General features: G+C 41.2%; 1 protein-coding gene, 1 long non-coding RNA gene and 2 pseudogenes across 8 annotated transcripts; 2 read left to right on the forward strand and 2 right to left on the reverse strand.

Moving 5' to 3' along the window:
- Positions 1–5,620: 5,620 nt before the first annotated feature.
- Positions 5,621–29,461, reverse strand: LOC148902063 (uncharacterized). The gene is made up of 3 exons (XR_016117980.1): positions 29,345–29,461; positions 23,804–23,972; positions 5,621–6,307 (listed from the first exon to the last, which is right to left on the reverse strand). It is a non-coding gene; the product is annotated as an uncharacterized LOC148902063 (long non-coding RNA).
- A 662-nt stretch (positions 29,462–30,123) lies between these two features.
- Positions 30,124–47,189, reverse strand: elavl2 (ELAV like RNA binding protein 2). Of its 7 annotated transcripts, none has more exons than XM_088990271.1 (9): positions 47,051–47,189; positions 46,900–46,931; positions 38,500–38,590; positions 38,142–38,385; positions 37,529–37,632; positions 36,086–36,239; positions 34,765–34,990; positions 33,418–33,456; positions 30,124–31,747 (listed from the first exon to the last, which is right to left on the reverse strand). In XM_088990271.1, the coding sequence occupies exons 3-9, from the start codon at positions 38,569–38,571 to the stop codon at positions 31,423–31,425; spliced, it is 1,164 nt and encodes a 387-aa protein (XP_088846397.1). In that variant the 5' UTR covers positions 38,572–38,590; positions 46,900–46,931; positions 47,051–47,189; the 3' UTR covers positions 30,124–31,422. The 7 variants fall into 7 exon arrangements, with proteins under 7 accessions (XP_088846397.1, XP_088846394.1, XP_088846395.1 ...); XM_088990268.1 differs by having other exon boundaries at positions 30,126–31,750; positions 38,142–38,382; XM_088990265.1 differs by having other exon boundaries at positions 30,127–31,750.
- Positions 47,190–52,233: 5,044 nt separating this feature from the next.
- On the forward strand, positions 52,234–54,945 carry LOC148902065 (uncharacterized; annotated as a pseudogene).
- A 402-nt stretch (positions 54,946–55,347) lies between these two features.
- Positions 55,348–56,043, forward strand: LOC148902066 (uncharacterized; annotated as a pseudogene).
- The last annotated feature ends 16,046 nt before the right edge of the window (positions 56,044–72,089 follow it).

Genomic DNA, 72,089 nt, shown 5'->3' on the forward strand with positions numbered 1-72,089 from the left:
TTTTGATTTCAGCTGAGAACCACAAAATGAAGCTATCTTATGATACTAAAGACAAATGACACTGTACTGATGAGCTCAAATATAAGTGATACAAAATGTTGAAGGAATGCTTTCGATCACATTTTATGCAGTCTATACTGAACCTGAATCCTTATTAAAACACATTTGCTCATTAAATTAAATACCTCACTGTGTATAAAATAAAGTCTGTCGCTGGTTCCTCCATGTCCAATTAAAAAATATGCCGACGCACACTGCAGTTCACGTCATTTTCACTTTTTCTTGACTTCAGTATAACTCCTGGAAATTCTTGGAAGTATTCCTCACAAAATGGCTGCTGTTTTCTTTTACTTTCCTCACTTTGTGTTGCTTTTTCTCCGGCAGAAGCCATTACATGACAATGATAAAAAAAAAAAAATATGCAAACTCTTGATTCCAGGAATGGCCTATAGCACGCACATGCACAATTCTTCTAAAGCAAGGGTGTCAAAGTCATTTTTTGCCGCGGGCCACATTGTAGTTATGGTTTCCTATCAAGGGCCGTTATGAATTTGGGGAACCCATTAGAATGTTTAAATCCCTTCAAATATTACATATAGAGCACACAGCAAATTAATGAATAACTCATTTTCAAATCGGAAGTCAAGAATAATGACTTTTATTGTGGTTGACATCCAAAAATATCAAATTTTGGCTCAGATTTTAGCAATCATCATGGAATTTAAAAAGTTTGATTTGCTTTCGCGGGCCGAAAAAAAATGACGTGGCGGGCCGGATTTGGCCCGCGGGCCTTGACTTTGACACCTGTGTTCTAAAGGAAGCTAACAGCTGGCACTGTGCCGATTGCCTGTTTTAAATTTAAAAACCATAATTTTCATGAATAAACCTTAACCCAGAAGGGGGTAATGAAAACCGGAGTATTTCATATAAGGCGCAGCTGCGTATAAGCGTAGGGTCATCTTTTGAAGAAAATGAAGGCCTTATAGTCCAGAAAATATGGTAATTTAATGTAATTTTAATGCAGATGCACAAGGGAGTGATACGATCCTCGTTTGGGCTGTGAGGATACACCCGGGTGACCGTGAGTTAATGGCGACTGTGAAGGCCTAGTTGGGAAGGAGACGCAGATGGCGGCGAAACAAATTGCGCAACCAGCCGTTTGTGCTTTGCATGCAAAATGCCTTTTTTTTTCGGGAATCGGTTTTGATGGGGAAAGTGGAACCAGCTCGCCAGTGCCTGTAATATTTCAGTCACAGCTCAAGCCCACACAGGGTTCGTGGAGTCACTGTTCTTTCAAGTCCAATGAGCGAATTAATCACGCTGCCAATCACATGCGAAAGGCGGTATATATCGCTGGGCTGTTTTCCATACTCGTCGCCTTTCAAATGTTTATTTATTTTTGCATTTGCTCTTGTATTCGCATCGTGAGACTCAACCAGTTGCATGCGCTACAGAGAACAAGCACGCTGATTCACTTTCTTCTTGGCTGGTAAATTTCTTTGGACGAAAGATGCCCTCTGAAAACAACATAATGCTATGTCGTCGTCCTAACTTCAAAAGGTTCCGAGCTGGTCTTTCGATGGCATTTTCCGCTGGGCTCACCGGGAAACTTCTCTATCCACAATCCCCTGCCCCCTTCATCTCCCAACTGCCTTTACCGAGTGACTGTTATTAATTAAATATGGTGGACTGCCTCTGGATGTGCTGTCCCTTTCCGCTATTCACAGACACTAATAATTACATTGACATTTAGGTCCATGATAAGCTGACCCTTTTGGCCTTGATGAAATGTTCCCTGGGCTAGGTATATATATATATATATATATATATATATATATATATATATATATATATATATATATATATATATATATATATATATATATATATACACACACCTAAAAAATAGAGGAGCGACGTAGCCCTAGCACATAAAATCCTTCGCACCCTGCCCACTACCTTTTCCATCTACTCCCTTCAGGCAGGCGCTACCGATCCATGCGCACCAATGCCAGTAGACATTTATTGAAACAGCTTCTTCCCCCAACCCGTTATCTCTTTAAACAGTAACCCAATAACTGTATAGTGCCTCAATTTTTGTTATGATGACACTAGTGCAGCGTGTTCTACCGGAGACAAATTCCTTGTGTTTTCTACATATTTAGCAATAAAGATTATTCTGATTCTGATAAAATAAATATCAAAAAATAAAATATGATTCATTAATAGCTTATATTTGAGCTTTTTATGGACGGAAGGGCAGCAATCAAGGTGACTTTACTGATAAAAGTGTATTCTTCCCGAAATTGTATATATTGTTCAACATCTTGATCTAAATCTTTGTCTTCATAATTAGATCACGTAAACGTTTGTGTGACAGTCCCAGCCTTGTATAACCCGAATAACCTAAAAACCGTACCCAACTGTACTGCTTGGTGAGTTATAATAAAACTTTATGTTTCCTGCGATGGTTCTGCCTCTGCCTGTTTGTGGGGGTGGCGGTCTTGTCCACTTTATTTTCCATTCATTGTGTGGGTTTGTGGTAATAAAATGCCTGCTTTGCACACATTTCCAAGGTGATACATTTGATAGCGCTCCAATAGCAACCAATATTATTTTCTTAGCAGGTGACCGCACATTATATCACTACCCTCAAAGCCAATTGTTACATGAAATTTTGTATTTAACTCATTCACTGCCAGACCATGTGCAAAAATGTGCCCACTCCAGTGCCAGGGTTTTTGTCATTTTCACTGAAATTGCAGGACCCACAGAATATTGACTTTTAGGACGACATAAATATTCAATTCAGCATAAGGAACCACAGACACTCTTCTTTCATTAAAGAGTTAATTCCTAAATTATTTGGGTTTGGAGTTAGCTGATATTGAAATAGGGGTGGCTGTACAAAATACAATGCCAGTGTCTCAAACAACATCTGCCCGGACGCCCGGGGCGTGCAACTTTTACGTCGGGCGTAAAACAAAACGTCTCCGCCCGGGTGGCCGACAACTTCTTCAAGGAAAAAAAAAAAAAAAATATATATATATATATATATATATATATATATATATATATATATATATATATATATATATATATATATATATATATATATAATCAATTGTTTGCTTTATTCAATAAAGGAAACTTTTGAATGAAGATTTTGAAATCGGAATAATTTATTCCGATTTCCATTTTGGAAATTTCGGAATTTCGGTTCGTTGGTCAATTTGCATACTCGGCACGGCAGCCAATCAGAAGCCTGCTTCCTGACTTTCCCGAGCGTTATAGGAGATGCTAGTGTGCAGCCCAGTGTTTTATTATCTTTCTTTTTTTCTGAGACCAAAATTACCTTGCGAAACAATTATTTGACGCTAAGTGTTCTTGCATGTTGTTTCGCTCTATCTTCGAAGCAAAATATAGATTTATGGCAATTGAAATTTGAATCATCATTTCAAGATGTTTTGCGAACATATCACACGAGTGTCCTACAGTGGTGGTTCCGTCCTCCACCAAAATGTGACTTTCGATTAGATGGCTATGGGATGTGCTTTTGGTGTTCCTGCATTTACTTGACCATGCAAAAACCACATTTTCTGTTCAAACAAGTGACATTCAACAGGTGCATTGCATCATGATGTCACATTAAAGTTAAGAACACGTTGAAAAGTTGACGTCCGATTTTTTTTACATTGAAGCGACGTTCAGACTTTCTCGCTGTGATTCATCTGCGCATCTTTTGAAAGCTTGTTTTCCTCCTCCTGGCTGAAAATAAAAAAACGATCCGAGGACTCTCCTGCCGTCTTCGGGGAATGCGGCAGCGGCGGCGGTGAGCGTGAGGAGATAGGATCCTTTCATTTCCACTAGCCCCATTAAAAAGATGGGATTCGGCGAAGACGAAAGTAAGGCCTATCGCTGGCAGCCGAAACCCATTGAGTCCCTTTGCTCAGGACCGGCTCGCTTATCACCGCCGTGGCGATGATAAGCGAGCAGTCATTTCCATAGACAAAAAGCACTGCCTTCAGATTAGATAGCGCCACCCGTCTGCCTTGTCTTGGCCGTTGATTCATCATAAAAGGGGAGTTAATCGGGAACCCGCTGTCTCTCACCCTTTCATTAAAGCAAAACAAAATGGAATAAATGAATAAAGAAATAAAAAAATGAAGCACACAGACTGTTACGGTAAATTCACAGTGTGCTTTTTACACAAACACCTATTTGTTTGTTCAACCTTTCCTCGGCTATTTGCTAAAAACTCACTGTTTGAGAGCAAGGGTGTCAAACTCATTTTTTTTTGCCGTGAGCCACATCGTAGTTACGGTTTCCTCTCGGGGACCGTCATGAATTTGGGAAAGCCATTGGAATGTTTCACCCCCTCCACATATTAGATCGAGAGCGGACAACAAATGAATGAATAATTATTTTCCTAATTTCAAGTAAGAAATAATACTTATTGTGGTTTACATGGGACAATTTGAAATTTTGGTTTGCACTTCAGCAAGCCTCACCAAATTTCACAGGCTTGATTTGCATTTGCGGGGCAAATACAATGATCTGGTGGGCCACATTTGGCCCCTGGGACTTTGACACCTGTGTTTTAAAACCTCAAAATCCGGCAAGTCATCATTCCAGTGTTGCATAAATGACAAAATGTCAATTAGTAATCACCGAGCGTCTATTGCTCGTTCCCAAAACGAACATTTTGAATCACATCAAACAATCACACAGGCACCAGAGCCAAAATTCACCCGATTCGCGTACTTGGATTCATCGTGGGAAAACTGTCAACTGAGGGAAATATGTTTGCTCGTCTGTTGCTGTCACACGTCGAGGTTATGCCAGTTGGCATCCCGGTGACGTGCGACCGCGAAGAGACACTCGTGATGCTCAAGTCATTTACTGTGTATGTATAAATGCCCATTATGTGAACTACGTTGGATTTTGATCATTCCCAAAAAAAAAATGGATATGCCAAAAGCATGGGTGGATTGGAGTTATTGGAGTAAAAAAAAAAAAAAATAAACAGTAGAAGAAGAAAAGCAACGACTCACTGATTTCTTTTGCAAGCTGTCGCATATACTCCTCCTGTTACGCTGGTAACAATTCTCCAAGTGAATGCATTTCACGGGAATGTGGGTTTGTGTCTTTTTTTCCCTTTTTCTTTTGGGGATGGCTGGGGGGTAAGCTTGTTCATCACGACTGCATATTATCCTGCTCCAGCTGCTGCGAGAAGACATGTCCAGGTATTTATGGTGAGGATAAAAAGTGTGTGCATTCCCTGTCACCATTCAATTCCACAACAGTACGAGATTTACAACAACAGCAAAAAAAAGGAATGCTCAATTTGTATAGGCAGCCCGTCTGTTTTGTATGCTTCCCAATGGATTTTGCACTGTGTGTGTGTGCACGTGTATGTGTGTGTGTGTGTGTGTGTGTGCGTGAGCTCGCCTGTGCTGAAACACCAGCAACAGATAACAGATGGTCCCCCCGCATTAGAAGTGTTTTATTTCCCCGCGGAAGCCAGATATGTCAGGAGTAAGCATGTGCAACATTAGTCATTTGGAATATTCATGCCCCCGCCGTCCAACGATTTTGGCTACCGACACCAGAATTCCATCAGACTGCATTTCTTTTAAGCAAGAGTGAGGTAAGGTGAGGTGGGTAGGAAGGGTGGGGGTGGAGAAGAGCGTAGCTATAAGAGTCATCTTATCCAAATACTAGTTGATGCGCTATTTTAGGTCTAACGCCATTCATTGAATTGGATTAGCCTTTATTAGTCTCGCAGTGGAGAAATTTACATTTCACAGATACAAAGTGATGAAAGTAAGAGGAAAGGAAAGGAAGATGTAGAAAAAAAATACAAGAGCTGCTGGAAAGGCGGCCACTCTCGTGGCGCCATCTTAAAGTCAAAACAACAAAAAAACTACATAACACATAATCTGACGACACAAAATACACAGACAGTCTTCAATCTTTAGCACTTTTTGTACCTTCTTTGTTATTACAGTTCTAGATGAAAGAGGAGAGGATCAAAGCGACTTTTTCACCAGAGCATCAGGGACGTCATGGTGAAATGTTGAGCACGCCTGCTACAAGCCAAGCTTTGAAAGCAAACACGCAGCTGTAGCATCCATTGACGAAAACTGATTGTCTCACATCTCCTGTCCCACGTAAATCCGCTTCAATTCCAAGCCGCGACAGTTCCACATACGCATCGGCATTCTGCGCTGTCGCTCCTTTCTTCTCATCGCGGGCTCCTCAAGCCATGCATCCATCCAGCCGCAGACTGTCCACCAACACCGACCTTTCCGCAGAACAAAGCGGGGCTGTGAAAATGCCGCCCATGACAGGCACAAAAAAAGCACAATAGCCACAGAGCTGTCCAGGGATGAGAGTCAACGTCACCAACATTCCTCCTAATCAAAAACAGTGCTGGCAATTTTGTGATGCCGATAAAGCGCGGCTGTTCAGCAAAGTCCAAAAATTACGCACAATTTAAAGTGACAAAATAAAACACAAAAACAACAAAAAAGCAAGGCACAATCTTGAACCTCTATTGAATATCATGAATATATTGAATGACATTGAATATGTATAATTATTCAAATATATGTTTGAAGCAAAATATCTGTCTGAAAACTTTGGGAAAGTTTTTGATCATTCCCCCCAAAAAATGGATATTCCAAAAGAACTGGCGTAACATAGCATACTAGCGCGCGGACTAGCTAATGGCTAGCCGACCAACATCCAGGCACTAATCTGCATGAACAGCAGCTAAATTACTAATTTAGACCCACACCACTCACGAGGTCTGGCCGCACACATAGTTATTCAATTTAACGATGGCAAACCCAAGTGGACAAATTTACAAATCGATCGATGACACTACAAATATTTGATTCATCATCAAATCATTTGATTCATTTGAAATGTAAATTTCTCCACTGCGAGACTAATAAAGGCAAATCCAATCCAATCCAATCCAATCCAATCCATTCCTATTTAAGTACAATATTTAAATGAGTCAGCAAATTTTAAATTAATGAGAGGTCCAATAAAAGAAGTATGATATAAAATCATGACGAAAGCAAAACAGGTTTCATGATCCTGTTGGTTTTATAAGTTGAAGCAAAATTACCCAACAACAAAGTTGTTTGAACACAATGTAAAAATATATATTTTTAGTTTTTTTATTTTAATATTGAACAGATAAAAAGAGTGAGTGAGTGAGTGAGTTAACGTCTGCCTCATGCGGGTGGAGAGAGCAAGCGAAGAGACTGGCAACAGTGAGTCAAGTAGACGCATTGTGGCAGGCGATACACTCTGGGATAGCTCTTGCTGGCCCTGCAGCAAGCTGCAACACGCACGCGCGCGCGTACACACACACGGGCACACAAACACACACACACACACACACACACACACACACACACACACACACACACACACACACACACACACACGCACACACACACAGACAAGGCCATCATTGCACTGTACCTGCAAAGTCCAATGGGTGGGAAACGCTATTTCTCAAGCTAACTTCCTTGTCAAGCCGTTCATGAACACTGATTTAAAATTTATGGGCATGTCACATTGCTTATCAAAAAATGTTTGCGATTGCAGATGGACAAAACCAAAGGCTATTCTTCCTTTTGCTTTATGAATGACCCCCGCCCTGTCCCTTTTCCTTCCTGACGTGTTGATTCGTGCAGTCGCCCCGGCCCTTTAAATAAAATGAGGAGAAAAAGCGAGAGACATCGGGCCGTGGCTAGCCCCGATAAAAGCAGCCTGAACCTGATGGCAATTATCTCCACGTCCACTGGCTAATTATAATAAAAGATGACAGGTGCCCAAAACAATTTCAAATGCCCGTGAGCTTCGGCGTGTGGTTGTCTCTGTTGTGATGGGGATAAAGATAACCCGGCTGACCGGTTTCTTTAAAGCAACGTCTTGCTTTGGAATCGAGATGCCGCACTAGCGAGCCAATTCAAACAACAACTCTTATGGGTTTATTGGCTCCGAACAAAGAGATCAGCATATACTAGCCTTGTCGCAAAGACTCCCTTGTGCTTTCTATCTTTGTCACTAATAGTTGTATTAAGTTCATCCTGTCTACTTGATTTTTAATTTAAAACATATTCTTTTCTTACAGTGTTTCTTAGGTGTTCAATTACCTGACATGTTTCAGCGTAGAAATCACAAGGGAGTCTTTGCGACAAGGCTAGTATATTCTGATCTCTTTGTTCGGAGCCAAAAAACTAACGGAGCTAAAAAACACTGTCTGTAAGAAAAGAATCTGTTTTAAATTATCTTTGTCACTCCGTTCATTCCTGTATATGATATTTGTCCATGTTAAGCGCTTTGTTACAGCTTCAGCTGTTGTTAAAGAAATAAATCAATATGTATTGAATTGTATTGTTTTGAATCCAGTGGTGTTCTAAGGGTAGGGGTCTCGGGTCAATCAGTGGAACACAGGTTTCAAAACAAACACGGTGAAGCAGCATTTCGCTGTTTTGCTGCGCACAAATGGAATCGGTTGCCAACAGAAGTGAAGTTGACTGAGTCTAAATGCTTATTTCCCCCCGTTCCCAGAACTTTGATTGAAAAACTAAACTAAGAGGAAAGGAAAAGAAGAAATAGAAAACAAATACAGGAGCTGTTGTAAAGGCAGCCACTCTTGCGATGCCATATTGAAGTGAAAAAAACACACACAAAAATACAAAATAACAAATAATGTGACAAAACACAAAAGACACACACAGTCATTCAATCCTAAACACTTTCTGCACCCTCTTTGTTGCATGAAGTCAAAGTCAATGTCAAAGTCAGCTTTATTGCCAAATATACTATTATGCATGACATACAGCACAGATGAAATTACTGTCCTCTCGGACGCAGCGTGCAAGGCACTTGTAATGACTAACAAACATACAAACAAGCAGTTATAGATGAAAGAGGAAAGGACCAGAGCATCTTTTTCACCAGTGAAACAGAGACGTCATGGTGGAATGTGCACATCTCTTACAAACTAAATGTTGAAAGCAAATACGAAACTGTAGCATCCATTGACGAAAGAGATTGTATCACATTTCCTGCCCAATGTAAATCCGCTTTAATTCCAAGCCGCGACAGTTCCACACATCATATCTTCTTCTTTTCCTTTCGGCTTTCCCCTTTAAGGGGTCGCCAGAGCAAATCAGTGTCCTCCATCTTTCGAGGTTTGATCCGCATGTTTGTTTTGGCCTCTGTATTTATCCGGGCTTGGGACCAGCACTATCAGTTATTTTAATTTATTTCCTGGAGTTTGAGAATCTGCAAATGCACAAGTGACGTGTGTGTGAAATGTGCACCTTGATTTGTTTTCACGAATACACGGGTTAAACGTGTCCATTAATCTTTCAACATAGACTTGATCGATTGAATGCTCCCGTGTGACTTTTGTTTAGTCATACGCGACTCGCAAATGCGCGCGTTTAGCTAGCCAGCGCACGCTTGAAAACTCGCATGGGGCTCCGTCGCTAGTGTCCATCTCAAAAAAGCTGCTTTTGTTTATTGCAATTTTTTTCTTCCGAGGGAATTCTGTGTGCCACCCTTTCATTGATGAGTTCTTCCAAGCCGCCGCATAAGAGCGGCATTGAACACCACTTCCCCCCTGGATGGTGATTTGCAGCAAAAAAATTGGAGGGGGTGTGGGGTGGGCTCCGTCTGTTTTCATCGGTTAATGGCCTCGTTCTGGCCGTTACGGCGCGGCATGCGCTGAAATATTGTCCAAATAATGTTCAGAGTGGAGGAACACAGTCTGTTCCAAGCAGCGCTTTCATGCCGACAGATGGCTTGAAAGTAATCAGAGAAAAAGTTTGCGGAAAAAGCCAACTCTTATGAACATTAAACGCTCCATTGACTTGCATGGCGGTCGAAAAAGATGTCGTTTGTTAACCCTGTTGATGCCTCTCAAAGTTTGACTACTGCTGTTTGTAACTTGGCCCATTTCGGTGGAGGGGGAGGCTTCTTGGCTTGAACAGCGATGCTAAAATTGCCATATTCCTGGAAATACTTGCTAGTGGTGTTTATATATTCCAACCAGGGAGTTGTCCGTCAGGGTGGGTGACCTTTATTTGGACCCCGTGACTCCTTGTAAAATTTGCCATATCCATGCAAATATTGGCAATGCAGGAGTGATGCGTTCAAATAGGTTAGGCATTGAAGAACTACTGTAATTTGCGGATTTATAATACTCAACTTTTGTCACACTTTCAACGCTGCGGCTTATTTAATAAACGGGCTTCGATTAAAAAAAAATAACGACCGCCAAAGAGCATTTGAGCATAAAGTAAAGATCTACTGTATGTGTGTCGACGAAGACGCTGTCACCTGTCATCTTGAAAACAACTAGACCTATCAGTGTTGTTTTACTGCAAGGGTGTCAAACTCATTTTTTGCTGCGGGCCACTTTGAAGTTACGGTTTACTCTCGAGGGCCATTATGAATTTGGGGAAGCTATTAGAATGTTTCATCCCCACCATATGTCTGTGTAAGCTCTCAGTCGTACAGGAGTGGTCCATCGATGAGAAGGTTTCTTCAGCCGTCATCTGTACAAAAGTGAAGGTTTCGGACGTTTCGCCTCCTATCCAAGAGGCTTCGTCAGCGAACTAAAGTCTGACTGGTCGTATCGGCCCCATTTATATATCCCTAATGTCCAGACATGGTGGCGCCGGACACAGCTATGATAGGTCCCTACCTCAGGTTGGGGGGGGGGGGGCAGAGGACCCCTCCCTGTGGCCCCACTGATTGTTCCTACATTCCTGACTAACGACTGGCCTATTACCCCCACTCCCCCCGGTATCACCTTATCAGCATAACGACCCCCATCAGCATTGCGAATGTTGCCTAACCTGTTTTGCCTAAGCAGGCTATTGTATGAACGATCCAAATTGAACCTCACCCCACCAGACCGGTTTAATGAAGGATTTTGTTGTTTTATAAGAATCGCTTCTTTTACCCCCCTTTCAAACCATCTATGTTCTTTCGCTAAGATTTTAACCTCATTGTCGTCAAATGAGTGGTTGCTAGCTTTTAGGTGCAAATGTACTGCCGATTGAGGCCCACTAGTATTATCCCTGCGATGTTGATAAAGTCTTTTTTTGAGAATTTGTTGAGTCTCCCCAATGTACTGCTCTTTACAATTTTCATTCTTACAATGTATGGAATAAACTACATTATTTTGTTTTTCATTTGGTAGCCTATCTTTTGGATGCACTAATTTTTGCCTTAACGTGTTTATCGGTTTGAAATAAGTAGGAATTTTATGTTGCCAAAGGACTCTTTGTAATTTTTCAGAAACTCCTGCAATGTAAGGTACTGCTACTCCTCTCCTTTTTGAATCTTGAGAATTATTGGTTTCGTTCGCTATTCTTTCTTTCTGACATTTGTTGAATGACCACTGAGGGTACCCACAGTTAGTGGTTGCTCTCCTGATATGTTTTGACTCCTTTTCTCTACCTTCAGTGCTAGTTGGTATTAGTTTAGCCCTATGCTGGAGGGTTCTGATAACTCCTAGTTTATGTTGTAAAGGGTGGTTAGAGTCAAAAAGTAAGTATTGGTCAGTGTGCGTAGCCTTCCTAAAGACTTGTGTTTTTAGCGCTCTGTCCTCTTTTATAATTACTTTACAATCCAAGAAGGCTAGTTGGTTATCTTGAATGTCCTCACGAGTAAATTTAATGTTGAAGTCTACAGAGTTGAGGTGATCTGTGAAGGATTGAATTTCTTGTTTCTTAATTATGACAAAAGTATCGTCCACATATCTAAACCAGTGTCTAGGTTTTGTCCCCGGGAAGGATGTGAGGGCCTGTTTCTCCATCTCTTCCATGTAAAGATTAGCCACTATGGGTGAAACTGGTGAGCCCATAGCACAACCATGAATTTGTTTATAAAATTTTAGTAGTATTAAGGCAGATTTCTAATAATTGGCAGATGTGATCCGTTTTAAGTTTGGTTCTTTCATGCAGAGAAACATCCGCCAGCAGCCTCGTCCTCACCACTGAGACTGCTGCTGGGGTTGGGACAGATGTAAAGAGAGAAGTCACATCGTATGATGCCTCAATCGGCAGTACATTTGCACCTAAAAGCTAGCAACGACTCATTTGACGACAATGAGGTTAAAATCTTAGCGAAAGAACATAGATGGTTTGAAAGGGGGGTAAAAGAAGCGATTCTTATAAAACAACAAAATCCTTCATTAAACCGGTCTGGTGGGGTGAGGTTCAATTTGGATCGTTCATACAATAGCCTGCTTAGGCAAAACAGGTTAGGCAACTTTCGCAATGCTGATGAGGGTCGTTATGCTGATGAGGTGATACCGGTGGGAGTGGGGGTAATAGGCCAGTCGCTAGTCAGGAATGTAGGAACAATCAGTGGGGCCACAGGGAGGGGTCCCCTGCCCCCACCAACCTGAGAGTAGGGACCTATCATAGCTGTGTCCGGCGCCACCATGTCTGGACATTAGGGATATATAAATGGGGCCGATACGACCAGTCAGACTTTAGTTCGCTGACGAAGCCTCTTGGATAGGAGGCGAAACGTCCGAAACCTTCACTTTTGTACAGATGACGGCTGAAGAAACCTTCTCATCGATCCCCACCATATATTACATTCAAATTGACGAATCACTAGATTATAAATCTGAAGTAAAAAATAATGACAGTTATTGTGGTTTACATGCGGCAATTTGAAATTTTGGTTCGGACTTTATCATCATGAATGTCATGAAATTTCACAACTTTAATTTGCTTTTGCGGGTTGAATAAAATGATGTTACGGGCCAGATCTGGCCCCCGGGCCTTGACTTTGATACCTGTGTTTTACTGTAATGGTGCTGCTGCGTTACAGGAACTATTTGGAAAGTAAGGTTAAGGTACGCTATTAAAACTTCGGAAAACACATTTTGTCTAATGTTTTTCTGTTTTTGCGGCTCATACTCAGGTGCGGCTTATGTGCGTACAACATGCTTTTTCCTTTAAAAAAACGTAGGTGCAGTAGCTCTACAGTCTGGAAATTACGGTACTTATAGCCGGTTCGTGACATATTTTCGATTTCATTAGCAAATGAGTTTTCATTTTTTTTCGTTTAGAGATAGAGAGGGAATGATTTATGGTAGTGTAGACTGTACAGATTGAGTGAGTGACAAATTGTTTGCTGCTGTGAATTAATCTGATCCAACATTTCATAAGTGGCTTTTTTTCATAAGTGTGTTTAATGTTACAACGCAAGCCATTTTCCCGTTAATAGTAGACAGGATGACTTAATTTGAACGTGAGCACTTCCATCTTAGTGAAAATGTCACAAGGGCTATTTCTTCAACTGGTGTCTTCAGTATGATTTACCAAAGTCCGGCTTGGGGGCTAAACGCGGTCCATTTTCATCCGGCCTGCAACCTCAGTCATAAAATCAATAATGTCTGGCCGGCATGTAGAATGAATATATTGGGCAGTAGCATTGTTACCTGCGTGTGCTAAGTACTGCCATGTAGAGGCTCAATTAGGAACAGCAAATTAGTAAATGAGTCATTGACTGAACGAGCCTCCCAATTTTCTAAAAAGGCGATTTTCTAAATTAAAAAAAACAAAAACTAAAATGGCGACAATCAACAAAAGAACAATTACTTCTGTTTAACTGTGACAAAAAAGTTAAAATGTTTAAAAAAGTGAAGTTATGTGAATATTCAATTTTCAACAATCAATTAAATGTTGATGTGTTTCAAATGAACCAAAACACATGCTTAAGATAAATATTAAAATAAAAAAGCAAATGTGAAACACAGCATGGCTCGCTGCAATTTATCAAAATTAATTGTTGTTATATTTAAAGAACGTCCGCCAAGGTTGCCCCTCCAACATTTTTAACACACCAAATCTGGTCCCCTTTGAAAAAAGTTTGGACGCCCCTGACTTAACTGCTATGTAGTCCCAAAATTGTAATTTTTTTAAATAATTTTTTGGACCCCACTGTTGCCCATCGGTCACTTTCATACCCGTCGAGCCGCCCAATCTGCATTGCTTGACCTTGGATTCCCTTTTCGATTCCTCCCCTGATGTTAATTATCTCCATGGATTGGCTACGTCGGAAAACGATGAGGTCGGCTGTAAATTTCTGACATCCTCCAGTGACTTCCACTCATTTACCTCTTTGGGCACAGAAACACACCACCCCTTTTGGTCGGTCACCTCGGCAACCGGTACCTTGGTGATTGATTCGTTGCCAGCATGGTGTAGCTGCGGGGAAGATAGCGTGCATGAGCTTAACGCGTTACACCTTCCCTAATCAAAACGAGATTACAGGAGTCGGCGCCGGCGTGCGCTCAAAGGCGGCGGAGGGAATCAATTTGCCGAATGTTGGGGTCCTCGCATGCAAACGGAACAAGAGAGGCTCAACGCGCATTTGCCTCTCGTGACGTGGGATGAAAATAACAGTTTGATTGCAACCCAGAGTTGTGTTTGAAAACGCGAAGCAACAAGCAGCTTCTCAAGTGATCTATTGGCGGAACCAATGAGCCGCCTTTAATTATGGATGTAATACATGTTAATCTACCAGCGCTTTCCCGCAAATCGCGGGACGGACAAAATTGTCGGGACAGCGAATTGACGGCAAAACATGATGAAATCCCCAAGGTCGCAAAATCAAACAAAATGGCCGATTAGCCTTGTGTGTGGCATCTAGTGTATTATTTCCCCATGTGGGCAGTGGCAGGTCTGTTTGATCTGTGATCTGTGATGGGGTTAGGCGTCCCAGCCACCACGAGTCTCCCTGTCTAAGTGAGCATGCCACATAGACAGTAGGTTATTGGAGGGCCTGTCTACCTACGCATGTAAAGCCTAGACCCAGCAAAAGCGTTGTGGAGCGCAAGTAGGGCACAATGAGACACGTAGAACACTGTGGTCATCCACTGCATCCCAAACCCATTCCCAGCCGTCTTGACTCTGTCTTGCCACTGGATTCAGATCCAGGCAGAAGACATTGCGCAACTCTCCTTCACTTTAATCAAACTCATGTGCAAATCATCTTCACCGTACAGTGAAGATACTCATCTCTTGTCAAAGAGGACGAACGGTTATTTCCCATGATCAATTTCAATGGTTCCACTGTATTTTTGAAAATGGCACACGTCGGAACTCCCGTTTGCACGACGGCGTGGAAGTGGCGAATGCGGACCGCAGCCCGACTTGTCCATCTGGCGGCCGCGTTTCTCCGCCTCCCTCAGCCACGCTTCCAATTAAAAGTTGCACATCGCCGTGGCGGCCAGATGGTCAGGATGACGAAGCCAAAACTTTTCTCTGGGTTTCCGTGTCTGTGCAGAGGCTACCTGTGCGCGTTCCCACGCGCAATTGTTTTGGGGGAGCTTTTGGGAATTTAATGTGTTGAACTCCCCAAACTGCGCTCTCGAGTATTTCAGATAGGAGCGAGGGAGAGCAGTTCTCTTCCCAATTATTATTTTCTTTCCCCCTCCTTATAAAACAGACTTGAAATCGAGTTTCTTAAATATTTACTCAACTGCAGATGGGACTTTATTGGGGGCAACGCTCCCCTGTAAAGATGACGGTAGTCTTCAAATAGTGGCCAGGCTGTTATTTACGCTTATGGAGGAGGCGTCTATTTTGAAGGGTGATCCTTTTTCAGGGAATTCAACTTAACTCATTCACTGCCATTCCCAAACTGAATTTGTTCGGATTTTGGTTTTTCTTGTGGGCGGTGCCGATAAAGCGCTGATCAGACCTCTGGCAATGTTTTTCGCTTCCACGAGCGGGCATCATTTGCCTTTTGTCCATTTTAGCGCTCCGTTACAGCTTTAGCTGTTGTTAAAGCGTAATAGAAATTGAATTGTATTTTGTACAGCTGGCCCCATTTCAAGCTCAGATAACTCCAGACCCATTTAACTTAAAAAAAAATACTTTTTTCTGATGAAAGAAGAGAGTCTAAGGTTTCTTGCGCTGCATTGACTGCTTATGTACGTAGTCCTAAAACTCAATATTCTGTGGGTCCTGCTATTTGAGTGAAAATGACAAAAACCCTGGCACTGGGGTGGACACATTTTTGCACATCCCCTGGCAGTGAATGAGTTAAGAAGCTGCACTGCTTGGGGGGGGGGGGGTGGTAATAAACAGCAAATACTGCATTTTCCAGTGTATAAGTCACACCCGACTATAAGGCGCACCAGCAATGAATAGTGTATTTTCAAACATGTTCCATATATAAGGCACACCACATTACAAGGCGCTACAGTAGAGGCTGGGGTTACGTTTTATCAGTGGCGAGCCGTGTATTTCACACCTAGGTCTTCAGTAGTGCGACGTCTGAATCAATCCAACCCTTAATAACTATTTCATAATGAAACAACCTTTATTATAGTTATATAAAATAGTTATATAGTTATATAAAAAGTATGGTGTGATTTACTACAAGTCCACTAGAGGGTACCGTTAACCAGGAAATAAGGCCGGTGAAAAGGCCGTGGTATCGCCAAGTCGAAATCTGATTGGTGAAAGCAACAGTTTTATCGAGAGTTATCTTATGCTACAGGGCCCACAAAACTGATTGTGAATGCATCCAAGGTAGATGTCTGACCCTAGTAACAAATAATGGCTGAAATGTGACCTTGAGAGTTTTGAAAGGCGCTTATAAATGAAATGTATTATTATTAAATACAAAAACACCCATCTAGAAGTAGCAAAACGGGGAAAGCGATGAAAAGAAGCGGAAAGACAATTTGGAATTATACGAAAATACGAATTCTTGGAATTCATGGACTTCTTCTACAGGGAGAAATGGAGTTGGTGGCTGCTGACAGTAATTGCGAGACCTGTTGTGGCTTGATATTTCTTCTCATATAAGGCGCAGGTTCATCTTTAGAAGAAAATTAAGGCTTTGGGGTCCCCTTTATACACCAGAAAATACGGTAAATAGTTTTTCCACTGCAAGTAGTGACCATTCACACAAATGGTGGAAGGTGTCGACTCATGGGGGAGCAAACCATTATCATTTCATTGAATTGTTTATTTAGTCAGATAAAGGGAGGTGGTTAGGGGGTGTTATCAGGGAAATCTTTATTTGGGGTCTTTCAGTCAATTGGCTCCACTGTGCTTAAAAGAAAACAAATACACAAACTGATGATTTACACAATTTAGGAAGGCACCTATTCAGGAGGCGGAATTTATTTTTCCCGGAGTGAATGCTTCCACTTACTGTCATCTTGCTGTCTTTTGAAAAGAGCAACTCTTCTGTTTTAACAGCTGCATTACAACAAAACACATAATGAAAGGCACGGTGATAATGATTCCCTGTGACGCCACTACGTAAGCTTGTTTACAGGCAGCCACCCCCCACTAGCCCCACCCACTTCGGTTTAAGGTGCAACCCCCCCCCGCGCTGACCCCCACTCAGTCACGAGGAGAAATCTATTGAATGGGAACCACTGGCGTTATCCATCAAATTAGCCCATTTTCACATGTCAAATGAAAAGTCGAATGTGGGGGCGTTTGCCACTTTTCTTTCTCTCATGTGTTGGCGGAAATAGATTTTTTTCCCGCCTCGCCTGGAGCAAACTCGTGGTTGGCAGCCGACCAAAATGGCGGATAACAATATTCTATGAGAATGAGCAGACAAGTATTCTCCAGTGTCCGGCCCCACTTCTATTCATATTTGTGGAACAACAGAGACGTGAAACTTTTGAGCAGTACATACTAAGGGTAAGGGCTTTGGGAATTGGATGTTTTGCCCTGTTTTTTTTTTTTTTTTTTTTTTTTTTATGAACGGGGTGTCCCAACAATAATAATGATGACAATAGGGTTGATTTTATTGTACATTATCGCTTTTCAGTTATTTTTTCTTATTGTCGACGCCACATTGGACAACTGGTTAGCACGGCAAACCAGTTGCAAATTTAAATGCTTCTGTCAGGACAGTTTGCATGTTCTCCCCGTGCTTGCGTGCGTTCTCTGGGTATTCCAAAAACATCCATGGTAGGTCGATCAATCACACAAAATGTTCCCTAGTTGTGCTTGTGAGCGCAAATGGTTGTTTGTGATTCTCTGGCGACCAGTTCAGGACATACACCCCGAACTACGGCTCGGATTGGCTCCAACATGCCCACCACCCTTTTGAGTATGAGCGGCTTGGATAATGAATGAAAGGATTCCATTTAAAAATGGTCACAATCTCGTCTGCTATTCCAGTTATCTTCCATTGGGTCGTTTCCAGAGAGAAGAATGCATCTTGATCTACTTTGGAGGCTAACCTTGCTGCTACCCGACCAAGTGCTGCAAGCTCAGTTGACAGTCACCCCGGAAGAAGTCGTGAGCGGCGGAGACGCAGAAGTAGGTCAGCTCTGAGGCGTTTGTTACATCATCATCATCATCATCATCATCATCATGCATATTCATCAACATCGCCCAGTTGTTATGGAGTGAACTCACACCACACAGACATTCTCTTCTGTTCCCCTTAATCAACCCATAATGGAATGAATTATAAATTCTGATATTTTTACTTCAAAGTGGGGGAATTATTTTCATGCATATTGCCAATTAGTTACAAATCCAAGGTGGTCGCCAGGCAGCCGACGAGGGTTACTGGGTTCCTGTGCTAGACCATTTAGGGAGCTTTTCTAAATGTCTGTGACCACCTTGACTAAAAATATATGAATAAATACTGTATTTTCCAGTGTATAAGGCGCACCCAAAAGCCTTGGATGTACTTCAAAAGATGCCTCTTTGCCTTATACACAGGTGTGCCTTACATGTGAAGTAATATTGAGCCACAACTGGTCTCGCAAATACTGTCAGCAGCCACAACTCCATTTCCCCTCCGTAGAAGAAAGCAAGCCCAGCCTTGACTGTAGCACCTTATAATGTGGTGTGCCTTATCTTTAGAAAACTTTTAGATATTTATATTTTATATTTGGAAAACTTGTCATTCATTGTAGGTGCGCCTTATAGTCTGGTGCCCCTTATATATGGAAAACATTTGAAAATACACCATTCATTGAAGGAGCACCTTATATATGGAAAAAGTTCGAAAATACACCATTCAGTGGGGATGCGTCTTATACAAATATGGTAAATAAATTAAGAAAAAAAATTAACTGCCAGGGAAGTTATTGAGAGGAAGAAGCAAAATACACCAAGGACCACACAAACTCGCAAGATGGGGCACTTTCAGAGCTTTGCTTAAGCTATGATTTGTTGTGGTTTCTTTTTGGTAACACTGTTATAAAGTTGACTGACGACAAAGAACAAATGAAAACAAAAAATGACTTCGACTGAGCGTATTTTACAAAGATTCCACCGCATATATCTATATTTTACGTTTTAAGACTCGCGCTGAATATTCCGGAAGTCTTGTTTTTAAGTTGGTGACGAGTCCTCACCCTACGTCACTGAAGGAACGCCCCTGACTGAAAAAAGGACACATTGTAGCAGTCCTTCCATCACGTCAATGCATTTTGCTGTACTTGTTTGGTCTGAAAACTTCGTGTTGCACCAAAAAGAGGCAGAAGAGGGCGACAAAGCTCCATGTAAGGAATTAATCAGTCTGTGGAAACGGGCTGATTAAGGATCAGCGCGAGTCTTAAAACGCAAAATATAGCTATATGCGGTGGAATCTTTGTAAAATACGCTCAGTCGAAGTCATTTGAGTGTTTTGGGTATTTTAGATGCTATAAAACGTTTTTCTGATTTCAGTTAGGAAACAAAAAAGTGATGTCGGTTGTCCTTTAAGACTCATATTAGTAAGGAGGAACACTTTATAAATAATAAGAAAAATAAGAAGAAGAAGAAGAAGAAGAAGAAGAAGAAGAAGAAGAAGAAGAAGAAGAAGAAGAAGAAGACACTTAATTTCGAAGTGCCTTTCAAAACTCTCAAGGACACTTTACAGTCACAGGATTTTTTTGTGCAGGTGAGCAGCGGCACCATTCGCGCCGGCGCTCACTCTACGTGGAAGTTTACATTTAATACTTGGAACATTTGTAATAAAAATAGCCACATATGACTGAAACATAAAGCTATCAGTGAATGGCAACTTTAACATTTCTTTTTATTTCAGTCCCCAAAATATGTCTTCTCATAAAAAAGGACAATAGCACTAGCCTGTGTGCATGTTCATTGTGCAGTGTTGAAATGCAACCGTTTGGCAAATATGAATGGGATTAATTTTTAAAGTCATCTTTTACAAATGATTTTGTTTGGGGAGCACTAATCGACAGCTATGGGTCCCTGGAACCCAATTTAGGAAGTGAAGCCTTCTGTTTTACAGCAGAAACGTTTCTTTTTTCCCCACGGTAAGTGATGTGGATTTGATCTCCTCTCCATGTTCTTCTTCATGCTTCATGGCCCTGAAGAAGAAAATGACTATCTGGTAGTATCAAGTCAGCTGAAGGTCATTGGACCTACTAGTATCCTCACAGCAATTTACCCCCCCCCCTCCAACCTCCCAGCCACACGCATCCGAGCTTTCATCACCCTGGAAGCATGATCTTGAAAAGATATGACATTGACAGACATAAACTTGCGGCCCTCTGTCTGCCCCCAAGTCCTCCAAATAATTGATCTTTGCCAATAATAAAGGAGCAGGAATCACAGGCTGCTTGATCGTTCTTCTGTTGGAGGATCAGCCAATATTGAAGAAAAGCCCCAAAGCCCAAGTTGGCAGAGCTGCTATCTTCACCGCATGTGCATTATTTATTGAGTAGAAGTGGTGGAGCCCAATGTGTGACACAAAAAAAGACACACATTTTTTTGGTAGTTCATGATGACATCTTAAAGGACAACCAACGCAATTTTTTGTTTCCTAACTGACATCAGAAAAACGTTTTATAGCATCTAAAATACCCAAAACACGCAGGCTGATATTTTTAGTCAAACGCAAAAACACCAATTAAAATGACTTAAAGTTGTCCAAAACTGTCACTTATGAGCTCAAAACTGAAGATTCAGAAAGTCCCGCAACCAGTTCGTGACGTCTTGTCAGGATACTCCTTCACAAACTGCCTTGCTCCAGAATCAAAACAATTACTTCAGAGAGTTCAGATTCGGAAAAAGATCCTTTCTTGTTACTCATCTAGTTATTTAGAATTTAATCACGGGTCAAGAAAAGCATTCATGTTCGATTCAAAGAAAAGACTGACTGTCGGAATAATACTGTAACGTCCGGTGCTTGTGTTGTGCATGTCACGCTGAGGGGCATTTCAATACGTACCAGGTTTGACTGTCATCGAAGCGGCCGTTTGGCTACACCAAAGCGCTCGGTCCCCGTTCTGAAGAATGTCATCATATTTGGCTTGGAAGAGCTCCATTTTATTTATATATGTTCAACAAAATAATTTATGAGCTGGATGATCAGCCTCGAGAGGAGTTATCCATCGCTAACTCCGGTTAGCTCCTCGTTGTCCTTCGGCTCTGGTCCGTTGGAAATGCCTGGTTTGTCCGCTGGAAATTTGTGTATCGCTTTCTCAGCGACGTCACTCCGGGGTCGTCATAAACTCGAAGACGAGACTTCATGAATATTCAGGGTGGGTTTTAAAACGTAAAATATATGCGGTGGAATCTTTGTAAAATGCGGTCAGGAGAAGTCATTTGAAGCGATTTTACAAATTATGGATGCAACATGTCCGGAGGTGTCGGTTGTCCTTAAAGTCATTCGCTGCCATTCCCGAATGTATTCGGTAATTGAAAATATGACGTGAAGCGCCATTCCTGAATTTGTTCGGGTTTTGGTTTTTCTTGCGGGGGTGCCGATAAAGCGCTGGTCAGACCTCTGGCAATGCTTTTCCCATCCACGATGGGGCACCATTTTCTTTTTGTAAACCCACTCCCACTTTCAATGCAGATAACTCCAGAAACAAGTAAGCTCAAAATAACCTTTTTTTCTGATGAAAGGAGATAATCTAAGGTTTTTTATTCTGCATTGAATGTTTATGTAGTCCTAAAAGTAAATATTCTGTGGGTGAAAAGGACAAAAACCATGGCATTGGAGTGGACACATATTTGCACATAGTCTGCCCGTGAATGAGTTAAAAAAATAGCACAACATGATTCACTATTATTTTGTCATTACTTCCCAGTTCCCAGTTTAAAACTTTTTATGAGTGGTATGAGGGGAGTATTTATTTATTTATTATGGGTCGTAGAGACAGAAAGAAAACAAGACAGAGAAGTCTACATATTCAAGTTAGGCATGCCAAGCAAATGGCAACAGAAGAAGGCAGCGTCACTTCCTGCTACGCTGAGTGATTGTTAGTCCATTCGAATGTAAATCCGTCAGTCAACTTTTCTTTTTTTGGACAGGTTGTTCTTTTGCGGCTTGGTTTAGGGTACATTTTTTTGTATCCTGGTAGAACAATGTGGCTGGCGGCAAAAAATTAGTTTGACACTGGCCACATTGTAGTTATAAATTATTATGAATTTGGAGAAGCCATTAGAATGGTTCATCCCCCTTCACATATTACATATGGAGCGCACAAGAAATTAATTTGTAACTACTTTTCAAATTTGAAGTAAAAATAATGACTGTTATTGTGGTTTACAAGGGAGAATGTGAAATTTTGGTTCGTTCTTTCGCAAACATCATGGAATTTCACAAGTTTGGTAGAAGAATGACAAGTTTAAAAAAAAGTGGCCGCTCTTGATGGTAAAAGTCTCAACCCAAATTTATTTTAGAAGAACCGTACCCATCTCTCTTGGGCAAATTTGAGTTAACCTTATCCTACAATGTTGTTTTGAAATGAAATCTTTCCAACCAGCTATGAGATTTAGTGTGTTTAATACGAAGAATGTTACTTGACAAGGTAAAGACGTGCAGACAAGTACTGGGACCAAAATACTGTCGGACTACATTTTGATTGAAGAAAACTAACATTTACCAAGGTGAATGCTCGTAGTAGAGTGGTTTAAAAAAAACATTAAAAAAAAGAGATTTAATACGGTGAAACTATACCAACCAGGGGATGACACCGCTATGTAGTCACATGTTGACATCTTGCAGTGAGACATTTTATTGTCTTCCGGATGCCGGCGGACGAGCGGCTTGGCACGCTGTCGCTTTTGATCCCCCGCACATCACGGCGTCGCAACTGTCGCCGCGCCTCGGTCGTCTCCCCCCTACTACTCCCCCACCCCTTATTGTCCCTTTGGCTGCACGTCACACGTCTGTCTTATTTGCGGTGATTCACAACTCTATGGCCAAGCCTTCCCTCCCACTCTCCCGCACTCAATTATACGCCGTTCCCTCTCCGTGGTCGTCGTCTTTGTTCCCCGGTTGTTACTTAGAATCTCCTCGGCTGTCAGTCTTTCTGCCCCAAAGCTTCCACTGCATCACGTTCAGATCGCGGTAGAATGCAAAGTGGAGATAGATCCCGGAGATAGATCAACCCCTGTGACTAGCAGCACACTTTAGGCGTTTTATTTGGGGCCAAGTCAGAGCGGTGGCAAAAATAGACATTTTGCCCCCCTCCCCCCACGCAAACCAAAATGAGCCTGACTACCGTATGTATCTTCAGGGTTCCCCTTATAATTGCCACTTTTTCAACATCATGGCATCGATTATACCATCATTAAACACTGACCTTTTATCATCATAAAAACATTTTTCAATCATACCATATTGACGCAATACCATTAAACATTGTTAAAGCAATGAATAATTTGGTCATATTTTAGAGTAACACCATAAAAATAATTATTACTGTGAAGAAGACTGTACTATTAATTGCATCATTATTTTGGGTAGAGCAATAGTCATCCATTCTTTTACTTACCCCATGAGTGTCGCAGTGGTGGGGGGTTATGCCAGGTGGTTTCATGCAGTCAGCTGGGTACACCCTGAACTGGTCGCTCGCAGATTGCATGGCACATAGAGACAACCATTTGCCCTCACAGTCACCCCACATGACAATTTAGAGCGTTCCATCAACCTGCCGTGCCACCCTGTGAGAAAAAAAGAGTGAAACAGAAATTATAAAAAAGCAAAATCAACTGAATATTCAAACATATTGGTATCATGTAGGCAAAATGCTAAAAGACAAAAACATATTTTTTGTCTTTACTTGAACATGTGCAAGTCAACACACTGGCACAAGTAGATTTTTTATATATTTTTAAGGAAACAAATGAGTACTTTGTGTTAATTGGTGCTGTGGCAGTATGGTTGCTCCTCCAATTTGATAATAATACATTATATTTCAAGTGCCTTTCAAAGCTCTCAAGGACACTTTAGTCACAGACAAGCAAAGATACAGTAATAAATAAACTACAATTATAAATAGAATATAATAAATAAAATACAATTATATATACAAACAAGAGATAGAGCTACACAGAAAATGCAATTTTAAATAGGTGAGTTTTGATATAAACAGTTCTACCAGTCCAATTTAGGAGAAATAGTAGTTGAATTTAATCTCGCGCAAGGCATAGTCAAAGAGGAAAAATGTGGATTTCCAAGGCATGTGTCACCACAAATTCAAAGCCACAGGGTCTATCCCCCCCTTGAATTACATTGATTTGAACGGTAAACCGTGGAAAGGTGAGGTAGCCTAGCAACATTGAAACCATTGACTGCCGATGCCAGTTGCAAACGAGCCAGCATGGAAGCATGCGAGAGTTCATGCAAAGTGAATGTTTAAAATCACCAAGCGCTACAAATTTCAGCGATGACATGGAGTGAAATCAGCCAATGCTAGCTTGTGATAGCTGAAACACTGTTTTGGAAAATTACCACAAAAAAAAACATATATATATATATATATATATATATATATATATATATATATATATATATATATATATATATATATATATATATATATATATATATATATATATACATATATACATATCTCTTGGCAGTCCATCGAAGTCGAGGATGACGTCGCTTCCATTGCTTTGTGGGGTATTGGACAGTGGTTATTGGCGCTGGCGGCGATGCCACTGTAGGTGACTATGAAGCCCGATTCTGGAGCCACAAATCCTGCCACATTCAGGACATGTGAGGCCAGGACCGGGCTGGCGAGGCGGTACTGAAGCAGCACAAAGGTGTCTTTGCTCGTGCCGCACGATCCTCCTCTGGGTGCGCTTGTCTTCAAGTTGTGTCACCCCTTCGTGGCATAAGGACCGCCACAGTGGCCTGTTCGCTGCAGCAGACTCCAGATCGCTGGGCTTGATGTTGCAGTTCTTTAGAGTCTGTTTAAGCTGGTCTTTGTATCGCAGCTTAGGACCACCAGGGTTCCTCTTCGCTGACAAGAGTTGTCCATAAAGCACCTGTCGAGGCAAGCGGCAGCTAGGCATCCGGATGACATGTCCAACCCACCGAAGTTGCCTCTTTGCCAGTATGGCCTCGATACTGGTGGAGGCAGTGCGTTGAAGGATGTCGGTGTGTGGAACACGATCCTGCCAGGTGATGCCAAGGATTCGTTGGAGGCACCTGATGTGGAATGCATCAAGGCGTCTCACATGGCGTCGATAGACGGTCCAGGCTTCTGCGCCATATAGCAGCGTGGACACACACACTGCTTGGTAGACTGCGACTTTTGTTGGAGTTCTTAAGTGGTTGTTTTCGAACACACGAGTACGCAATCTGCCAAAAGCTTTGGAGGCTTGATGGATGCGGGCCTGGACGTCATCATCAATTAGACAGGAGGGTGTTAGAATGCTGCCGAGGTAGCTGAATTGTTGGACAACCTTGAGGGGTGTGCCACTGAGGGTGAACGCTGGGATTGGAGAACTCTCTTTTGCCATGACCTCCGTTTTGGTTACATTGATCACGAGACCGAGTGATCGGTAGACGGAGGACATGGTATCAAGGGCATTTTGCATGGCAGCTGGGCTGTGGGCCAGCAGAGCACAATCATCTGCATACTGTAGCTCGTGGATGCCGCTGATCAGGGTCTTGGTCTTGGCCTGTAGGCGTCTGATGTTAAACAGGTTACCATCCAGGCGGAATTGGATTTGTACGCCGCCACCTTCCTGGATGGACTTATGGAAGAGGAGCGTAGCTGCCATCAGGAACAGGTTGAATATAGCAGGGGCCAGTACACAGCCCTGCTTCACCCCGACTTCCACAGGGAACGGGGAAGATTGCTGGCCACCAACAAGTACAGTTGCTTGCATGCCGCTGTGGAACTGTTTTAGGATGCCGAGAAATTTGGAGGGGACGCCAAATTTCTGCAGTATGGTCCAGAGAATGTCACGGTTAACTGTGTCAAATGCCTTTGTAAGGTCAATGAAGGTGATATAGAGGTCCTTATATATATATATATATATATATATATATATATATATATATATATATATATATATATATATATATATATATATACACACACACACACACATACATACACAGTAGTCTCGTTATATCGATATCGGTTATATCGATAGTACTGCTTATTACAATACTATTTCTATGAACTCAAGGAGAAAATTACATGCCCGCAGGATCGGCGATATCGATAGTCCGGTTGTATCGATATTTTTATTTTATTTATATTCTATTTATTTCAAATGATTTCCATTTCCCGACTAAAATTGGCTTCCAAGGCGGAATTATTTTGTTTTGGTCACACACACCCATGCCCCCAAGTATGGGTAATTCATGAAGAAGGTGACTGAAGGACACTTACTCTCTTTTGGTCATCAACTAAGTCTACATTGGATGGAAATACATTACATCTCGCCACTAAGATTAATTGAAGCTTCCACGGTGCCAGCGCAAGGATTAACAGGACAAAAGCAGCGTGGCTCATTATCTCAAAAAGTGGCCATTTTAATCGGGCCGCAATCACGATTGAGTGGCCTGATTACAAATGTGCGCGAGCACGGAGGAAATGACCTCGCGCATAACAAGTTAATAACACACTCCGGCGCTTCTCCACAAAATGGAATGTCGGGCAAAGGGCTGAAAATGCCATTTTAAGATGTTTTCAGGTACTTTGATGTGGCCAATCTGATTTATTTGAAGCTCAAAGTGAGTCACAACATACAGAGTGACACGTCGGGTGCCCAATGACTCGCGACTGAAAAAGTTGACAACCACGATGAATCATGACATTTGTTTCGAAGACATCAATTGTACAGCATCAGAAAAGATGAATGAAGGTTTTAAGAGTGGCAAGGTCATCCTCTTTTTCTGTAGAAATTATTATTCACCATAATTCATATTTGAATGCAGAAACACAATAAACTCGAATTACATACATCGAGCCTGGTGAAAAATGTGGATTTTTATAAAAAGTTGTCTTCCGTGGGCACATAAAAGGGATACAAGTATAATCTCCAGAGCTGTAATTTTATTTGGGGTTAGGGGGCCATATCTAACATTTTATAAAGCTTTTTTTCAAATGAACAGCAATTAGAAAGATGACTTGGAAAATGTTGCCATAACTAAAATAAGGCAATGTAATTTTTTCAAGCACAGACAGTAAAAAAAACAAAAAAAAAACAAGTAAAACATTTAAAATAATCTATATTGGTTTATTTTAAGAATAACAACACATATACTGGAACTAAAAACAATGCTTTATTTAAGAGGATAAAATAATTAATCAGTTATCAACAGTCAAATAATTTGATAAATTGTTGATTCATTGTTGCACTTCACCGAAGAAATATAGTCTCAAGAAAAGCAAGTACAGTAAAGTCTCGTTATATCGATATTCTCGGGAGTCGGAAAAAATATCGATATAACCGGACTATTGATATATCCGATCCTGCGGCATGTAAATTTTCTCCTTGCGTTCATAGCAATAGTATCGTCATAAGCAGTACTATCGATATAACCGATATCGATATAACGAGACTTTACTGTAATTTCACACCTATAGCAGCACTTAAAGTGTATACCTAGTTAATTAATTGTTGTCAAGGTCATTCGCCGGAGTGCCAGTCGCACAAGCGAGCTCACCGTCATGCTCTTGACCCCACAACCCCACATCCAGCCATTTGCATGATTACCAGCATGTGACCACCGTTTGTCTTGGGACAGTGCAGAGCTTTTTGCCACTAATCACGGTGAAGGGGGCTTGTGGTGCTCCTCTGTCTGAAGAGCGGGTTCAAGTGGAAGGGAGAGTCGATGCAGCGAATCCCCCACGGTGGCCTTTCTACTTGGTTACTATGGCAACATGCAACCCAGTCATTAGCGACACATGAGCGAGCTCTTATCAGACTACTGATTTGGATTTGACATCGGCCTTGAGTGTGTGTGGTTCATAGTTTATTTTATGCGTGGAGGAAGTTTATCGCAAAACAGTGGTGAGATTTTAATGAGTGGGATGCTCGCGAGTTAGAGGGGTGGGGAGTACTTGTACAGTCGTTCCCCGCAGTGGACAAAACAGGCCTCGTAGTGATCATATTATTTTGCCATTTTCAAGTATATTAAAACATTATGATTATATAAACTCATAATATGTACACAATGTATTAATTATACCTAGTTTGCTCTTCAAAAATGTTTTTGAACAGAGGATGGAGGGCATACAGCAGGCATTACAGCTATCAAAGATGGCCGACCCGTTGCACAGATGGTGCCTTGAAAGGGTGTCATTGAGAATGAGTCGATGCACCATTTAATCAAAGGACTGTGATGTCACATTACCACATTTCAAGTTATTTTAACGGATGACATTCTGGTTGTGCCAAAAATTGTCGACTGTGGGAGCGTGAACATATGCCTATCTACCTGCCCAGATTTGGAGGTCATTTGCCATGAAAAGTAAAAATAGAGTATTCCTGAGGGAATTCAATCGGATGAGATAAAGACATTATTGCACACAGTCTGTCAAATGTAATTGTTGGTCGTGTTTTAGGGGAACAAACAAAAATAAATCTAAGGGCAACTGCACTAACTATGTGGACACAAACAAGCATTTCGACGATTAACTTCGACTGCAACGTAATGCAATGCTTCTATCATTTTTTGTGACACTAACCCGCCTATGGTGAGCATTTATGATAGTTCATTCGTTCTGTGGTTCTTGGGCAATTCCACTCTACATTGACTGCCCCCTCCTGTTTACTCACGAGCTGCTTTTATACACAGACCGCTGTTTTTTTGCCGGACACTTACTACATTTGGGCATTTGTACATTTTACTCTCATCAATTGCACACAGTGGAGGAATAAGCCAAATAATTAACCAGTCAGCCAATTTCATAACACACCCAAAAAATACAGCTACGAACGTTATCTTTAGTACATACACTCACACAATGAAAAAAATAGATTGTGCACAACTTTTGATAATATAAAATCATGAACGGACTATCCTCTGGATAGTAACATTAAAAAAAGCACTAATTCAATACCTCAGATTTGAGGAGGAGGTCGTGGGGTGGGAAAATGAGCATATTTCGTCAGGTTGCTCAATAAAGCAAACGAAATTGGTGACGTCGTTTGTTGTATTCCTCGTTTGAAAATCGTTCGCTTCCACCAATGACGGGCAGTATTCTTCTTCTTCTTCCGCTTGTTGAACGGCACACTGAGCATGAGCGCCCCCTAATGACCAGTCATGGCGATCGCTTTGGGTGAGCGTGCAAATTCTTGCTTTGATTTCATGCCACAAATTTGAATCAGATTTGAATCAGATCTTGCATTTTTTTGGTCATTCTATGTTCTTTTCGTATTTGATCTCCGAGTTGGTTTCTTTGATTTTTAACTGTTTTCTTGTGTAAAGTGCCTGGAGAATTAAACGTGGTATATCAATAAAGCTGCCTTGCCCGACAAAGTAACATTAAATAAATAAATAAAATATTGTTGAAAAAAAGTCAATTTGGAACACCTTAGGGTTACAGGTGTATTTATTTTAAAAAAGCCTCCTTATTGGTTTTTTAACAAGCTACACAGGGCCTTTACAATTGTTACAAATGTAATTTCCCTGACTTCAACGCAGCCTCATTCCACCGAGTCCGCAAGACCAGCAATACACACGAGGTCTAAAACGGCCCCCAAATAGTGTTGTGAATGTCATGTGCATAAATACCGCGTAAAGTAATAACATGACCGTGAAATAACAATTACACATTTTACAATGTTTAGGTCAAATCTCACACTGCATGTTTAAATTAAAACATTGTTTCAAATTTGAGTGGAAAAAAAGTGACAAGGAGTATTTGCCCTTCAAAACATATTTTATTGATGTACTCAATCGGGAGCGGGGGTGGGAGAACTCAATTCCAAAGTATTAAAACAAAACATGTACATCCTCTTTGAAGACAAACTTATTTGATTTCAACCAAACAAGACAACTGAACTCAAATCAAGTCCAACTTCACAACTGAAACAAATCATCCTCATGGTCCGAAGAAAGTCGACAGGCACAAACACAAATGAGAGGAAAAGCTAAACGAGTTTCAAAGGTATTCATAATGCATATAGAGCACACTGTTCTCTATTTGTCATCAACTCCTAATACCCAATTATTGACAACAATGTTCATATATGCATCACGCAATAGATTATTTATAGATATGCAAGTAGGAATCAACAAAAAGCTAACAAGAAAGAGTTCAAGTGTGTTTCCCTTCAGAGAATTTTACCACAAAAAGAATGGGCACATGGAAAACAAAAGAGAACATTTTAAATTTCTTTTTTTTTAATAAGACTATTTAACAGAACTGACGACAAATTAAATGCATCATAAATGCCTCTTCTGATAAACTAAGGAAGGATTTCCACTTTGGTCACCCCAAAAAATGTGATGCATCCAACTTAAAGCACAATTTGGTCAAATAGCCATAAAGAAAAAAAAAATCTTATTTACACACTTATGATGATGCTTTTTTTCCTTTTGTCAATTTGTAAAAAAATGGATCAGGGGCGTGAGGATGGACCTGGCAGGTCCTCAACTACACCGGCTGGGAAGACCTGATCCCAGTGCGCTTGGCAATCAAGACACTGTCGCAAATCGATGGGGAAAGGCTGAGCCAGAAAGATGGCAAAAACGAGAGTTTATGCCGTAAATTCTTGTGAAGTTCAAAAGCATCACAAGGTATCATATGAAGATATTTCTTTAAAGACAAAATATTTTTTTGTAATCATTTATCTTCCAGGTCCTGTAAAAAGTTTCTCCAAATTTCTCTTTTTATAAAAATAGACGCTTTTTAAACCCACATCAAAGAGATTCGGAGCTCTTTGGCAAGGTACTTGCTTTAAGAATGTCTTTTTTGTCTTTTCATCCGTTAGCTAGTAAGCAAAGACAGAACGGAGAACTGAAAAGTTTGACGAGCGCGGAAAAAAAAGGAAAAATATATCTGCAAAAATCAGCAGTAGCGAACAAATGAAACAAGAACGCAAACACAAGACGCGACGACGCGAGAGCAAAACATGCAAGCGTTAAAAGGGAAAGGAAGGTGTTGTGACCCGCGCGTATGCGTGTGCGCGACAGTTACGCTTTGTGGGTTTTGTTGGTCTTGAACGACACTTGCAGCACGCGGTCGCCGAGGCGGTAGCCATTCAGGCTGCCTATGGCCACGGCCGCCTCGTCGTAATTAGTCATGGTGACGAAGCCGAAGCCTTTGCACTTGTTTGTGTTGAAGTCGCGAATGACCTTGACGTTGGTGACGGCGCCGAACGGTCCAAACATTTGCCACAGGATGCTTTCGTCGGCGTCGGGGGCCAAGTTGTACACAAAGATGCACCAGCCGCTACTATGACCCGGGATGTTAATGCCGGCCAGGCTGGTCACACCATCGATGGCCATGGCTGAGAACCTGCTGTCAGAAGGCGACATTATAACAAATTAGAAGACAATTCGCAAATTGCAAAGACTGATTTAAACACAAAAAGAACAAGCAGCTTCATTTCTTCAATATTGAGGTTGGGGGTGGAGGTCTGAAAAATGTTCAGCCTTGCTTGCTAAATATCTTGATAGAGAGAGAGAGAGAGAGAGAGAGAGAGAGAGAGAGAGAGAGAGAGAGAGAGAGAGAGAGAGAGAGAGAGAGAGAGAGAGAGAGAGAGAGAGAGAGAGAGAGAGAGAGAGAGAGAGAGAGAGAGGGCTAGCTAACTAGCTGGCTCAATATCATGCTAGAGAGAGAAAAGAGAAAGAGACAGAGAGACAGATAGACAGACTAACAGACTGAGTGAGAAAGCTCGCTAACAGGCTAAATATCATGCTAGTGAGAGGGACAGAGAAAGTGAGAGAGAAAGAGAGAGAGAGAGCAAGAGAAACAGAAACAGCATCTTCCTATCCAAGTCAGAGTATCGATTCACCGATACACGCTTCAGGGTGAGTGGCAGTTTGGCAGCACCCTTTGCTTCCTGGTGCCCTTCGCCCAGGGCCTCGCCGTCCACGTCTCCACTCTGACCCTCAACGTCATTGCCCTGGACCGCCACCGGTCAGTATGCGGGCGGATAAGCCGGCGGATGATTCTTCGCAGGCTTTATGCGTGAAAGTGATGTTTTTTTTTTCAATTTTTAAAAATGATTGTGTGGATTCAATGATTTATTTTCTATTATTTTTTGGGGGAAATTCAAACGTTGATTTATCATTATTTTAAAAATTATTGATTTATTTTGTTTCTAGGAGCGGTTTCACCACTTTGAAGAAGACGAAATTCAAACACGGTCAAAAAAAGGTGGCGGAATTCCCAGGCGATGTCATGCCAGATGAGTTGCTCCAGTTTGCCTTGCGCGCAACATTCACAGTGACAGGTACGGGCCCTGACATCAAGGCAAGTGTTTGTCCCACAAAGACGTGCTGGAAAGGTGGCAGTGGGGACTAAGGGGGGGGGGGGGGGTCTACTGTCAGGTCTACTGTCAGTGCGCTCGGCTGCCGGCGCATCCTGAAAGACGTCTGCTGCAAGCGACTTGAAAAGTGGACGTGGTCGTCCATTTTAGGAAAAAAAAACGTCAAAAGGTGAGCGAGTTAAGTCGGTGTACAAGTCATCCCCGCGACGCTCTGCAATCGCAGTCCAGAAAAGTGCAAAGTCTCCCCTCCACACTCACGCGTCGTGATGCGACGCTTCGTGTACAAAAGCCACGAGACATTTCGCTCATTTCTTCACAGCGCCTGGAGGAATATTCCTGAATTTATTTCATCGCTATCGCCGCTCGACAGCACACGGCAAAACGCCGTTTAACACGACATTTCGCGCTGGGCTTCGGATTGCACTTTTGCATAAAACAGTTTGACTCTTATTGCGTTGGCACTAAGAGTGACCTGTGCGTAAATGATATGAATGTGTTTTTAAAGTTGGACTTTTAAGTTGTTGGTGTTATGCTCGGATTTTGTGCATCACTGCTAAGATGTTTGGAACACAAACTGAATTTGGGTGGGGGCAATAAAAGCTCTCTGTTTAGCCATTTTGGAACTAGTTCCATGGCAACTCAAGTCATTCAAAATAAGATGCCAAAGTGAACTTTTGAATAAAAGTCCACAAACCTTTTGACACCATAGGCCATATTCAGCAGGTTGTCCAGCCTAAAAAAAACAAAAACAAACAAACAAGCGCCTTAACGTCACATCATTCAACTCCTTGATAAGTCGTCACATAAACACCCTCCACTTGCAAACACCCTTGCAAATGGTAGATGCCTTTATTTACTCGGGAACAGATGAGAAGGAGGTTCCTTTTCTTCAATAGATTTTTTGAATGAAAAATCAAAACTTCATGCATTTCATGCAAATCCCAATTCATGCAAATCCCTGCACTGGGTGGTGGATGGTTAGGGGTAGGTGGGAAGATGCGCAACTGACAAATGTGAATGCTAAGGTAGCAATGGAGTCTATAATATCTGGAAAGCCAACCAAATCGAAATTGACAAAAAAAATTGGAATTTTATGTGGCATTTTAAAACCAAATAACCTCAAAGCGTTAATCTTGTGCAGCTTTTCAAACTGACACAATGCTGTCTACACCAGCAACAGATTCAGTTTCTTTTTTTAATCGGTTTGAAACAGTGCTCGAATGCAGACTCAACGCAAAACCAACTTTGAGTTTTACGCAAATAGTTCTGAAATCAGTGACGTGCAGTCAGTGGAGGCAGGTGAGGCAGTGCCTCACCTGTCATCATGGAAAGCTGTCATGGAAATATCAAATGAAAATAAATAAATAAATAAATAAAACAGTTAGATGTATTTAGTGATTTGTACTTTAAAGTTCTTGTCCATTTAACTTCACCGTTTTAGGATTTTTTTTTTCAAAATCGCTGAATTTTCACATTTACCGTTCAAATACTAAGTAGAGACGAGCGGTGACGTCATTGATGACGTCAGTGCCTCACCAGCCATGAACCTCACCGCACGTCACTGTCTGAAATGTATGTAGAACACACAAGGAATTTGTCTGTCGTACAACACGCTGCACTCGTATCAGCAGAAAAAAAATTGAGGCACTCCACAGTTCTATTTGGGTTACTATTTAGAGAGTTAATGGCTTGGGGGAAGAAGCTGTTCAAATGTCTGCTGGATTTGGTTCATTTGAGGACTGACAGTAAAAAAAATAAAAAAAATCAAATACAAGAAATAAAATAAATGAATGGGGAAAATCTCTTCGTATGAGCACAGGAAATGTGACTTTATCGGCATCTACGAATCCCACCCAAAAAGGCACAACCGTTTAGCAGCAGTTAAAAAAATTTCACACTCCACATTAGCTGTCTAAGTCGGCATTGAAACTCAAACCGGATTTTTTTTTGTGCATGCGTCACCCAGTGACGAGTGGAGGAAATTATCTAAGGACAAGCATTATCATCATCATTTGAATGTGTTTGTCTGTGCCCATTTTACCTGAAGCGTTGTGCCTGCTGTGAGAGCGGTCCTGGGTACCTTCGATTGGGCGAGTGGTACAGCTGGGACAGCAGCGCCTGGTTGGTTTTCTGGCTCGGGTTGTTGGCAAACTTGACCGTGATGGGCTCGGCGGCACCGGGCGGCTTCTGACAGTGGAGGCCCTTGATGGCCTCCTCGGCCTCCACCCGCCGGTCAAAGCGGATGAAGCCCACGCCTCTGGAAAGACCTGCGCAAACAACAAATTGCTCCTCAAGCACCGGTACGAAAGGAGTCGTTTATATTGGCGGGAGCGACTTGATGCTAAGACTACGAAGTAACTCTCTGCGCCGTTATTTACTCTCATTGGATCAGAAACGGCGACATCTAAGTGACTCTCCTGTCATGATTGTATATTTCTTTCATTCATTCACGTTCATAAGCGTATGCAATACAATGCGGGTCAAAGGATTTTGTCAAACGACGTGATGAAAGATTCAGTTTATTTGAGTGTCGCGCCTTCACACGACAACCGAGAAATAAACGGATGAAATCCATTTCATTTGTCTCCGCCGAACAGGTCTCGCTCCGGCGGCACAAGCGCACCCAAGTCTCACTACTTGACACCCATTTCATATTCTACCCACTCCATGCATATTTATGAACACCTCGGGTGGAAAATTGCATTTTGGTATCTCGCACTGATACACCTCTGATGCATTTTTGCAAGGCCCCGGCTGTGTCATTTTGTTCTGACTCTCCGGGAGGACAAAATGATAAAACTGGAAAAAAGGTTTTGAGAAAACCCAATATGATGAGAGTGCACAGTGAACTTATTTGCAAATCCACCTTATTTTTTTCTGCCTGCCATAAGTAAAACCAGTGGTACATTTCTGAATTGTTTGGTGACAAGTACCCATTGACAGCAAGCACCAGCTCAATGGAAGAATTACGGTGCAGCATTATTTTTTTGTGAAGGTAGAAAGGAAGTGAATTCAAATTAATATTAGCAAAATGCATCATGCTATAAAAAAAATAACTGCCCCCCCCCTTTTTAATTGGTTTTTTTTTTCAGAATTGAAAAGCGCATCTGTAATCGATAATGGATGGCAACAATATCTATCATAACAAAAAAACGGACATTATGTCATATCCAACACAATTGAACCCGTGCGTGCTAACGCTAGTTAGCTTCCAGACATAATGTATGCCATATGTCAGAAAGTTCACAACATGGATGGAGGAGTTCACAACATGGATGACCACTACTGAGCACCTGCGTCAGGCACAAAGCATCGCGGGAAAACCGCAGACTGTAGAATAATGAAAAGAGCATCGGACTCACCGGTGACCTGATCCACGAGAATACGTGAGGTGATGATGCGGCCATATTGCGAGAAGAGCTGCTCCAGTTCCGTTTGAGTCATGGTCTTTGGCAAGCCGCTAACGTACAAATTTGCATCTCGGATGGAGGCGGAGCTCGGACGCGCATAGGACACCTACGGGCACAGACAGCCTTTTTACATAAGCACTGGGACGTTTCACTTTTTGCAAAAAAAAACCAAAAAAAAAAAAAACAAGGCTTTTCATAAATCAACAAAAAGGCCAATAAAAACATACAACACATCGTTCACGCAAATTATTTTTGAGACATGCTTAAATCCTTGTCATATCTGGAATAGGCAGGAAAAAAGGGTGGAACATATTCGAAGACATCTTGCAAAAGGGTAAAAGCTAGGATGTTTGGAAATATCAAAAACTTTGAAACTGCATCTGTGGCCACCGTGACCTTCATTTCGGTCTCCAGCAGTACAGAACAAAATGGCCAATCCTACAATGGATTAAAAATTGGTTGACTTTTCCGTTTCATTCATAGTCCTGAAACAATCCTAATCACAATGCCATGCTTGATTGACATATCATAGAAATATTTTGACAAAAGGATTGGTTGACAGTGATTGAGATCAATGCCAATTTCCTTCATTCCGACTTGATCTTAGTTTTATTCACTAGTGCTTTATACTATCTTTGTGACTTCTTTATTTCCTGTAAATGATAGTTGTCCATGCTAAGCGCTTTGTTACAGCTTTAGCTGTTGTGCTGTATAAATCAATATGTATTGTATTGTATTGGATCCTGTGGGATCGATTAGCATCCGACACTTTCAAATAAAAAAAGATCCTATCTATCGATCTCATCTCCCTCCGCAGGTCTGAAAAAGTCAGCCGCTATCATCTTCTGATGCAAGATGTCTCATAATGTTTTCATTTCATTCGAGAGAACAACTCGTACATGGACGACTGCATACGTCCGCCCATCTGCAATTGTACATCAGTTTGCTTTTTTTTTTTTCAAACGAAATGTGTACTTGAATTGATATTCGACCATTCAAATGCCTTCAAAGCGCCTTCCTCATGGTTTCGAAGACGAAATGTAGGGGGTCAAGATGACTTGAGAGAGAGCCCCCCCACCCCCTCACAATCGTACATTGGCAGCTTTGTCATCGCTGCTTTTGCTCAACCTCACTCTCCTCCTTATTCCTACCTCGGCACGCAGCACACAGAAAAAAAAACGATGGCAGGGCCGCCGCCTGATGAATGCTAATGAGCGCCACCTCCCTGTAAATGCACGCTGGCGCTTGGTACAGCACACGAAACCATAGAAACAGTTGCACTCCACTTGTGTGCCCAGAGTAACAATAAGCATCCTTTCCCAGTGGCCCGGGCTTTTCTCCAACCTCATTATGCCGCCACGCGCCAACGCTCACAAGGTTTTGTCGACATCATACCTTGATCGTCTTGGTTTGAAGTCTCAGGCCATTCAAGGTGTTGATGGCTTTTTCCGCATCCTTGGGTTCCACGTAGTTGACAAATCCATAGCCGAGGCTCTGCCCTGCAAAAACCACATCGGACATTTGTACGGTTGTTTGACAGATTTTGCCAAGACGACCAAATGGCAACTGACCACAAAGTCGCTTTTTGCCCCAGGATGGACTTACATTGCACTTGTGCTTTCACGGGTGACCTACTCGCAGCTTTAATGTTCAATTGTACAATATTCCAGTACTTTTTGGATATTACTATTCAAATGGTTCAACAGCAAAACTCAGATTTTTTTTTCTCTGTATGCCCGATCTGTGACGCTTCCAGTCTATAGCTTCATTGCATTCGATATCCCTGTCAACACTCCACTTGAAGCCTCACAGTAGTGAGCTTGTAGAGTCATCGGCATGTTGCAACAGAGCCACTGGAAGAGGCACAGAAAGGCAAGCAAGTGGCCATCCTCAGAAATTCCCAGCAATCAAAACTCCTGTTGAGAATGTTACCAATGTTTCAGCCAAAGCTTACATGTAAAGGTAGGAGTGCATTGAGGAGCTCCAACTCCCAGATAAAGGAAGTTACCTGTTATTTTATCTCTGACGAGTTTGCAGGACTCGATCTCTCCGATGCTGCCGAACAAGCTCTTGAGTTCGTCCTGGGCCATGTTCTGAGGCAGATAGTTGACGATCAGGTTGGTCTTGCTGTCCTCCAAGCTACCCAACTCCACCGGTGAGGAACAGTTGTTGGAGATGCTCGGAGGCCCGTTGCTGGTGTTGTTGCATGTGGGCCCGTTGGACAGCTGCGTTTCCATGGCAGCAATGACCTGCTAAATTGGGACCAAGGATCAAAGTCAGGGGGAAGACAACAGCTTCCGCCAACGTTCTTCGCGCACGTCGTGACGGGTCAAGCCGAAAGAACACAAAAAGTGGCGAACACACACCCCAGTCCAAGGCTCGGATGCCCATGAGCCACTTCTAAGCAGAGAGGCCACATCGCACAGTCTAACCGCCATGTTAGTGTCGAGATGCCGTCTGAAACATGGATACAGAATCGTGTTAGATCACAGCATAGCAGCGACAACATTGTGCAGGCAGCAGCGTTTCAACTGCCTCGTTCCGATTTCTTTTTTCTATTTAAGTTTATTTTTTTTTAAGTCTTTCACTGCCATTCCCTAATTCATTCGGGAATTAATGCCGTGCAGCGTCATTCTGAAATGTGTTCGGGTTTAGTTTTACTTGCGGGGGGTGTCGATAAAGCGCTGGCCAGATCTCTGGCAATGTTTTTCCCTTTCACGAGGGGGCGACATTTGCCTTTTGTCCATGTTAACGCTTTGTTACAGCTTCAGCTGTTGTGAAAGTGCGACGTAAATCATGATGTATTTATTGCATTGTATTTTGTACAGCCACCCCCATTTCAAGTTCAGGCAAGTCAAGACCCATATAACTTCAGGAATTAACTCTTTCTGATGAAATAAGAGATTTTTGGGTTGTTTAAGTTGCATTGAATGTTTATGTACTCCTAAAACTCAATATTCTGTGGGCCCTGGAATTCCAGGGACAATGACTAAAACCCTGGCATGAGTGTGGACACATTTTTGCACATCATCTGGCAGTGAATGAGTTAAACATAATCAGCATGACCTGACAGAAGATCTATCTCCCTGAATATGATTGACATTCATACAATGCACTTCTTCCGCATGTTCATTTTTGTGAAAGGCGACACTTTGGCGAGACATTAAAACGGGATGAGGAGTGAAGGCTACATTCAAATGCTGACTTTTTGCTACATTCATTAGCCAAAGAAACTGACAAGCGGGGCCGCACACGTCTGCACAATCGCCTCCTCAAACCATCTGTTTGACCACAGCTGTCTGCTTACACGCCGTCACCGCAGCAAGCCACGTGACACCATGTTCTCACACTCGCACGTTTGTTCAAGAGTGTGTCGTACCAACCCGCCGGGCAACACGGAGCTCAATCGGAAGACATACGGCAAGAAGAATAGGCGGCGAAGGTTCCCCTAGCAAGCTGTAGTAAGATTTCTGACTTCCATGGAGGAAAAAGAATAAAGTCTGTGAGTTTTGTTGAATGCTCCGTTTGTATTATTTGTCACGTGGTGTTAGTTGATGTCACACTTTTAAGGTTTACAATTAGCATGCTGATTTCCATTACAACTGTTTCCATGCAGCATATTGCCACGGGTGAGCAATCACGTTCAAAGTTTATTATCTTTTGTGTGACAGTTCTACACCCCAAAAATTGCAATGTTATTTTTTTCCGGGAATGAGATGTGCAAAAGCAAGGTTGTGAGATTGAAGGCATTTTGAGAGGATCAGATTGACTTTAGACCAAAACAGTCCTATTTTGCAAGATTATGGGGAGATTGTAACAGTGAAAAACTTGCCTAGTTCCTATTTAACTCATCCACTGCCAGACGATGTTTGAAAATGTATCCACTCCAGTGCCAGGGTTTTTGTCATTTTCACTCAAATTGCACGTCCCCCAAAATATTGAATTTTAGGACTACATATACATTCAATGCAGCGTAAGAAACCATATACTCTCTTCTTTCATCAGAAAAAAAGGAGTGAATTCCTAATTTATATGGGTCTGGAGTTATATGAGCTTGAAATGGGGGTGGCTGTACAAAATACAATACAATACATACCTATTGATTTATATAGCGCTTTAACAACAGCTGAAGCTGTAGCAAAGCGCTAACATGGACAAAAGGCAAATGCTGCGTCCTTGTGGAAGGGAAAAACATTGCGTGAGTTCTGACCAGTGCTTTATCGGCACCCCCTACAAGAATAACCAATACTCGAACAAATTTGGAAATTGCGCTCCACGTCATGCTTTTCAATTCCCGACTGAATTCAGGAATGACAGGCAGCGAATGAGTTAAGGGGACAATTTGGCCATATTGGAATAATAGAGCGAAACCATTCGCAAAACTAAATAAAATAAATAAATAAATAAGCAGATGTATGGATACATTGAAATTGATAACAGGATAAATAAATTGATAAATAATCAAACAAACAAATATATAGGAAGAATCGGTCAGCTGTTTCTGCCAATAATCAAGTTAAAAATTATATTTTCAAAAAAAATGTAACGCATTGAGAACAAAAAAGTGGAACCGCATTTTATTACATTGTCTATTATTTGGGCAATTGATTTTTTTTTTTGCGGGCAAATCGAAAATTTGGCAAACAAATAACTTTTTTACATGAAGGCATACAACAGCAATCTTTTATGAAATATGGGGGAAAATTGTAACAAGAACAAAAACATGCAATAAAAGCACGACGCAACCAATTTATTGAAAACAGATTTTGCTGTCAAAGCCATTTCCTGATCAGACATTGCACAATGGTCAGTGTCTCAGGGAAGTTGCTTAGTTATTGGCTTGGGTGGAGTCACAACAGCATCTAGTGGACAAATGGTACATCATTCGGAATGATAAAAGCTCTTCAACGAAAACGTACCAATGTCATCGACTTTCCTGGCATCACACGGGCCCATGTGGAATAGTTTTGGGGGAAAAAAGGATAATATCGTCCAATGAATCAATCATGTCCTATTTATTTTGACTACTGTTGTACATTACGCACGTGTGGCTGCCGCTGCTCACCAACAAGAAAACTGATCCTGTGACTGTGAAGTGACCTTGAGAGTTTTCAAAGGCGCTTATAAATCAAATGTATTATGATTATTATTATATAATGACTATCAATAACAGAGCTTTTTATGAAATGAGAGTATTGTTGGCTTGGTTGCTAGCAAAAGTCGCAGACAACAAGAGAACATATTGTCCCGAGATGATGATTCGCTTCAATCTCTAGTGTATACTCCACCTTTTATTTTGAATGCAAAAAGCACAAACATTGGCCACAGTCCCACTTGCAGCCACAAATATTTCATTAGATGAACACTTGGATGGGAGAATCTTGGCGAGAAGCAACACCGCCAGGCAGCGACAGCGTGTGTCCAAACAGGCAGACGTTGGACGATGAGGCGTTACATTGACGAGCGCAAGCAATTAGATGGATGAAATGCTAAAAATGGCGGTGGAATTTACGGAAAAGGTGTCATTTTACAAGGATTTTTTTTCTCGTCTATCCCCTTGTGTGTGTATTATCCCCCTCATGTAGCTTCACTGCTAATAGTCCCGCTCATGTTTGTAAACATTTGAGCTCCATAACGGCGCTTTTGTGACTAAGTGGCGAAGTCGTTAAAGCACGACCTCGAGGCAAACTGTAAGCTCGGCGTGCTCTGATGCGACCCAGCACTTGAAATGAGGGGAGGCACGAATCCGCCGCTGCCGAGGACATGATTGACCAAGTGTGCGTGCCGAGCTGCCGCACGACATGTTTGTCCTTGGAAAAAAAATGGGGGGGGAGAGAGTGAGAGAGAGAGAGAAAAGACCTACAAGTGATGGTTCAGAATTTCCCTGCGGTGTAGGCACATGCGACAACCGCGGAAACATCATGACTTTGGTCGTGTGGTATGACAACTTTACTCTTGCAGCAATATAACTAGTTTATTTTAATTTGTTTTTGCGTGCTGGGGAGGCTTTGTTGATTTGTTGAAGTCCATCACCAACCAGACCCTGCCCAACATGATTTTGTGTTTTCGTCAATATTCAGTCTGACAAAAGATGACAGAGAGTTAAATGACATGACATTTGCTAAATCAGCTATTAGCTTCGAAGTTAGCAAACATGCTAAGTATAATTTTGAAGTCACCAAATACTGACTACAGGCGACTATTTTTTGAGCAATGTTAAAAGAAGACTTGGAAATGATATTCAAATGATATTCAATTCATTTTGAACTTCACATTGAGGGAAATTGGGCATCATGTGGCTGTTAGCATACTGATGATTAGGAAGCAATGCGCCAACATTGCGAGTTCAGTTTCCGATACTGTGGCTATCTTGCTTGAAATCTTTGAAATCACTAACATGCTCTTCATACCATTAAATATGCTTTTAAATGCTTACAAAACCCTTTGTTAGATTGTACAGTATGCACATTGTGAGGCACATTGTGAACACAGTATACAGTTACATTAATATGTACCTGTATACTGTGTTGACAACCAATTCGTTCATTGTTTAAATGTGATTGTAATTGACACATGTGCATCAACCTATGATTTCCACAACCCACTTAAAAAAAATCAGCACTCTACTGTACAAAATGTTGCTTTCACAATACAAATATGTTCATTAACACTAAATACCAACACCCAAATCAGCCGTTTAAATTCCTGGAAAAAAAGTTACATTTTCTGTAATTCCCATCTCAGCGCTTAGTTGTTTTATATCATTAATACCAGCATAAATGTGTCAAAATTGCTGCTATTTGTGTCACGGGATAGGTACAGTTATCCACTACCTAGCTTTGCAAACAAAATAAATAAAAAGGCAATTTCAATTGAATGGCAGATCCTGCCACCCTGAATGAATCAAGTACACATTGTTCCATTTCCATCACAACTGCACCGTTACACACAAGGCCGACAGTTCTGTAACGCACGCACGCGCGCACACCTACACACGTGGCCAAATCATTTTAGCTCCATTGACTGGCATTCAAGGTGGTCACGTGGTTGCCTTCGAGTAATATCCTCAATTACAAACACACAAAACCGAAACACGTTTTACTTAAAAAAATACCTCATACTGCTTAAAGTCAACGATTCCGGAGAAACACCAGGGACAATTAAAACACGGTAACTACTTTTTGTGACAAAAACAAAAAAAGGGATTGGTTCAAGGCCGCCAAGCAAAGCCCTTAATTGACGAATGCGCAACACCTGTGCACCGCAAACAAGCATGGGCCAAAAAACGCAAGGCAAACACGAAAAAGGCGACTTTTAAACTCATTCAGCATTTTATAAGCGGGCACGAGCCACCGTTTAATGGAACAAATTGTGTTAAAACAGCCACATGGTTTTTCGTACGGTGTTTTATTTCATTTTTTTGACAAACACATGACTGGAACCAGCAGGCGACAGTAATTGCGCTCTAGGAATGTTTATGGAAGTGCGCGGATCCGACAAGTTAATACTTAATATTCCGAAATGTTACTGTATTTCGAAATATGTGCACGTCGCACACGAACACTGTGGGCTTTTCGCTACAGATGGGGTACACTAACATAGCCTGTTCCCCGTTTGGGGAAGAACCAAGAGGCTTCTGACAAGCTAGCAAAATGGCATCGTTCAAAATTGCGCTTGAATGAAGCGTCACCAACTCTGGTGAAGGGTGTGTGTGTGTGGGGGGGTAACCAATTCAACACAAGCAACCAATGCCATCTTACCGTTTAGTGTGGAAGCGATGTGGCGTGTTAAGTCAGTTCTCGTGGAACTTTGCGGTCTTCGTGAGAGCGAATAGGGGGGCGGTGGCGTGCTCACGGGCGGTCTAAGTAAACTAATCGGGTCATCGGCCAATCGGAGAGGGTGAAGCGTCGACCCCGGAAATGGCACAATGACTTGAGTGGCCGCAGGTGTAAGCGATAAATCAATCCAACGGGACAAATGGTTCCTAAAACAATGACCACATTTTCTTAAACGACTTAATTTAATAAACAAGACAAATTAGGTATTCAACAACTCGCTGGTATTATTGGAGCTGAATTCCCAAATGCGTTTGAAGGGTGCAGAGAGACTGGTAGTTGACATTGACACGTGAATAAAATCCACAAAGACAATTCTGACTATATAACACCAAATTGCATGGGTACGTCCTCTATTTGCCCCCTCTCCACAAAAAAAACGTCCCCTGTCGTAAAGAAACGTTTCAGAACCCATTCGTCCACTCAAAAATTACACACACCTAAGCCTTGCAAGTGTTCAGTCCCTTCGGGTCTTGGACGCATCACGCGTCGTTCACATGCAACCAGAAATGGTCCGCCATTCAAAGACAACCACAAGACAACGTGCAAACATCATCTTACCGTTTTTATCTATGAAAGTTACGGACGTCCAAATAAGTAGCCAATGGTGCTCGGTATATGTATTTTTTTAAAGTTCAAACATAAAAGACAAATGACATAAAATGAAGATGCGAAATAAAATATTTATTAAATCATAAAACACAAATGGCTTCTTTGCTGGAACGAAAGGAGAAGGGTTTGGTCAAGGGAAAGGGTAAAGAGGGAATTGAGAGGGACTGGAGTGAAACAGAATAAATAAAAAAGGAACGAAGTAAAAAAAAAAAAGTAAAAAAAGGAGAAACCCCTGGCTTGTGCCTGTATCGCGCTTTTACAGGTAGATCACACAAGCAGGCGACATCACTGAATGATCCACGGAGGAGATTGTCTTTAAAAGGAACATCGTCCTGCCAGCCAATATATACACCCGGAATAACCCCTCCCTCTCGTCTCTCTCGTGCTCTCTCTCTGTCTCGCTCTCTCTCACGCTCTCTCTCTGTCTCGCTCTCCCCCTCCCTACCTCTCCCTCTCCCCCTCCCCCTCTTCCGGAAGTGGCCAGTTTCAGAAGGTCCCGCCCCCAGTTCGTGACGTCACAAACTCGTCCAATTATGAATATGATTCAAATAGTTCTGAAGAGGAAAGCATACATGTTTGCAATCGATGAAAGAATGTATTCCATGCCATTTTGAGGTATCTGGGGGCAGGAAATGTAGCACAAAAAGAGGCAGAAAATGGCGACAAAGCTCCTGTAAGGAATTAATCAGCCAGTTTCCACAGGCTGATTAATTGCTTACATGGAGCTTTGTCGCCCTCTTCTGCCTCTTTTTTGGTGCTACACGAAGTTTTCAGACCAGCCAAGTAGAGCCATATGCATTGACGTGATGGAAGGACTGCTACAATGTGTCCTTTTTTCGGTCAGGGGCGTTCCTTCAGTGACGTAACGTACGGACTAGTCACCAACTCAAAAACAAAACTTCCGGAATATTCAGCGCGAGTCTTAAAACGTAAAATATAGCTATATGCCGTGGAATCTTTGTAAAATACGCTCAGTAGAAGTCATTTGAAGCCATTTTACAAATTATGGACACAACTTGTCCGGGGACGTCGGTTGTCGTTTAAAAAAAAAAAAAAACATATATATATATATATATATATATATATATATATATATATATATATATATATATATATATATATATAGATAGATAGATAGATAGATAGATAGATAGATAGATAGATAGATAGATAGATAGATAGATAGATAGATAGATAGATAATTTTATTTTATTGTTACTCTACTTTAGGTTACTTCCGGGTTGAGTGAAGGCTAGCTCGTGTGGCTGCCGCTGCTTACCCACAGAAAAATATATTGTGACTGTAAAGTGTCCTTGAGAGTTTTGAAAGGTGCTTATAAATGAAATGTATTATTATATTATTTTACTTGACTATTCTTTCGTTGATTATTTAATTGAACTTGCTTGATTACAAATGCAGTTTAAGGGACTCAATTGTTTTTTTTCAAAATCATATTAAGTGGGAGGAATACATCATATTTGCAAAAATAATCTACTTGTTGGGAAAAAAAGAGTTCAGTATGTCAAAACAAATCCAAACAAAATTCTATGAAATTAAGTATAATTCCGCATTGACAAAGCTAATGTGTATTTCAAAAGTATGCTGTTTGCAGCAATAGTCATACAAGTGACTAAAACGACTTAAAAAAAGGAGGGGGGAGGGGTAAAAAGTCCGTGTGTGGGGGTTGGGGGTGATTTGGGGGGAATCCAAAAAGGTCACTTGCAGGTTTTCCATCTTAATGACAGCCAAAGTTTAAGTCCCACTACCCTGGGAGTTAGTCATGCTCAGAAATATCAATTAGATCATTTGCATTTAGATAGCATACACTAAATTCTTGAAGGGAATCTAAGGGGGAACGTTTTCTGCACATTTTCCATGGCAACTTGGCAAAGTGCGTCTTCAAAGATATTTCGAAGATCAGAGAGATTTGGACAAAAAAAGTCCTACAACAGAGCTGACAGAACAAATGTGGTTAGGGAATAGTTTATTAGATACTTTGACAACTTTAGACTTGTTTAATATGAGTTAACAAAAAAGTATTTTGTTGTTCCCATCAAACAGAGCAGTCTTGGAAAACCCGAGAAGTGTTATAATTCGTGACTTTTCAAAGTAATTATTTTTCCACAAAGCACTTCATCCACTTATTTGAAATATTTGACCTAAGACGGAGGAAAATCAGCACGTTGATCCGCCGAGCATTGCAGCTTAACATGTGTGGTCAAATTAATGCTGGAAGAGGAAAAAAAACCTCCTCGTACTTTTTATATTTTATTTGAAAGTCTAATCACCCATCACATGTGCTAATAATACAAAAATTACCTTAGTCAACCATGATCCTCATTGACTCCTACCTAGGTGGTGCAGAAAAAACAGAAAAGCAAAAGCACATCAAAATGGGCGCCTGCCAACCCCAGCGCTGACACCGCAGCAAAGTGTGAAAAACGTATCCCAATTTAATTGTTTCGCTCACTTCATCTTCCTCTTCCCGTTTGGCGCGCCCTTAGCTAGGCTTGCACGATTGTTTCCTCCATTGGCATGACAGAATATGCATGACGACATCATTTTGTTCTCAGTGTTTGTCCCTTGCATTCACCTGTCGGGTGTGGGAAATACTTCCTGGAGTGGGCGGGGTTCAAAGGGCGAGGTCTTAAAGGTACCGCTCTGGTAAAACGAACAAAAACAAACCAATGAAAACAAGATATGTATTACAAAAGATTGCATGAGTAATGTGCATTGAAAAGTTAAAATTGGTACATTTAAAATGTACAAAAAATAAATTAAGAGAAAATTTGTCATATAAAATGTTCTGCTCAGAATTATTTTATGCTTCTGTTCATTGGACATGGGGGATGACATACATAAATATAAAAAAAAAAATATTATTTGGAGATGTTTAAGTGTTCAAGAGCTTGCTATTTAGATTAAAAAAACATACAGTTATATTATTGTCTCTTCACACATTTCAAGGTGTTGCTGACCTTGCACGTCAGCGACACATAAATGGTGATTTGTTATGCATTAGCCAATCAATAGTCAGATGGGACGTGCTAGTGCCAAACAGACCAAGTAGATGTTTACCCTCACATCAACACAAAGTTTTCCAACAGAGCCAAAGGCGCTCCTTTTTTTTTAAACATTCAAATCAAACAAGCGGTAATGGCACCATTAACTATTCAGTGGCTGAGATTCGCCAAGAAAATAACATTCACAACCCAGCTGAAGGGAGGCCTGCCATCTAACATTGTATTCATCCATCTATGATTTGAATCCTAATCAAAATTCAGAAGTTTATAAAAGCAGCCTATTCGACAATTCAACAATCGCATCACTTTGTTCGATTTTGATGAAGTGATATTCATTTATTTATGCATACTCAGGATTGGTGAGTACCAATACCAAGTAGCCAATACCAAATTTCAGTCGTTGGTGCTATACTGTGGTAGTGCAAATCACCATCTGTGTCACAAGGATATATCTTAGTCCACAATGTTTTTGTCATTGTGTTAAATTATATTTTGTACATCAAAAGTGGTAGAGATCGGTACATGATATTGGTGAGTAATCAAGCGTGAGTATTGGATTGGATTGGATTTGCCTTTATTAGTCTCACAGTGGAGAAATGTACATTTCACTGCAGCAAAGTTATGAAAGGAAGAGGAAAGGAAAGAAAAAAATAGGAAAACAAAATACAGAAGTATGTGGCATGTTATCTGTCTGAAAACATGTAGTATTGAATATCTTGAAGTTAAGTGAATTATTCAAATGGCATATTGTTACATTTGAAATAAGACCACCAAAATATAGCGAGCTGTACTTGTAACACGTGAATAATAACATGCTACTCCAAGTGCAAATAATGCCACGATGAAAAGTTTAACTCTCCAACCGTAATGACCCACCCAAAATACAAGTATCAAGTTTAGCTCTAGCTGTTATCAATTAATGGTAACGTGACACACCTATGAAAAGTTGCTGAACAGTAGAACAAGTTTTGTTCAATATTTTGAGACTCCTGATGACGGAAATAGACAGAGCAGCATGTATAGCCTCAAATGACTTGTACCTCAAATTTTGAGTATGAAAAAAATGGTTTAGTGCAATTTCTTTCCTGGTAATCACAGTCTCTCAGAACATGAAGTGGGAAATCAACATTAAATCCATTGTGAAACACTGGATCCCTTGGATCCTGCCCACCACCTCTTCCAGCTACTTCCTTCAAAATGAAATGAGCGCGCACCAAAACCAGCAGATATTCAAACTTTCCCCCCCTCACCATTAAACAACAACTCAAATCTATAGTGGCTCTTTACATTTTTGTATACCCCCCTGTGGACTACTGTGGCAGATAATAAAAACATAACTTAATTAAAACTCAAAAGTAGGGCAGTATGAGTCAGGTGTTTCGGGATCCTTTTCAATGAGAACTTTTGCTGGTGTTTTATTTCAAAAGCGGATACAGCTTGAGAGTCAGTTTCCCGTTACAACGTGCGACAAGACAACAGAAAATAGCCTTTCCATTTTCTGCCGGCGAATTTAACAAGAGGCTTAGAGGACAATTCCCACCAGCCAATTTTCTCCCGGCAGCCAATCATACAGGTGGCCTGCGTACGATTACAGGGATGGCTTAATTAAGGTACAACCAGGGGGGAACACTTCAATCGCGGAGACAAACATTGGCCGACATCACTTTCGTGACCTGTAACCGATGGGCCGTCTTAGCTACATTGATTGAATTCAATGAGTTTTGGGCCTCGATGAGATTCGAGAGAAATGATTCAATGTTTTTGTACGTAACAACCTTGTGAGTTGAATTATGATTGTCAAACAGATTCGTGAAGCTGCATCATTAAGAATTTCAGCATAACATTTTTCAATGTGAAGTGAATTCTGAGATTTATGACCTAACACCATGAAGCATCTTTAAAAATAATTTCTGAAAACATGCAATAACTGTGAACTATGGAAAACATATCGGACTCATTTTGCAGATCTAGCATAGAAGTTTTTTTTACTGTTTCTGTTTTCTTGATGGTAATTACTAAGCCGGGGTATGCACGCTCGAATGTTGGCACAATTCACCCCTCATCTAACAACATTACAACGTGAGCACCTTCATTCAATTTGGCGCCAATGGTGACATATAGTTTACCAGTTCATCAGTCGCAGCAAGACGGAATATATGCATGAATGAGAGTGATGCTACAGGGAGAAGAGATAAAGAAAGTGGAGGATTTCAAATACTTGGGGTCTACTGTCCAGAGCAGTGGGGAGTGTGGAAGAAGCATGAGAGGTGAAGAAGCGAGAGAGGTGAAGAAGCGTGTCCAGGCAGGCTGGAACGACTGGAGAAAAATGTCAGGTGTGATGTGTGATAGAAGGGTTTCAGCTAGGATGAAAGGAAAAGTGTGTAAAACAGCGGTGAGACCAGCCATGATGTTTGGACTGGAGACAGTGCCACTAAAGAAAAGACAGGAAGCAGAGCTGGAGGTAGCAGAGCGGAAGATGTTGAGGTTTTCTTTGGGAGTGACCAGGTTGGATCGGATCAGGAATGAGTATATCAGAGGGACAACTCATATTAGAGGCTTTGGAGAGAAAGTCAGAGAGGCCAGACTGAGATGGTTTGGACATGTCCAGAGGAGAGAGAGTGACTATATCTGGAGAAGGAAGCTGAGCCTTAAACTGCCAGGCAGGAGACCGAGAGGAAGACCAAAGAGGAGGTCTATGGATGTTGTCAAAAAGGACATGAAGGTAGCTGTTGTGAGAGAAGAGGATGCAAAAAAACGGGTTAGATGGAGGACACTGATTCGCTGTGGCGACCCCTGAAAGGAAAAGCCAAAATGAAAAGAAGAAGATGACATATAGTTTACCAGCCAGATAAATGGAACTGTATAGTGCCACTTAGCAGTTTTTTTGACGACGATACTAGTGCAGCGTGTTCTACCGGAAACAAATTCCTTGTGTGTTCTACATACTTGGCAATAAAGATGATTCTGATTCTGATTCTGATTAATATTGACAAGCCTAAAATGAACATTTTCTTTTGCTAGTCCGCTATCGCTAGTTGATATCGGCTATCTGGCTACTTAGTGCTTCGTTGTGGGCCGTGAGTGCAAACAGAGAGACCAACGACTTTCATTTTTTAATATTTTGAAGCCTCATCTCCTGAAAACATTATATGGGTATTGAGTTAGCTGAGCTCGAAACGCGGGCGGCTGTACAAAATACAACATTGCGATTTATATAGCGCTTTAACAACAGCTGAAGCTGTCACAAAGTGCTAACATGGAGAAAATGCGGTCCCTTCCTGGAAATAAATACATTTTGCCAGAAGTCAGAGGTCGCTTTATTGACACCTCCTACAAGAAAAACCAAAATCCGAACAAATTTGGGAATGGCGTTCAACGTTACACATTTCAATTCCAGAATAAATTCGGGAATGGCAGCGAATGAGTTAAATACTGGCATCGTTGTGAATGAGAACTCTTCTCTGTTGTGTGAGAAAATTTACAAGACATTTATTTTCTCCTTATATAGACTTGAACAAATATTGCACAACAATGTTCGCTTCTTATTCTTTAGACCTTTACAAAGATTTGAGGTATCAGTTGTAGCCATTGGTTTACATTTGATCATAAATGCCACATTTCTCCACAGAAAATTAAAAAAATATATGCCCAAGGCTACTTTCCAGTGTTCCGCTGCATTCAAGTAGGTCAAGATGACAAGCTTGATTGATTCCCCCACTCAACTGTTCTTTCACCTGTTTGACACAAATTCACGTGTGCCTCGGATAGTCCAAAGGTTTATTTGACTCTTCCTACTCCTTAACACAACTTCCAAAACATCAAATAGGTCCCAAGAGAATACAAAACTAATAATATAACATCGCCCTCACAAAACGGTGATCTTAACACAGTGATTCTTAACTTGGGTTCGATCAAGTCCGAGGTGGTTTGGTGTATCGGTTTCAGGGGTTCGATGGAGCTTCTGCTATGCAGGTAAAAACACACCCGACTCAACGTGTGAACTAGTTATGACTCACTTGGCCATCATCTTTGGTTGCAAATAATCACATGACATTACTTGTCCAATCAGTTCTTTGTATGCACGTGCCTACCATGCGTATATGCGATGAATATGTCAATGTTATTTACACGAGAGTCCGACTCATTTCGTCTCATTGTTTGATGCGGCAAGACATTTCGTGTGATTTGTATTTCATGCAAGACGCCTGAGGTGAATGGAATCAGCCACTAGGGGGCACATGTGCTTATTATCGGGTGAGTTTCATGCTAAAGGCAACGCATGGCCGAGATAATTTTAGCACGTGAGTCACGGCTTTTTTAAAAAGGTGTTGTCACACAACACAGACTTTCCGCCATATCGCCACTGACACTGAAGAACACAGTAAAAACAACATTCAATTATTCAACGTTTGAGCAGCTATGAAAGAGTAAAATAAATAAAATAAAATGTGTAGTGCAGCGGTTCTTAACCTTGTTGGAGGTACTGAACCCAACCAGTTAAAATGAACATTCACCAAACACTTCATTGGTGAAAAAAATGTTGTGTATATATATATATATATATATATATATATATATATATATATATATATATATAGCATCTCGCCCATGAGATGTGATATGTATAAATATGTATATGCTAAAAATAAAAGCTGGGCAACCTAGAAAACGATTACAATGGCTATGTGAAGTACCATCTGAAAGTCTCATGGAAACTGTGAATGCAGCACTGAAGGCGATTCCTACTGTAACGATCACAGAAATCAATGAGCTGATATTCGCTTCAGCATCAGTGATCCGAGAGATGCTTGGCTATAAGAAGAACCATGGGAGCCATGTGATACGTTGCCCAACATGGAAAAGACGGTTGGAAGCTAAGATCAAGGCGGCTTGGAAAGATGTGAGTCAATTGACGGAGGCTTAGAGAGGTGTGAATAAAAGGCCAAGACCCAAGAGGTAAATCCAGATGACCATAGCTGAAGCACTCGAAACTGCCAAACAAAGCCTCAAGGCCTTGTCCAGTCGCCTAAAGAGACACTCGAAAGAGAAGGGCCAGACGAAGATACAGACTGTTCGCAACACAACCTGTGTACGCTCAGTGTCAGGGTTCTAACAGCAGAGCAGACCCTCCAAGGCTGGAAACTGAAAAATACTGGATAGGCATATGGGAGAAAGACATTGCACGTAACGGTGGTGCTCAATGGCTGGTGACTCCAGCAACCTCCCCGAACAGAACCCAGTTACCACAACAGTGGCAGACATACAAGAAAGAGTCTCAGATATGAAAAACTGAACGGCGCCATACCATATGATCCATACCTACTGGCTAATGAAACTCACAGTACTCCATGAGCGCCAAGAAGCACAAATGAACCAGTCCTCAACAAATCCTGATCATAGTTGTATTAAGTTCATCATGTCTACTTGATATCTAATTTAAAACAGATTATTTTCTTCCAGACAGTGTATATTAGGTGTTCTTGCAGAACAGACATTGGCTGTATGTCTTTTTACTGGAACTTGTAGTGAATGTTTTGGCATCAATGTTTCATTTTCTATATTCCTTCAAGTTGAGTTGCTGGCTTGCCTTTGTTTTCTCATCTTTTGGGTTCATAGCTTGCCACGCTGTTACAGGGTGGCAGTCAATATGAGCCTGTTTTCTGAGGAATGACACAAAGGCCTTGAAATCAGGAAACGCATTAGTTTCATCCTCATTGTTACAACTGCACGATTCCAGCATGAGCTGGACCAATCAGGCAGTTTGGCTGCTATTCTTTGGTTCTCCAAGCAGTCATTGAGAACTTGCAGTCCTTGTACATAAGGCATGGCTGATTCAACACTGATGTGAAAGTCTACAAATTCACATAGGTCTTGATTATCCTTTGGGCCAATTTTATGCCATGCATGGACCTTGTCCCTGTATGCTTTGCTAATTAAGAAAAGATTGCCATATCTGTCGTCCAATGTTCTCCAGGCGGCACGGTAAGCAGATTCTGTACCTGCCAGAAAATGCCCTTCAATAGCTTTCTTGGCAGCACCACTGACGTACTTTCGGAAAAACAGCTTTTATTCAACTGGCAGGTTCTTCCTATCAATGAGCGTTGAGAACGAAAGCTTCCAATCGTTACACTTGAGAGTGTATATTAGGTGCAGAGCAGGTCAAAAACAAAAACAACACAAGACAGGGGAGAAAGAAAAACAAACAAACAAGAGCACAGAGGAATGGTAACATTGCCATACATGAGAGGGAACACAGAACGCATACAAAGAGTGTTGGGGTAATTCGCTATACGAACATCTTTAAACATCTTTTTGCATCGTTTTGTTTTTCCTGGACATCATATCCTGCCTGCCTTTACATGATGTCACATTCTATTACGTCACATCCTGTCCGTTTTATATAAATGCTCTCCCAGCACGTCTATCTCTCTCATCCTCTCTCTCCTCAACCGACCTCACAATGTCCCTGCTGTTTGCAAGATTAAAATAATTTATTCTGTTCAACACCTGGCTTCCTGCTGATTTCACCATCCGACTTCTAACACCCTGAAGAGCGATGAACCAGCAACGAACGATCACTTTTAAGTCATCGAAGAGCAATGAGGAAACACAACATAAACACACCGGTGAAATCATACACAACTCTTCGACAGATCTTGGTACACCCAAAGGACAAAATACACCCGGAAAATAAATGCAACTCAATATATGAAATCCCATGCAAATCATACAATAAATCATACATCGGGGAGACAGGAATGAGTTTTAATACAAAAAAAGAGCACAAGAAGGAGTGTGAGAAGGAGACAGCAACAATACAAACAAGAGCAATAAACAACAAGCACAACAGGAACACCATGAATCAGCCATCACAGACCACTGCAAAAGATAAAATCACATCGTGGACTGGGAGAAGGCCAGAGTCATCCGCACCGAAGAAAACAAACATCAGCGCTGGATCACGGAGGCCATTGAAATCCGGAAGCGAGAACCAAGGACCATCAACAGGGATGAGGGAGATTACATACTCTCTACCACCTGGAGCAGTATCCTGGAGGGACGAGCGGACAGCGGGGGGCGTGACTTGCCTGTCAGATCTGACAGGTAGGTCACGCCCTCATAGTAACACCAGCTGAAAAAGGCGCGTCACAACAACATCCGTGACACTCTGACGAAGGCGGAAGTATACGCCGAAACATGTCAGGTAATTGAACACCTAATATAATATATGAAGGATCCTTCAAAGGGTGCACTTCCATCCAACTATCGGCCAATAACCTATCTCTCCACAAGATGGAAGCTCATGTCTGGCATCATGGCGGCAGTTAAGGGGACACATTAATCAATACATGAGCTAAGCACAGAATGGTATTAGTAGATATACCAGAAGTGCAAAACATCAACTGCTGGTTGACAGAAAGGTTGCACAAGACTGCAGGTCCCGACATCAGCCAGTGATCAGATACCTTGCAGGAATAATAAGGTGGACAAAGGAAGAGATTCAGACCATGGATGTTAAGACCCAAAAGCCCCTAACCATGCATGGTGGGTTCCATCCCAAATCTTGCACCCTGAGACTTTACGCAAGCCGAAAGGAAGGAGGCCAGCTCCATGCCAGCTCCATGAATACATCAAAGAGAATGCTCCAACGGATGATGTACTCAGAGAATGTCTCAGACAATGGGGAACAGAGGATGAGGTGCTGGAAGAGGGACCATCATGGGAGGAAAAGCCCTGACACGGGATGTACCATCGAACCATAACTGAAGTGGCTGATCTCAAGAAGTCCTAAAGGCCTAAAGGACAGCACAGAGGCACTCATCCTGGCTGCTCAAGGGCAGGCCCTGATCACCAGAGCAGTAGAGGCAATACCACACCAGACAAGACCCAAAGTGTAGGTTGTGCAAAGAGGTACCTGAGACAATCCAACATATAACTGCAGGGTGTAAGATGCTGGCGGGGAAACTTTACATGGAGCGCCATTACCAGGTGGCTGGCATAGTCTTCCGAAACATCTGTGCGGAGTATGGACTGGAAACCCCAAGGTCAAAATGGGAAACACCTCCCTAGGTGGTAGAGAATGACTGAGCAAAAATCCTGTGGGACTTCCAGATAGAGACAGACAAGTTGGTAATGGCACACCAACCAAATATCGTGATCATAGATAAAGGCATAGTCGTGGATGTAGCGATCGCGAGTGATGGAAACATCAGAAAGAAGGAACACGAGAAACTAGATACATACCAAGGACTCAGAGAGGGGCTGCAGAGAGGCTGGATGGTAAAGGTGACAGTCGTGCCTGTGGTGGTCGTAGCACTCCGTGCAGTGACCCCCAAACTTGACGGGTGGTTGCAACAGATCCCGGGAACAACACCGGATATCTCGGTCCAGAAAAGCGCGGATACTGCGCAGAACCCTCAAGCTTCTTGGCCTCTGGTAGAGGACCCGAGGTAAAATGGGGGGACGGACACCACCCAAGGTGTGAGACGACACCGAACCCATAAAAATAAAAAGATAAAAAGAAAATAAAGAAATCTGGGCAAACGTATCAAAACCAACAACATAATACTCTTTTTTTAAGCCACGCCGCCTCATTCAAAATTTCTGCGGGAATTTTCTAGTCTACATAACTATGTGATAGACGGTGCCATCACTACACTATATTAGTATAGTGTTACGTCATGTGTCATGTTGGGAGGGGCAGGATGCATGAAATGCACAAGGAAGATTTCAGCTGTTCAGGCTGCTGCTGATGTTGCTGCGCAGGAAGTCTCTCCAGATGGTGGCGAGAAAGTCAATACCCACTCTTGTAGCAGCCACTAAAACAACTGGTGCTCATCCCTCTGGCAAACAGACCTTCCTAGGGGAGATAAAACACCCCATACAGAATTCAAACTACTTAAACATACATAAAAAAAAGTGGGATTAAAAAAAACATTAACTACAGGGATCAACAAAATCCCACATTTTGCGATGGCATAAATGTCAGACATACATGCCCGCCAGATGAGAGACCCTTCAGTGGATCCTTTATAATTGTCAATTACAAAGCGCAGACGTCCTACTTAACGTCATCAGTAAGGCCCCGCGTGTATTTGGAAGCGACAATCCCAAAACAAGTCAAGGCAGATCAGTGCAGAGGCGTCTCAAGTGGGAGTGTGTGTGTTTGTGGGAATGTGGGGGTGGCTTCTCCATGCGAGTTTTTGTGTATGAGAGGGTCAAGTTTAAGTGGAGTCATGGAAATTTCACCGCGCTGACCTCATTCGCGCCAGCATCCAACATAAACTCAGCAGTTTTACTCTTGTGTCCTTCACACAAGATTGGCAACCCGTGAAAATGACGACTTTGGGTTCAGATGCCGAAAGCTAGCTCGCTACGAGGCTTATAATAATAATAATAATAATAATAATAATAATAATAATAATAATATATATTGATTTATATAACACTTTAACAACAGCTTAAGCTGTGATAATAATAATAATAATAATAATAATAATAATAATAATAATAATAATAATAATAATAATAATATTATTATTATTATTATTATTATTATAATCGTCATCATCATCATCATCATCATCATCTTTAACAATACAAACAAAAAGAGTTTTTATTTCATTTGGACATTTTTTTAAATTCCGTTAGTTTTTAATTTTAGACTAGAGCTTTTTTTTATGAAGGCAAAAATACTCCATATTACTTTAGTTTTTATTAGATTTGGTCTTAGTTTTAGCTTAAAAAAATACTTGTCATATTTGTCAAGTACAAGATTTTAAAAAAAGATCACTAAGTACTATATTTTCCGGTGTATAAGGCGCACCGGAGTATAAAGCGCATCTTCGACGAATGAAAAAAGTTTTCCTAATATAATATATAAACATAAAAGTTTCCAAATATAAGACACACCACATTATAAGGCGCTCCAGTAAAGGCTGGGGTTACGCACGACTTCTTCTACAGCGGAAAATGGAATTGCTGGCTGCTGACAGCCGTTACGAAACCAGTTGTGGCTCAATATTACTTCACATATAAGGCACACCTGAGTATAAGGCGCAGGGTCATCTTTGGAAGAAAATCAAGGCTTTTGGGTGCGCCTTATACACCGGAAACCACAGTATTGTGGAATAAACTAAACTGAACTACCCTCTCAAACGACCCCTTCTGTCAGCAACTCCAAATTAAATTGATTTAAAATGAATCTGGAAAAATAATATTCCCTGACAAATATGACAACAAAGAATATTTTCTCGATAATTACAGTCAGCTTTCATTAGATGTAATAAATGCAATATGTCGTTTCAATTTGCTTTTGTTCATTTTAAAGCATTTTCATTTATTTTTTACCAAAAATAATTTCTTTCAATGATTTTCAGGAATTCCATTCGTTTTTGTGAACTTAAATGACAACCGACACCCCTGGACAAGTTGTGTCCATAATTTGTAGAATCACTTCAAATGACTTCGACAGACCGCATTTTACAAAGATTCCACCGCATATAGCTATATTTTATGTTGCATTTTGGGTACTTTGTTTCATCTGAAAACACGTGTTGATTGCGAAATTAGAAGGAAAACGACACAAATAACGCGATGGTGAATCGTTGTGTGGCAGCCAATTGTGGTAACACGCATAAAGAAGGTGTAAGTTTACACAAATTCCCAGCGGACAAAAACAACCATTTCCAACGGACCAGAGCAGTATAGCACCAGCCGAGGAGTACGCAAATCCCTGCTTGGATAACCGCTGTCACCTTCTCAGCCTGACAATGGGTAGAAAGTTTCTTCCAGTGGTGAAAGAGAGCAATCGTCATAATAGTGGAGCAAACCTATCGGACAAACATTCAGATGCTGGAACGAGGAGCTAACCGGAGTTAGCGATGGATAAACGCGATGGATAACCGCTCATTCATACGTAAGTTCGTAACTCTTCATTCTGAAAGTTAAAACGTTTTGCATGCAAAACCATTAAACAATCTGCATTGATGTTGACATCTTGTAGCTTATTATTTGTTATACATGTCCTTATATGCCACATATCACCGAAGTTGATGCTATATTGCTTATTCACGGAGCTTCATATATGCTTCATATGTCGTGTCCTTCACCAGTTTCGTCGCTTTGCTTACACGGCTCGAATTAGTACGGAAGGACTTCTTTAACCGATCGCAAACACTTATGCTTTCTTCTTCAGAACTATTTGAATCATTTTCATAACTGTATGAGTAACAACAAAGGATCTTTTTCCGAATCTGATCTCTCTGAAGCCATTGTGTTGATTCTGGAGCAAGGCAGTTTGTGAAGGAGTATCCTGACGAGACGTCACAAACTGGGGGCGGGACTTTCTGAATATCTCCAGTTTTGAGTTCATTAGTGGCAGTTTTGGGCAACTTTAAGTCATTTTTATTGGTGTTTTGCGTTTGACTAAAAATATCAGCCTGCGTGTTTTGGGTGTTTTAGATGCTAGAAAACGTTTTTCTGATTTCAGTTAGGAAACATAAAAATGGTGTCGGTTGTCCTTTAAACAAATAGTGAAAAATGAAATCGATTGTGTTTGTTTGTTTTACAAAGGTGTGCGACTTCAAAAGGGGGTCCATAAAAGTGTGTGTGTGTGTGTGTGTGTGTGTGTGTGTGTGTGTGTGTGTGTGTGTGCGTGTGCGTGTGTGTGTGTGTGTGTGCACGACTGCAAATGACTGTCAATAAGACGGCTCCCAACGCTGACTGCGACAAAGCTGATTTGTAGTCAGAGCACCCTACCCTCTTTATATACCTCTCTCGCTTCTCCCCCCAATGAACACCCCAGACACGCGCACGCAAACGGCCCCACCATACTCCTCTGGGAGGCCTCATGAGCTCCAGCGCATATTCTGAAGAATTAATGACTCGTAATGTACCAGTTAATGCAGGAAAGGCGGAACATCCATCATAACTGACATTTTAATGGCGCTTTCGCAGACGGGACGCTCACAACTCTCAGATAGTCCTCCTTTGGCGTTCACACGCATATACCAGATGGATACCTACGACAGCCAAATGACTCAATCACTTTTTTGCTGCCTGTATGTTGTCCTTTTCATGATATAACCTCGTGGTAAAAATCTGCTAAGAGCAGCAAAATGGCACCCAGTCTGCGTTGCACTTGTTCCACATGAAATGTTACCGTCTGCACAATGACAGCGACTTGAACTTTTGTGTCATTCAGGGCAACCGAATGACAACGGCAGCATTTTTAAAAACATCCCTGGATGTGACATTCTTCTTTGTCACTGTCAATTCATCAACTCTGAACTGCGAGGGTCCACATGAGAGCCCACAAGTCACACTTCCTGGAATATGCATACAGGGAAACTCAATCAGTGTGCTTGTTCTTACACAACGGAGCAAATGAGGTTTTTACTGCGACTTCGACGACTTCAATGGAGTCGCTCGCATCTCAAGGCATCGCACGATTTAGGGGAAAAAAACAACTGAATGCAATTTGAATGGCATCAATATTTCACAGCATTCCCAGGTGGACTGCAGAATTCTTTTTTGTGCATTCAAAGTGCCCTGAGAATAAGAAATGCCGTTGATGGCCTCCGTGGGATCCAAGCAAGCGATCAGAATGGTAGTAATCATAAACATCCGTTCAAAAGTAATGATCGCCAACTCCAACATGCTGTAAAGTGTTACTCGGTAAACGTGTCACCTGCATATAATCTTTCATAGGCGGGAGTCACATGCACAAATTTTCCTTGAACAGCAGGCCGGGCTCCCAAGACATCTGCGAGCGCATAATCTCCAACGTGTGGGAGGATCTTATCTAACCTTTCCCGCCTCATGAAAAATTCAGCATCCTGGCCACCAATCTCCTCTGTGTCAGGATGCTGTGGCCAATATTGGGCTTGCAGTGCTGGGAACAAAGGAGGAAATTGCTTTCACCCCCCTCCACTATCCCTCTACCCCCCCACCCCACCCTGTGATCAGCAGAATAGCCCTGGAAGCGTTGAGCCACACAGTCTGCACAGACGCCTCGTGTTGATTGCTTGCTTTGCTTTGGCAACGTTGTTTTGATTTTAAGACATCTGTCAGACGTGGGAATGAGTGAATAAATTAAGTATCTCCTATTTATGGCGAGTCCATGTTTAATGGTACCTGCCAAGGAACTACGAATGTAAATTAGCTGTATGATAACGTCGGCACATCATTGCCGCTATTGCACCAGTGTTCGGCGATGGGCATTGTCCCATTCAAATGAAAATAATTATTTCCTTCAATAGTTTCAAAAATATATTGTTTTACATCAATCTACTTTTTCCTCAATATTATTGTTTTTTGTATTTTTTTGTAGTATTATGCCTCAGAATTTTTGTGTCACAGCCTTGCTGTCTAACCTTGTTTATTTAAAACGAAAACATTTTCAACTCAATATTTTTGCTTTTATGGTTTGTTGGAATTTGAGTTGGTAAAATATGCATTATGTTATTTTGTCCTTCATCAATTGTGTACTTTTAAAATAAGGACTTTGTCTTATATGTATGCATTTAAAATATATATTTACAGTACAAATAATAATACTACTAATACTACTACTACTACTACTACTACTACTACTACTACTACTACTACTACTACTACTAATAATAATAATAATAATAATAATAATAATAATAATACATTTATGTATAGAATTATTGGAGTCAAAGTGCTTTACAAATAAAGTAAAAACAACAGATAAAAATACAAATGCAATGAGAACATTTTCAAAGAAAGACAGAGTAATTCAGTCATGTCCATAAAAACACAGAAACAAGACAAACAAATTCCTCGACTAATAGTCCATACAATCGGCATAACAATCAAATACCAAAGGAGAGTATAATTTGACCTAAAGATGCTTGGTATTAAAAAAAAATTGTAGGCAGCGAAGAACAGAACCTTGTGGTACCCCATGTTTGAGAAATCTCCCCAACAAATCAACAACAATCAATTTCCCACCACACAAAGTATTTTTAAGCCTGTATGTGGTGATCAACGACTACGACTACTCCACTAGTAGTCATAGAAGTCATACTAGTATCATCTGTACTTCTTCCAAGAAGTACAGATGACGACCTTTTCATTTGACTGAGAGCTTACACAGAAGTCATAGTAGTACTTGTTTCAAAATTATCCATTCCCCTCACTTTATGGTTATTCACAAATGCACTTAATGAGAGATCTGTCGCTGTATAGCATGGGTGTCCAAAGTTGGTCCTCGAGGGCCGCCGTCCTGCCTGATTTCCAGCTCTCCCAGGAGCAACACAGCTGATTCAAATGATCAGCTCATCAGCCAGCTCTGAAGCAGCATCAAAATGGTCCTGATGATTTGTCAAATACACCCTGCTCCTCCCTCTGCCTGCATTTCATCATGTATGGGATTGTAGGAAAAGTTGAGGGCAACAAAATAAAAGGTGTTTATTCGAATAATGATTGAGTTCATTTGTTGCTCCCTTGCCTGATAATGAATGGCAGGAAGAAGAAAAAAATGCTGCCTTTACAATACCATGAGGCATATTTATTTCATCTTAAGGGGAGCTTTTAGGTCACCCTTGAGTCCTTCCCCGGTGACATTTTTCGACTTGACATTCTGTGACATTTCCTGTTAAATATTGCCGCGATTCCCGCTGCGGAATTAAAAGCGTGACTTGAAGAGACAGTGCCTTTGAACGGCAACATGGGTTTACACACATCGCTGACCAATTGCGCGACGCCCGCTATTATGAAAAAGTCGCTTTAAATCCATTGCCGTATGAGCCCAAATTTGATCGAGAGTGAACGTACGGGAGGAGACGAACATCACCTACCTTTTTATTTTCAGCAACCATGGTGGTACATTAAGACGCATGAGAACACGCATAGTCGATATCGTCTCAGCTTTTACCGTGAAATATTCATTCAGAGCAAATACGAATTTAGCAGTAAAATCGGGAATGTATTGTATGGCAATCTGTGAGTGAGTTAAAGATGAAGTCAGGAAAAGATATGGTAGCTGTCATGTGGATGATATTGGAAGGAAATATCAATAATAGCAATAATATAATGAGTGCATAATTGCAACATGGTGGGAAAAAAGGTATTTGAAGATCACTTTGAGGAGTTAGCAATGATGGTAATGAAAATACAAAGTAAGCTAGAGCAGTGAGCTTGCTTATCGATTGAATCATTTACAGTTGTCTGGATGGGTGAATCCATCTTCAATGATTGACCAAGATTTCCTGAAGGATTTCGTCTGAGTCGAGAGTGAGCCGTGTTTGTTATCATGTTTCAAAGAAATTACCCAAAACGAGTATTAAAAATCCAAAAGTGTAACACAGCAGAGCGGAAAAATGAGTTTTAGGCAATAATATTGTTTCGTCGTTGAAATTTGCTGATGATGCTAAAATACGCTAACAAACGTGATAATGTTTGAATTGTCGGAATTAAATAAAATACTAAAATTTACCATGGCCTAACTTTGGACCAGAGGGGAAAACTTGTGAACCTACAGAAAGAAAGAAAAAAAGAGCATTTTGACCCATTTGAACGTATCCGCACAAAGCTAATGGCCGCTCATTAGTTCGATTGACCAGAAGACTCCAACTGCAACACTATTTTTTTCCAGAAATGGTTTTGAGCCTTTTGAAAAGGCCAGCTTTTAAAAAGAAAATAAATAAATGAATAAATACTTATTACAAATTTATTCACCTACCTGGTACACAGATTATGTGACTCACCACACAATCTGTGTACCAGGTAGGCTAACTAGCAACCAGCTAACTGTATACCGTATTTATTCGAGTATAACGCACACAATTTTCAACCTAAAAATAATTAAAAGTTTGGGTGCGCATTATAAATGAGGCATGGGAAAAATGCCTCCTATACCGGTATATTTAATGCTTTATCCCTTGCAGGAGCGGTCAGCATTTCCAGGGCTATTCTGTTGTTAAGGTGCCCTTCAGTTTCGATTCTTGGAAAGACCCGGACCACGCGCATTCCTTTTTTTTAATTGTTGATTACCATTTCTTTAGCTTTGCTTCATTTCCTTTCCTCGCCTCACCCACACTGAAACGGGAGATAAGTATTGCTGTTTTGCACAATTACCAATATCCAGAGTTTCGATTCAGTGTTCTTCATATTTTAATTGATATCCTGTTACCGGAAGAAAGTGAAGAAGCTTACATTGTCAATAAATGATTTTTATCATGGACACGTGTTGTCACTTACTTGGCCTTAGCCGAGAAAAAGTGAAACAAAATTTTATACCGATTTTTAATTGACAATTAGGGGTGCACGTTATACACGGGTGCGCGTTATACTTGAATAAATACGGTACTTTCAATTTTCAGACTGAAGTCACTCATTCGGCCACGCCCTCTCCTTTTAATACATTCACAAATGTATTCGGGAATTTAAAATATGACGGAGAGCGCCATTCCCAAATTTGTTCGGGTTTTGTTTTTTCTTGTTTGGGTGCCGAAAAAGCGCTGACCATGGCCTCTGGTAATGTTTTTTGCTTTTTAAAAAGTGGGAGCATTTCCCTTTTGTCCATGTTCGCATTTTGAGCCAGCTTCAGCTGTCGTTAATGTCATGATCTGGTTGGCGACCAGCGGGTGGCGCTGTCGGCCCCGCATGCACCTGCACAGGTGCTGGTCGTCCCGAGCCTTGGCGGACTGCCACGTTCGAATTGGCGACCATCCGGTAGCGCTGTCAGCCCTGCCGGCTGCATCGCAGGTGCTGGTCGTTACAATTAGTGACACTTAAAAAGACTCCCGGCACGACCATCCGGTGTCAGGTCATTGTTTGTTGTATGCTTTGTATGCAATTGTATGCCGTGCACGTTTGTTTAACCTTGGCGGACTTTTACACTTGGTTTTATTTTGATACTTTTTTCTGTTCAGATCATTTTGACGTTACATTTAGTTCCTGCTGACCTTTATTTTAATACAATTTGTCAAACACAACCCCCTGCTCCTTCCTGCCTGCTTTTTGGGATCCGCACCCGCCATCACCACCCTGCAAAACGTGACAGTTAAAGCTGTATATAAGCCAGTATATGTATATGTATATATTGCATTGTATTCTACCGTGTCCGTATCGTGTTTTACCGGAAACAAATTCCTTGTGTGTTCTACATACTTGGCAATAAAGATGATTCTGATTCTGATTTTGGACAGTCGCACTCATGTCAGGTTCATATAACTCCAGACCCGTATAATTTAGGAATTAACTCTTTTGTTGTGATGAAAGAAGAGAGTCTGAGATTTCTTTCACTGAATTCACTGTTTATGTCGTCCTAAAACTCAATATGCTGTGGGTCCTAGAATTCGAGTGACAATGACAAAGACCCTGGCACTGGAGTGGACACATTTTTACACGTCTGGCAGTGAATTAGTTAAAAAACACACTCTTTCAGCCTCACAGATACTACGGTGTCGAATGTGAGTATGGTAACCGGTAGTGGACAAAAAGTCTCACATGCATATTTCGCATTGGCATCATGTGCAAAGTCTCAAAAGGTTCAGAAATAATGAAATGAATCTATGATTGCCACTTCGCAGATCAACGTCGATCATATTTCTGACTATCATTCACACGCTCTGGCCTTGGCGTAACGATACGGAGACAACGGCACAGCGGTGTGACAGAAGCGACTTGGGGGAATAAAGATGAATGTCAAACGACTCCAATCTAAAATCCATAATGCTGAAGTGTGCAAAAAATGTGAAAACCCAAAGCCCTTTTTTAAGCGCAACGAGAAGATTTTCCTCGGTGGGGAAATGATCCACTTATGCCTCATCAAGACATAAGGCGGGAGGGAACGAGAGGTGTCAGATTGGAGTCGCTTAACGGCGATGCATCAGAACATCTTCTCCGGTATCTGCCTCGAGACATCTATCTGGCTAATCCAGATTTCACAGCCAAAAGCGCACGGCGGTCAGCGAGAACATGCATAGGATTTTTTTTTATGTAGACATAAGAGTCCCAACATTTGTCTTTTTTTTTACGATGGAGGCGCAGGACAGTGGTATCGCATTGTGTCCTTTCGTTAAAATACATTTCTTATGTACGTTATTATGTATGTTCGTAAATACGATTCTGCCATGAAAAATTATATTGGGGTATTGATTTTTTTTTTCATTCGGCACTTTCGGCGCATGATTCTACTTAAGGTGTGGCATCTACCCCACCTCCACTTTTCCTCACCGAGGTGAAGCGAAACACTCGATATGCACTACAGTTTCACACACACCTCGTGGAAGCCTTCAATAGCGAGAAGTCTTTGGTTAGAGGACCAGTAATACCCGCTAGCTTTTTCGTCATCAAATTAATGGAGAACATGGACTGGAAGATGCACAGGGAAGATATTCTTCTAAGTGGTGTTATTTATTTATATATATATATATATATATTTCCTTTTGGGTCAGTATTTGAGAAGCCTGTTGCGGAAGTGCACATTTTCTAAATGCCTAAAACACAAGAAACAGTTGCTGGGAAATCTTCCCACACCAACATCAGAGTTTCTGGCATTTTACCACAAAGTCAATTTCGGTTACTTTCAATCAGTCCAGGCCTGTCTCAGGTATATTTTATAATTTTACAATTGGCTCAAAGAGGACGGCCCGGTAGTCAAGTAATTAGCAAGTCCACTTCAGAGTGGGGCAACTGGTTCAGAGTCACCTAATTTTTGAAGACAGCTGGGATAGGCTTCACCATGCACCCCCCCCCCCCACCTCCCTCAACCCTATTGAGGATAAGGCGGTTTGGAAAATGAATGAGTGAGTGAATGAATGAACGAAATGAATGAATGAATGAATGAATAGAACTCTTGACAACCACAACAAGGTTTGTCAACAGTTTGTGCAATTGTGCACTTCAGTTTGAAATGGCAATGTAATTTAATGTAATTTAATTTAATGTAATTTAATTTAATTTAATTTATTTTAATTTAATTTAAGGTTATTTTTATGAATGTTGGGATAGTCATTTTTGGCTACAGTAAAGTCTCGTTATATCGATATCGGATATATGGATAGTCCCGGTTATATCGATACTATTTCTATGCACGCACTGAGAAAATTACATGCAAACAGGGTCGGATATATCGATAGTACCGGTTATATCGATATTTTTTCGGACTCCCGAGAATATCGATATAACGAGACTTTACTGTATTTTGATAAATTGCACATTTTTCAAGTACGGGCTGAATGATAGGCCAACATTCCAAAGGGAGGTTGCGCATAAATCATCACCAAAATCGTCTAAATGATATGATTTGAACAGAAAAACTATAAAAATGGTAGAGTAGATTTCCGATTTGCAAAATGGGGCCAAGACAAGCCCCCATTTTGACTAGTGAGTGTTTTTTGTTTCTTTTTTCTTTCCAATGCACCTGCTTCCTTTTCTGTGAAGGCTCGGTTGGTCACGTCAGAGCGTGTTGCATCAAATCCAACGGATGATGAAATGCCAAAGTTCTTCCTGCCCATGCCCACTTCCCTTGTGTCCCCCCCAGGCTCAAGTGCACAGGCCAAGAGAACACACGTTAACCTTTTAGGGAATCTTTCATCCCAATTTGTTTTTCTAAGAAAATAGGGCATCTGCTTCAAGTGATTTTGGTCTGCTTCCGAGTTTGGAGAGCGTTTGTTTTCCTTGGCCTCTAAAAACGACTCCCCAGGGACACATCTTGTTGGTACGCAATGTGAAGAATGACACTGGGATGATGCCTTACGATATGAGTGGCACACGAACGAACAGTAGCAGAGAAATTCTCATGGAAAGGCCAACCATTAATATCAATAGTTGTGATTTTACAACCCTTAAAGCAACGGGTAACAAGCAGTGGAGCAGAGGGGAAATTGAATAGTACTCACAGGCATAGATTATTTATCCTCTTGAAAAAAAGCTGCGTGAAAGTAAACTTTTCTCTATGAATTTTTAAAGCTGATTCTGAATCCATCCTCGGTTTTTTTTCCATTTGCTTTTTATATCTATCCATTTTCTGAACTGCTTTATCCTCACAAGGGTCACCCGGCATGCTGGAGCCTTTCCCAGCTGCCTTTGGGCAGTAGAATGGGGACACCCTGAACCGGTTTTTCAGCCAATCGCAGGGCACAGAGAGAAAAACAACCATCCGGCCTCACACTACAGACAATTTAGAGTGTTCAATCAGCCTGCCATGCATGTTTTTGCAATCTGGGGGAGGAAACCAGAGTACCCAAAGAAAACCTACACAGGACAACATGCAAACTCCACGGAGGGAGGCCAGAGCTGGAATTGAACACGGTACCTCTGTAAGTTTTTAGCAGAGGTATGATATCTCTTGCCTCAAAATGAAATGAATGGACTACATAAAAAGTCCATTCATGAACCATTGATCCATTATCGCTTGTTTATTTTCAATTGGAGGTTTGCAAGGACAGTCCAACGTCTGGCAGGACAAGGACAGTCAAACTGGCATCAAAGCAAAATAAATACATGAAATTATTTCTTTCCTATTAATAAATCATGGGATAAACGCTCATCCAAGACATTTTGTTTCCGGTAGAACACGCTCATCCAAGACAAAATATGTCCTTTATAAATCAATCCAAAGAGCTTTATAAATTAATTTGTATTGTATTGTACACAATTGTGTTTTTCCCAATTAAAAAACACCGCCAACCCAAAAAAAAAACTATATTACCACTGTACTGTAACACTTTTAATATGTCTAATACATCGGTGTCAAAGTCAAGATCCAGGGGCCAAATCTGGCCCGCCACCTCATTTTATTTGGCCCGTGAAAGCAAATCAAACGTGAAATTCTATGATGCTTGCTAAAGTGCAAACCAAAATGTCAAATGTCAATGTCGCGTTTGTTTCAACATTTAGCTTGTAGTCGACGTGCACATTCCACCATGTCCCTGATCCACTGGTGAAGAGACGTTTTGATCCTCTCCTCTTTCATGTGGAACTGCTTTATGTAACAAAGAGGGTACAGAAAGTGCTTAAGAATGAATGACTCTCTGTGTCTTTGTGTTGTCATGTTATTTGTTATTTCGTTTTTTTTTTTTTGTTCTTTTGACTTCAAGATGGCGCCGCGAGAGTGGCTGCCTTTCCAGCAGCTCCTGTGTTTTGCTTTTCTACTTTCATCACTTTGCTGCTGTGAAATGTAAATTTCTCCACTGCGAGACTAATAAAGGCAAATCCAATCCAATCCAATCCAAATTGTCCCATGTAGACCACAATAATAGTCATTATTTTTGACTTTTAATTGGAAAACTAGTTTGTTGTGCACTCTCCATGTAATGTGTGGAGGGGAGTAAATTTTCTGATGGCGTCCCCAGATTCATAACGCCCCCCGAGAGGAAACCATCATAAGTCCAACCTGGCCCCCGGTAAAAAAATGAGTTGGACACCCATGGTCTAAAATATTTCACAACAGTGAAAACAATTATACGGGCTCTTTATGGCATATTTCACTATAACTGAGGATAATGTTAAACTCACAATGAATCCAATTCCATTAATGACTTTTTGGGAGTGGGTGGGTGGGTGCAGAGGGTAGCCCGTGCAACCTGACCTACGATTCCTCCACATTTATTCGCAGCAGCCATTTGCACTTTAATGACAAGCTTTGTCCTCCCCTCGCTTCGCCTTTCCTCCAAGACGTTAACTTTTAAGTGCGGAGTAGCTTGCTTGAGACGCCGCACTAAGTCTACCTTTATGGTTGCTCATAAACATTGGCCGTGGCCTGCAGATGCACATTATGATGGACATTTTAAAGGGTAATGTTGAAGACAACAACCAGTAAGAATAAGGTTGGGATTTTAAGAGAACAAAGGCATAATATAAGAAGATGTAAACTCAATATATTGAATTAACATTGCTTCTGTGAAGAACGACCACATCCATTTTTTTGTTATTAAAGTATTTTTTGTTATTCAAATGTTTGTTAACCAAGTGGTGATATTAAAATTTGCATTTATTGAGGTCTGGAAGGCGAATAGTACATTTGTCCCATTTGATGCTGGTAAAGCGCTTATGATTGACATGTTTTGCTCACTAAACTGGCAGACGACATGGAAATAAATGCCGCACGCCGACGTCTGAACGCTCGGCGACGAACTGGCATCAAAGCAAAATAAATAAATGAAATAATTTCTTTCCTTTTAATAAATCATGGGATAAACGCTCATCCGAGACGTTTTGAGAGAGCAGAAAATATGTCGAGAACGCAGAAGAAAAACAGGCTATATTGGCCTTATGGGTGCATTCAGTCCATTTCAATTGCAGAAAGGAAGTAGTTTCTGATGCAGATTGATTGGATCTTCTGTCATCATTATTTCAAGGTTTTTTAAACCCGAAACAGTGATTTCAGTTGGTAAATCTATCAACTCCAAAATACAAACGATCAATCAAATGGGTTAGCATAAAAAGCATAATTGGATTGGATTGGATTTGCCTTTATTAGTCTCGCAGTGGAGAAATTTACATTTCACAGGGGCAAATTAAAGTTGTTTGCTCAAAAATTATTTACCATATTATCCGGTGTATAAGGCGCGCCCAAAAGCCTTAATTTTCTTCAAAAGATGATCCTGCGCCTTATACGCAAGTGCAAGTAATATTGAGCCACAACAGCTCTCGCAAAGGCAGCCTCTACTGTAGCACCTTATAATGTGGTGGGCCTTCTACTTGGAAAACTTTTATATATTTATATATTATCTTAGGAAAACCTTTTTTCATTCATTGAAGGTGCACCTTATAGTCCGGTGTGCCTAATACACTGGAAAATACTAATTATTTTATTTCTTATTTTATATGTTGCTTAGATTATGAGCCCCTAAAAACCTCAGTGCACATTGCATGCTGGGATATAGCGTATAATAGTGTTTAATTTCGGTCATCTCTTAAAATGTTTTCATGATGCAGAATTTGTTCTCGATTTCGCCATAATTTTCCATTTTTTTTGGCACAATGATTACAAATGGAAACTTTCGTGTGTTTTTTTTATTGCTTATTTTTATATTTATTTCTGAAAATTTTAAGGCCAAAATATTGGACAAAACCCCTAAGGAACATAAACATTTTAAAGAAGGAAAATCTCAGAAAATTATATGTATTATTGTGTTGTGATAAACTCCGATAAAACCCTGTAATATTTTTCAGATAATAAAATTATACTATTCTGTTATTTCTATTTTCATGTTTGACTTTTAAAAATAAAAGAAAATTATGTGAAAATCCCGTTTTGTATAATCACGTTAGCATTTTTTACTGCCGAAAAATGGCTGATTTATTTGCCCACAGGAAGCTTTTCACAGCTGCTTTGATGATTTTCGCAGTGCACTTTGACAATCTTCATAAAAAAACAGCGTTAGTGAAACATGCTGTTCAAAAGCGCACTGATGTCAGTAGCAGCAAATGCTACATTCAGGCTGGGTCATCTCGGATTCTGGCAAATTGGCAAAAGTCAAAAGGGTGCAGAAATTACCACACACAGCAGGTGCTGTATTTTGTTTCTACTTCTTCCTTTCCTTTACTATTACCTTCATCATTTCATCCTGTAAATTTGTCAATTGGAGACTTTAATAAAGGCTAATCCAATCCAAACCACTGTCTCAAGGAAAAAAAAAAAAAATTCGGTGTACAAGGCGCACCAGAGTATAAAGCGCGCCCCCGATGAATGGTGTATTTTCAAACTTTTTCCATATCTAAGGCATGAATGAATGAAAAACGTTTTCCTATATAATATATAATGGGGTTACGCACTACTTATAATGGAGTCGGGTATAATGTTGACAGTAGTTGGCAGACCTGTTATAGCTCAATATTGGATTGGATTGGATTTATTCGTCTCACAGTGGAGAAATTTACATTTCACAGCAGCAAACTGATGAAAGGAATGAATATTACTTCAGACATAAGGCTCACCCGCGTATAAGATGCAGGGTCATCTTTTGAAGAAAATCAAGGCTTTTGGGTGTGCCTTAAGCACCGTAAAATACGGTACTAAGCTTTCTCCACATGGCAAATTTTCTTGAACAAAAATCTATTGCCTTCATTTTTCCCGCTTCACTCGAGAGATTACGTAAAACCCAATAACCCTGCCTTCGCCGCCATTCTCGGCCGTGCCTGTGAGCCGACCTGCTTGCCGCATAACTCTGGCGCGCAATTAATAACAGATGGCCGGGCGATGACCACGTCCTTGAGTCGCTAGGCTTATTGGCACCCGTCGCTAATTTTACAGCGTAGAACACAACTAAAAGCGTCATAAATCTCAGAGTGAAGCAAAGTCTTTACGCGTGTACCCCCGCCCACTTTCTTTTTTTCTTCTTCACCCTCCCCGAGTGGCAAATTGCCATTGCTCCTGAAATATTGCCAACCTTCTGACACGAGAGCTGCATTAGCTTAATGGCCTTTTTGGTTGCAAAGAAACAGCGGAGGGGAAAAAAGGTGTTTTGCTGGATAGAGCTGCTGAATGATCTTAATGCTGATTGA

This window comes from Hippocampus bargibanti, linkage group LG02, assembly GCF_051943395.1.
Source record: "Hippocampus bargibanti isolate YZ-2025 linkage group LG02, ASM5194339v1, whole genome shotgun sequence".
Classification (NCBI taxonomy): Eukaryota; Metazoa; Chordata; class Actinopteri; order Syngnathiformes; family Syngnathidae; genus Hippocampus; species Hippocampus bargibanti.

Excerpts from the sequence above, each read along its gene's own strand:
- elavl2 (XM_088990265.1), bottom strand. The coding sequence starts at position 38,571 with ATGGCGGTTAGACTGTGCGATGTGGCCTCTCTGCTTAGAAGTGGCTCA. Across the intron at positions 38,386-38,499 it reads CATCCGAGCCTTGGACTGGG|CAGGTCATTGCTGCCATGGA; the intron begins GTGTGTGTTCGC and ends GTCCCAATTTAG. Across the intron at positions 34,991-36,085 it reads TCTCGTGGATCAGGTCACCG|GTCTTTCCAGAGGCGTGGGC; the intron begins GTGAGTCCGATG and ends TTGTTTGCGCAG.